A 72,089-nucleotide genomic window follows, 5' to 3' on the forward strand; every position below is an offset into this window, starting at 1 on the left:
CAGTGACTCTTCAGCCCAAGTTTGGTGGAGGTAAGTCCTTGCCTCACCTCGCTGGGCTGCATTGCTGGGAACCGCAACTTTGCAAGGTACTCCGGCCCCTGTGCACTTCCGGTGGAAATCCTTTGTGCACAGCCAAGCCTGGGTCCACGGCACTCTAACCTGCATTGCACGACTTTCTAAGTTGGTCTCCGGTGACGTGGGACTCCTTTGTGCAACTTCGGCGAGCACCGTTTCACGCATCCTCGTAGTGCCTGTTTCTGGCACTTCTCCGGGTGCTACCTGCTTCAGTGAGGGCTCTTTGTCTTGCTCGACGTCCCCTCTCTCTTCAGGTCCAATTTGCGATCTCCTGGTCCCTCCTGGGCCCCAGCAGCGTCCAAAAACGTCAAACGCACGATTTGCAGCTAGCAAGGCTTGTTGGCGTTTTTTCGGCGGGAAAACACTTCTGCACAACTCTCCACGGCGAGAAAAATCCGTCCACCAAAGGGAAAGTCTCTAGCCCTTTTCGTTCCTGCAGAAACCTCAGCTTCTTCTGTCCAGTCGAAGCTTCTTTGCACCCGCAGCTGGCATTTCCTGGGCATCTGCCCATCTCCGACTTGCTTGTGACTTTTGGACTTGGTCCCCTTGTTCCACAGGTACCCTAGATTGGAAATCCACAGTTGTTGCATTGCTGGTTTGTGTCTTTCCTGCATTATTCCTCTAACACGACTTCTTTGTCCTTAGGGGAACTTTAGTGCACTTTGCACTCACTTTTCAGGGTCTTGGGGAGGGTTATTTTTCTAACTCTCACTATTTTCTAATAGTCCCAGCGACCCTCTACAAGGTCACATAGGTTTGGGGTCCATTCGTGGTTCGCATTCCACTTTTGGAGTATATGGTTTGTGTTGCCCCTATCCCTATGTTTCCCCATTGCATCCTATTGTAACTATACATTGTTTGCACTGTTTTCTAAGACTATACTGCATATTTTTGCTATTGTGTATATATATCTTGTGTATATTTCCTATCCTCTCACTGAGGGTACACTCTAAGATACTTTGGCATATTGTCATAAAAATAAAGTACCTTTATTTTTAGTATAACTGTGTATTGTGTTTTCTTATGATATTGTGCATATGACACTAAGTGGTACTGTAGTAGCTTCACACGTCTCCTAGTTCAGCCTAAGCTGCTCTGCTAAGCTACCATTATCTATCAGCCTAAGCTGCTAGACACCCTATACACTAATAAGGGATAACTGGGCCTGGTGCAAGGTGCAAGTACCCCTTGGTACTCACTACAAGCCAGTCCAGCCTCCTACATTGGTTGTGCAGTGGTGGGATAAGTGCTTGAGACTACTTACCACTCTTGTCATTGTACTTTTCATAAGAGAAAAATATACAAAACAAGGTCAGTGTATATACACATAGCCAAAAAGTTTTGCATTTCCTCTTTTCACTCTTTTCTAAGTGCTGAAAAGTACTCCTAAACTTTCAAAAAGTTCTTAAAAGTTTAAAAAGTTTTTTTTCTGTCTTTCCAAAAAGTTCTGAAAACTTTGTTCTCTTTTTCTATCACTTTAACTCTCTCTAAAAAATGTCTGGCACAGGCCAAAGTGTTGATCTGTCCAAACTTGCATATGACAACCTTAGCTGGAAAAGAGCAAGGAGTCTCTGTATAGAGAGAGGTTTGAGTGTAGGGAAGAATCCTTCCTTGGAACTGTTACTTAACATGCTTAGAGAACAGGATAAGGCCATAGGTGCCCCATCTGTTGAAAAAGTACCTAATAGTTCTCAATCTGATTCAGGGACTCCCCCAGGAAAAGATTCAGGAAAGAAACTTCCTAGCCTGCCCATTACTAGACAATCTAGCATAGATGGTAATGATGATGAGCCACACCAAAAAAATAGTGTTGTCTCACATCATAGCAAAAGCATTTATTCTCACCATACTGGTAGTAATGTTTCTGTAAACCAAGCTGTTAGGGTGCCTTCTGTAAGGGACAGGTCTCCTTCTGTTCATTCCCATCATAGCTCTGTTTCTAGAAATGTCCCTCCCACCAACCCTGATGACAGAATGTTAGAGAGGGAACTCAATAAGTTGAGGGTGGAACAAACCAGACTGAAGCTTAAAAAGCAACAGCTGGATTTGGATAGACAGTCTTTTGAATTAGAGAAGGAAAGACAGAAGTTGGGTTTAGATACCCATGGTGGCAGCAGCAGTATTCCCCATAGTCATCCTGCAAAAGAGCATGATTCCAGGAATCTGCACAAGATAGTTCCCCCTTATAAGGAGGGGGAAGACATTAACAAGTGGTTTGCTGAACTTGAGAGGGTCTGTGTTGTACAGGATGTCCCTCAAAGGCAGTGGGCTGCTATCCTATGGCTATCATTTAGTGGAAAGGGTAGGGATAGACTCCTTACTGTGAATAAAGTGATGCCAATAATTTTACAGTTCTTAAGAATGCACTCCTGGATGGTTATGGCTTAACCACTGAACAATACAGGATAAAGTTCAGAGAGACCAAAAAGGAGTCTTCACAAGACTGGGTTGATTTCATTGACCATTCAGTGAAGGCCTTGGAGGGGTGGTTACATGGCAGTAAAGTTACTGATTATGAAAGCCTGTATAACACAATCCTGAGAGAGCATATACTTAATAATTGTGTGTCTGATTTGTTGCACCAGTACCTGGTAGACTCTGATCTGACCTCTCCCCAAGAATTGGGAAAGAAGGCAGACAAATGGGTCAGAACAAGGGTGAACAGAAAAGTTCATACAGGGGGTGACAAAGATGGCAATAAGAAGAAAGATGGTGAAAAATCTCAAGATAAGAATGGGGATAAGGGTAAAACCAAAGATCCCACTTCAAATCTTAAACACTCTTCAGAGGGTTGGGATAAAACAAATTCTTCCTCTTCTTCCCAACCTGCACACATTAAAAAGCCTTGGTGCTTTGTGTGTAAAAATAGAGGCCATAGGCCAGGGGATAAGTCCTGTCCAGGTAAACCCCCTGAGCCTACCACCACTAATACATCAAGCTCTAGTGCCCCTAGCAGTAGTGGTACTAGTGGTGGGACTGCTGGCAACAGTCAAGCAAAGGGTGTAGTTGGGTTCACTTTTGGGTCCATAGTAGAAACTGGGGTAGTCAGTCCCAAGACAGTTTCTGTCACACCTAGTGGCATTGGCCTTGCCACACTGGCTGCTTGTCCCCTTACAATGGATAAGTACAGGCAGACAGTTTCAATAAATGGTGTTGAGGCCTTGGCCTACAGGGACACAGGTGCCAGTTTCACTTTGGTGACTGAAAACCTAGTGCACCCTGATCAACACATCATTGGACAACAGTATAAGATTATTGATGTCCATAACTCCACTAAGTTTCTTCCCTTAGCTATAATTCAGTTTAGTTGGGGTGGAGTTACTGGCCCTAAGCAGGTGGTGGTATCACCTAGCTTACCTGTAGACTGTCTCTTAGGTAATGACCTAGAGGCCTCAGGTTGGGCTGATGTAGAGTTTTATGCCCATGCAGCCATGCTGGGCATCCCTGAGGAATTGTTCCCTCTCATTTCTAGTGAAATGAAAAAGCAAAGGAGAGAAGGCCTGAAAACTCAGGATCCCTCTCCATCAACAGGTAAAAAGGGTATCACAGTATCCCCTAACCACCCTACCATTCAGGATACCATTCCTGTGGTGGGAGAAACCTCTCCTGGGGTGGCACCTGTTCCAAGGGAATCATCAGCTGGCAAAGCTGGACTCCCTGAGGTGGAAGTACCTCTCTGTGGGATAACTAACATTGGTGAGAAAAACAGCACCATTTTAGTTAACATGGAGCATCCCTCCAACCCTCCCAGAGAAACTTTAGTGCAGAAACCCTGCACTACCTCACAACACTTAGGACAGCATCCCTGCCCTAGTGTGGTGCTCATAGGACAGCATCCCTGCCCTGCTCCAACTCAAGAGAAACAGCATCCCTGTTCTCTCTTCCAGCCAGATGGACAAAGTTTTTGCCCAGCTATGGCTTTTCTGAGACAGCATCCCTGTCTGGCATTTCCATCACTACAAATAGGTTCAGTGGACAATTCCCACTGCTCTAAACTAAAACTTACTGATAGAAACTCTGGAAATACATCTTCACATTGTTGCTTAGCTAAAAAACTTCAAACAGGGTGGTTTACATCCCCACAGGGAAGTAACCATATAGTGGATGATAAAGGGAGTAACCAGTCTATTGCAGAGCTACTCTCTACTTATCACCACTTAGACAATAAAGTCTCAACTGGCCAAGGTTAGCCTTATTGTCCTTCGTTTGGGGGGGGGTTGTGTGAGAAGGTAGCCTCTTTCTAGCCTTGTTACCCCCACTTTTGGCCTGTTTGTGAGTGTATGTCAGGGTGTTTGTCACTGTTTTCACTGTCTCACTGGGATCCTGATAGCCAGGCCTCAGTGCTCATAGTGAAAACACCATGTTTTCAGTATGGTTGTTATGTGTCACTGGGATCCTGCTGGTCAGGACCCCAGTGCTCATAGGTTTGTGGCCTATATGTATGTGTCACTGGGACCCTGTCACACAGGGCCCCAGTGCTCATAGGTGTGCATGTATGTGTTCCCTGTGTGGTGCCTAACTGTCTCACTGAGGCTCTGCTAACCAGAACCTCAGTGGTTATGCTCTCTCATTACTTTTAAATTGTCACTAACAGGCTAGTGACCAATTTTACCAATTTACATTGGCTTACTGGAACACCCTTATAATTCCCTAGTATATGGTACTGAGGTACCCAGGGTATTGGGGTTCCAGGAGATCCCTATGGGCTGCAGCATTTCTTTTGCCACCCATAGGGAGCTCTGACAATTCTTACACAGGCCTGCCACTGCAGCCTGAGTGAAATAACGTCCACGTTATTTCACAGCCATTTTACACTGCACTTAAGTAACTTATAAGTCACCTATATGTCTAACCTTTACCTGGTAAAGGTTAGGTGCAAAGTTACTTAGTGTGAGGGCACCCTGGCACTAGCCAAGGTGCCCCCACATTGTTCAGAGCCAATTCCCTGAACTTTATGAGTGCGGGGACACCATTACACACGTGCACTACATATAGGTCACTACCTATATGTAGCTTCACCATGGTAACTCCGAATATGGCCATGTAACATGTCTATGATCATGGAATTGCCCCCTCTATACCATCCTGGCATAGTTGGCACAATCCCATGATCCCAGTGGTCTGTAGCACAGACCCTGGTACTGCCAAACTGCCCTTCCTGGGGTTTCACTGCAGCTGCTGCTGCTGCCAACCCCTCAGACAGGCAGCTGCCCTCCTGGGGTCCAGCCAGGCCTGGCCCAGGATGGCAGAACAAAGAACTTCCTCTGAGAGAGGGTGTGACACCCTCTCCCTTTGGAAAATGGTGTGAAGGCAGGGGAGGAGTAGCCTCCCCCAGCCTCTGGAAATGCTTTGTTGGGCACAGAGGTGCCCAATTCTGCATAAGCCCGTCAACAAGAGAATCACCTTCCGCCTCCTCACCCACGCACACAAAGCCCTACACGACCAAGGCCCGAGCTACCTCAACAGCCGAGTCAACTTCTACGCTCCCACGCGCCACCTCCGATCAGCCAACCACGCCCTCGCCGCCGTCCCCCGCATCCGAAGAGCGACTACAGGAGGAAGGTCCTTCTCCTACCTGGCCGCCAAGAACTGGAACTCCCTCCCGACCGACCTGCGCCTGACCCAAGACCACCTCTCCTTCAGGAAGAAGCTGAAGACCTGGCTATTCGAGCAGTAGCGGCACCCCCCCACCCCCCAGCGCCTTGAGACCCTACGGGTATGTAGCGCGCTTTATAAGTGTCATTGATTAAGCCAGTCTACACCGGTTCAGGGACCCCTTAGCCCCTGCTCTGGCGCGAAACTGGACAAAGGAAAGGGGAGTGACTACTCCCCTGACCTGCACCTCCCCTGGGAGGTGTCCAGAGCTCCTCCAGTGTGCTCCAGACCTCTGCCATCTTGGAAACAGAGGTGCTGCTGGCACACTGGACTGCTCTGAGTGGCCAGTGCCACCAGGTGACGTCAGAGACTCCTTGTGATAGGCTCCTTCAGGTGTTGCTAGCCAATCCTCTCTCCTAGGTAGCCAAACCCTCTTTTCTGGCTATTTAGGGTCTCTGTCTCTGGGGAAACTTTAGATAACGAATGCATGAGCTCAGCCGAGTTCCTCTGCATCTCTCTCTTCACCTTCTGATAAGGAATCGACTGCTGACCGCGCTGGAAGCCTGCAAACCTGCAACATAGTAGCAAAGACGACTACTGCAACTCTGTAACGCTGATCCTGCCGCCTTCTCGACTGTTTTCCTGCTTGTGCATGCTGTGGGGGTAGCCTGCCTCCTCTCTGCACCAGAAGCTCCGAAGAAATCTCCCGTGGGTCGACGGAATCTTCCCCCTGCAACCGCAGGCACCAAAAAGCTGCATTACCGGTCCCTTGGGTCTCCTCTCAGCACGATGAGCGAGGTCCCTCGAATCCAGCGACTCTGTCCAAGTGACCCCCACAGTCCAGTGACTCTTCAGCCCAAGTTTAGTGGAGGTAAGTCCTTGCCTCACCTCGCTGGGCTGCATTGCTGGGAACCGCGACTTTGCAAGCTACTCCGGCCCCTGTGCACTTCCGTTGGAAATCCTTTGTGCACAGCCAAGCCTGGGTCCACGGCACTCTAACCTGCATTGCACGACTTTCTAAGTTGGTCTCCGGCGACGTGGGACTCCTTTGTGCAACTTCGGCGAGCACCGTTTCACGCATCCTCGTAGTGCCTGTTTCTGGCACTTCTCTGGGTGCTACCTGCTTTAGTGAGGGCTCTTTGTCTTGCTCGACATCCCTTCTCTCTTCAGGTCCAATTTGCGACCTCCTGGTCCCTCCTGGGCCCCAGCAGTGTCCAAAAACGCCAAACGCACGATTTGCAGCTAGCAAGGCTTGTTGGCGTTCTTTCGGCGGGAAAACACTTCTGCACAACTCTCCACGGCGAGAGAGATCCGTCCACCAAAGGGGAAGTCTCTAGCCTCTTTCGTTCCTGCAGAAACCTCAGCTTCTTTTGTCCAGTCGAAGTTTCTTTGCACCCGCAGCTGGCATTTCCTGGGCATCTGCCCATCTCCGACTTGCTTGTGACTTTTGGACTTGGTCCCCTTGTTCCACAGGTACCCTAGATTGGAAATCCACAGTTGTTGCATTGCTGGTTTGTGTCTTTCCTGCATTATTCCTCTAACACGACTTCTTTGTCCTTAGGGGAACTTTAGTGCACTTTGCACTCACTTTTCAGGGTCTTGGGGAGGGTTATTTTTCTAACTCTCACTATTTTCTAATAGTCCCAGCGACCCTCTACAAGGTCACATAGGTTTGGGGTCCATTCGTGGTTCGCATTCCACTTTTGGAGTATATGGTTTGTGTTGCCCCTATCCCTATGTTTCCCCATTGCATCCTATTGTAACTATACATTGTTTGCACTGTTTTCTAAGACTATACTGCATATTTTTGCTATTGTGTATATATATCTTGTGTATATTTCCTATCCTCTCACTGAGGGTACACTCTAAGATACTTTGGCATATTGTCATAAAAATAAAGTACCTTTATTTTTAGTATAACTGTGTATTGTGTTTTCTTATGATATTGTGCATATGACACTAAGTGGTACTGTAGTAGCTTCACACGTCTCCTAGTTCAGCCTAAGCTGCTCTGCTAAGCTACCATTATCTATCAGCCTAAGCTGCTAGACACCCTATACACTAATAAGGGATAACTGGGCCTGGTGCAAGGTGCAAGTACCCCTTGGTACTCACTACAAGCCAGTCCAGCCTCCTACACTGCCTCTTCCTCGTCTTCTGCCTCTTCCTCTGCCCCTGCCCCGGCCTAAAAAAGGCATGTATGGTGGCATTGGGCGTGGTTGATAAAAAGGGAAGGGTTGTTGCCATGCCATAGGGTGACCTGGGTGGTATTGAGGAAAGTTGTAATAAGATTGTGGTCTCTCATCTTCAGTGCTCCATCCATCTAAGGATGAGCTATGGCTATATTTGCGGGGTCTTCTACTAGGTGTAGAGGATTCGTCTGATGAGACGGATGGCGTATCTATAGCGTAATCTTCCTTGATATAAGGGTAGACCTTCTCTCTATTGAACTTGTTAATATCTTTCTGTAACTTCGTGATCTTTTGTTGTGTTAGGAACTCTTTTGTTTCATTTAGGTCAGTATTAATTGCTGCTAGCCGGCTCTTAAATGCTGCTATCGAAATTGTGGTTTTAAGAGTATTCTCCATAAAAGTAATCTGTATAGCTATGGACTCTGCTAGTCGTCTGGATGTATTAATGATTAAGACTAACCAGTCCCGAGTGCACTTGTGGTGCTGTCAGTACGCCATTTCCTTGCAAGTGGGTCATTTCAAACAACAGTGGCCATAGCATCAGGGATGTCCCAGCCTATGTTTTCCAACGTGTTGTCCAGAGTGTTGTCTGCCCTGCTGAAACACATGCGGAGCTAAATCGTTTTCCCTCAGGTGGAGGATTTGCCTACAGTGAAAGGTGACTTCTATGCCCTGGAACATATCCCCAACATCATAGGTGCCATTGATGGGACACATGTGGCCTTGGCCCCCCCCGCAGGAGTGAACAGGTGTACAGAAACCGGAAGAGTTATCATTCAATGAATGTGCAGATGGTGTGTTTGGCAGACCAGTACATCTCCCATGTGAATGCCAAACTCCCTGGCTCAGTGCATGACACTTACATCCTGCGGAATAGCAGCATCCCTTACGTAATGGGGCAACTCCAAAGGCACCAGGAGTGGCTATTAGGTGAGCACCTGCAACCAAATCAGTGGGAATAGTTGTCTGGGTCTGGGGATATCCCTACAGGTTAGTGTGTGTCTAACAGTTGTCCCTCTTCACATTTGCAGGTGACTCTGGTTACCCCAACCTGTCATGGCTACTGACCCCAGTGAGGAATCCCAGGACAAGGGCAGAGGAGCGCTACAATGAGGCACATGGGCGAACTTGGAGGATTATAGAGCGGACCTTTGGCCTCCTGAAGGCCAGGTTCAGGTGCCTCCATATGACAGGTGGTTCCCTATTCTACTCACCAAAGAAGATGTGCCAGATCATCGTGGCCTGCTGTATGCTTCACAACTTAGCTTTGCGACGACAGGTGCCTTTTCTGCATGAGGATGGTCCAGATGGAGGTGTTGTGGCAGCTGTGGAGCCTGTGGACAGTGAAGACGAGGAAGCAGATGAAGAGGACATTGACAACAGGAACTCGGTTATCCTGCAATACTTCCAGTGAGACACAGGTAAGAAGACAAACCTGCCTACTACATGTAATGTAACACTACTACCTCTCTACTGTCTGTCCTTTTCACCCAGTGTATGGTCACCGAGTTGTCACTTTCCCTTACGATTTCACAGATGTGGGTCCCACTGTGTGACATCTGCTTTGTTTCCTCATGGACTAGAGCTGTGTGACATAGGTATGTTGACATTACAATTGAAAGAACATTTTGTCACTGTAATATACTATTTCGAAATCACAGACAGACTCCAGATTGTTTTGTGCTTTAAGGGTGTTTATTTAAGTGCTCAATATTGGAGGGTGCTGTAAAATGTGGAGGGGTGATGGTGGAGGAATGCCCATGGCAGAGTCCAGTCTATCAGTCTCACAGGTGCATTGTCCAAAGGGGCAAAGGAAGTGGAGCTAGGGCAGTTTGAGGATGGACAGGGTGACAATGTGGGACAAAAGGATGACATTCAGGGTGGTCTCATTTCTTGGCGGGGGTCTTGGCATCGTTCTCTGTCTTTGTCCTGGATCTCAGGGACCGTTTGCGGGGTGGTTCTCCATCTGCAGATGGTGGGGTGCTGGTGTGGTGGTACTGTGGCGGTGCCTCCTGTCCACTAGCGCCTGCGGAGGTGGTGGGCAGTTCATCGTCCAGGCTAGTGTCAGGGGCCCCTTGTTGTGCCACAGTGTCCCTCCTGGTGTTGAGGGCTTCCTTCAGCACCCCTACGATGGTACCCAGGGTGGAATTGATGGATATGAGTTCCTCCCTGAAGCCCAAATACTGTTCCTCCTGCAACCAATGGGTCTCCTGAAACGTGGCCAGTACCGTTGCCATTGTCTCCTGGGAATGATGGTGTGCTCCCATGATGTTGGAGAGGGCTTCGTGGAGGCCTGTCCTCCCCCTGTCGCACAGCAGCCCTCCCAGTTCCCCTGTGTTCCTGGGCCTCTGTCTCCCTGAACGGTGTGCCCACTGCCACTTCCCCCAGGTCCCTGTTGTTGTTGGGGTGGTGGGTTAGCCTGGGTTCCCTGCAGTGGTGGACACACTACTGATTGACGTGTTCTGGGGACAGAGGTATGGGCCCGCTGGGTGGGTGATGTGCTGGTGTTTCCAGAGGGGGGAAGCTCTGTGGTGGCCTGTGACTGTGTGAGGGAAACCAACTGTCCCGAGGTCCCAGATGGGCCGGGCTGGTCGTCTAGATCCAGTTGGACAGAGCTGCTGTCATCACTGTGGGCCTCTTCTATTGGTGGTGTGGACATATGTGGACCCTCCTGTGCGGTGATGTTGGGTAGGGGTCTTGCAGGGGTGTAAAACCATGATTATTGCATCTGTGTGTACCATGGTGTGCAATGAGTGGGTGACCGTGTACCCCAGTGCTTGCATTCCTTGTGTGATGATGGTTTAGGGGGGTGCATGGGTATGTCCCGTGGCCATGCATTGGTGATGGGTGTCCATGCTTTGATGTTGCATGCAGGGCTTGGTGTTGGGATGAGTGGTTGTGATAGTGGGACATGTGTGAGGAGTTGGAGTGACGGGGGTGAGGGCGAGGGTGGGGGTATGTGATGGCATGCAGGTAGGGTTGTAATAGTTAAGGTTTGACTTACCAGAGTCCATTCCTCCACCAACTCCTTCGAGGCCCTAAGGATGCAGAATCACCAAGACTTGCTCCTCCCATGTTGTTAGTTGTGGGGGAGGAGGTGGGGGTCCGCCACCAGTCCTCTGTACCACAAGGTGGTGTCTGGATACAACGGAACGCACCTTCCCCCGTAGGTCGTTTCACCTCTTCCTGATGTCATCCCTATTTCTTGGGTGCTGTCCCACTGCATTGACCCTGTCCACTATTCTTCGCCATAGCTCCATCTTCCTAGCTATGGAGGTGTGCTGCACCTGTGATCCGAATAGCTGTGGCTCTACCCGGATGATTTCCTCCACCATGACCCTGAGCTCCTCCACCACTGGGGTGGTGTGGGTGATGTGTGAGGTGGTGTGTGTTGTGATATGTGGGGTGATATTTAGTGGTATGTTGTGTGGGGTGCGTGGATGTTATGTGGGTGATGGTGTTGTGTGCCTGTGGATGCCTGGTTATAGATTGTGGTGTCTCTCTCTGGGCTTCTTTCAGGATTTTTGTCGTAGGGGTTTGTGGGTGATATTGTATTGGATGTGTGGGAGTGGTGTGTGTATGTGTATCAGGTGTGTCTATTTTGATTTGTCCAATGTGGATGTGTTTTGTATGTGTGAGTGTATTTGGAGCGCGCCGGTGTGTACCGCCAATGGAATACCGCGGTTGAAAGACCGCCGCGTGGATTCGTGGGTCATGGTAGTGTGGGCGTATTTCTGTTGGCGTGACGGTGGAGGTTTTGTTATTGCCAGTTTATCACTGACCTTTGGTGTGGTGGACTTGTGTGGGTGTCTGAATTTTGGCGGATTCCGAGCTGTGGGTCATAATAGCTGTGGTGGATTTCCGCTGCTGTGGCGGTGTGTTGGCGGTCTTCTGCACAACGGTAAGCGGCTTTTACCGCCAATGTTGTAATGAGCCCCTATGTCTCTAAAATCCACAACACAATGAATTAGCTAGCCCCAGGGAAATCGCCTCTACTCTTTTGCACCCCTTACAATGACATACTCTGATTGCAATAGTAGAAGCCATTAGTCTTTTGTATGTTGGAGAGGCCAAGGGATTCTCAAGTACTTGTAGAAGGCCCTCCACATGTTCCCCATTGAAAGCTACACCACTGTCTTCATTTTGGTCCTGCAACCCCAGATTTCTGTGGATGAATGGTTGTACCCAACCACATATGATTGCCACATAACTGTAAGACACTCCATGATGCATGCCAACAGCCAGGTAGAAAATCTTCCCCATTTCACATGTGTAGAATACTTTGGTTCACAATGCCACATCAATGGCATGGAAATGAACATTGTGTGTGAAAACAGTAGTCCTACCTGTCATGTCCTTCATTGCTACTGCAATTATACATGCCAAATGACACGCAAAGACAGGTGAGGGTATGTTTCAGCCAACAATCAATGGTGGCCGACTCCTGTCTGTGTCACCTCATAAAATGTAGCCCCATTACATATGTTCAATTCCAAACACAGGTTGGCATGCACATATATGTGAAGGACTACGGAAATCATCACATGAACACCGGTAGACCATGCATGAAACATCAGTGTAGACATTTTGACAAAAGATAAAGGGATACATGCTAACATGTAGGCACAAGGAATGTTGGCAGCAGTGATGGCACATAAATCATGTCAATGGGCATTCCCCCCTTACCAGGGCAAAGTTTTGATCTGTAGCTGCACCCAAAGAACAATGTATGCTCTGTCGCATGTATGATGGCCACCTTCACATGTCAGACAATAGTAAGACACCATCACTCATCACATACTGAAGACAAGTGGCCTCTGAGTGGCAGATGCCAATTTACACACTTGATCAGACACATGGCAGAGGACAGTGATACATCACTTCTTTTTCTTTGGGCTGTAACACTGACGAAGAGTGGTCTGTTGCGCAGAATTTAGACCTACAACAACAACAAACATTACTTGATTGATCAATGTATACAGCCAAGTGTTGTCCATGGAGAACAATTATTTTATGGAGTATACTTGGTTGTGTCCTAGGCCCCTAAGCTAATAGGCAAGGCACATCACTATGCACCAAACTCCATACCTGCGCAAACAGTTACTCATCTTGTGTGTCACACATGGCCCAGCCCCAATTATCAGGGGGAGATGTCAGGACCTAACATATCAACCTGGTTATGTGATAGGCAGGAATATGCCCTGTATTCACGTCCTTGTGGCTGCTGTGCTTCCCTCTAACGCTCACCAAGCTCCTGGTGGGCCACCTCCAGAATGCACCCCATAAGGGAGGACATACCCAGCTGGATCTCCATGATTTTCCGGGTCCAGTGTTTCTGGTCCTCCAACCACTTGCAAAAGTGGACGCTCTGCCGGCTATGGACCCCCAGGGTCCACACCTACGAGGAGATGGCTCTCTAAATCCCCTTCTTCTGATCGGCGGTGACTTCTATGGATGCAAGAGACAAAACAAACAATTACAAACATAAGTTAATGCACAAATGGTTGTGTCACATATGTCAACAATACCATGCCCAAAATGGGCAATTTGTCAACACACCACAAGTGTAAAGCACACATGCCGATAAACACAGAGACATGACTACACACTTTTGGAGTCATCTGCAGACTAACCCACTACCCTCCTCATGGCTTATGATGACTAAGCAAGTCTCCTGGCATTAGGTAGCCCATGCTCCAGCAACATGTACTGTGATGTGAGCCACAATGAAACACTACACATCAATGGAGCTTCTGAAGGGTAAAGTCCTTAGGCCTCACTGGGTAAACACATTTACACTCTGCACCATTGACTCAATGCATACAGTCCCAACAGGCAACTACCATAGTACAGACTTCACCCTTACACTTGAGTGACAATAAAAGGGCTGGCACGGTAGGTATGGAAAGTATCTTCCCTGTGCATGTGCGGACATGTGGCTTACCAAATGCAGACTCCTGCCACTTGAGGGTGGGTTTCTATGGTTTGTATCTGTACCACAGAACACACCTTTCAAAATATGTTTCAATCCTACAGAGATGGCATCCAACATACAAAGGCATGTTTTGTTCAATTTCTGCTATGCAACCAAGATAGTGAGTCACATGTCATGGCCTCCGAAGAATCTACCCACTGTATGCACTGCGGGTGTGTCATTTGTACAATATGCCTGTCCAGGACAAATATGACTTCTGTGAAGGTGACAAAAGAGCTGTGGGAGTAAGTGACCTGTCATGAGTCAAAGACACACATTGACAATGATTCAAAATGATTTACCTGCGTACCCATTACTAATCTAGTCAATAGATTGAGGCATTCAGGGCATGTTTTGCCATTAAAGCCTCATTCTGTCTACATGATAGGATCTGCAGGTCTACAGGGAGTGGGCACAGTGTCACAGTTGCATAGCCACAGTGACTCTCTCACAAACCGGAGTTTGCCCCTTACAGGGAAATACGTTTGACAGGCCCTTGTCTCTTCAGACTGAGCATACAGAACCTACATGACACTCACATTTACCTCACTTTCATGCATGACAGTATATCATGTGGCCATCAGCAATGTGGCTTATGTGGCAACCTTAATGGCACAGTGGGTCATAATATGCCTTCCAGACAACAGTTTGGCAAGGCCAGATGTGGGGGGAAACATCTGTGGCACAATACTCATTGCTTACAAGATCCTCGAATAACTCAGACAAGATGGATACGCAGCTCATGTTGTCTTGCACATACATGTTGTCTAACATTTACAACCATCATAAACAAAGAAATGTCAATATATGGTGGTAAAGTCTCCTTGCCTAGTTATGTGCATTCAGCACAAGGAGGATCTACGGCCTCAAACAACATCACACAACACAATGTGAATGAACACAACATATAGTATTGGTTTCCAAAACCTGCACCATGTACATCCCATTGATGTCACACAAACTGCAACAACAGGCACACAAGAAGTCTAACTGGCACACAGGGGCACATTGTAACCTGTGAGGAGGGAAAGTATAATGTTGTTCAGAGTCAATTGTGCCTATGAGGTACTTATCTGCTCCTCTGGAGAGAAGGCAGGGGCTCTTTCACCTGTTGCATGTGTCATGATTGTTCCCATAGGTAGCACACATCAGCTGAAGTGGTGGAGGGGTTGCTGGAAGTAGTGTCAGGAGTCAAGTGACTGATACACATATGCCAAGTATGCAGTCATCACCAGTGATGAACATAGCCATTGGGCTGCGACCACTAAAGGCAACAATGTTAGCCTATGGCTGTGCCCACCGCGGTTTGTACCACCCACAGCGCAGATGACTTCCACAGGTGGACGCAGACGGTTCCTGATGTCCAGTGGAGTGGGTCAGGCATCCGTAATTTTGGCATTTTGAAATTTAGTATATGGCTCTGTTAACTGCGTCACAACAGCAATATATGTTTAGGATCATCACAAACATCCTAGATCTGTCTTGTTGTGTAGGTTTGACTATACAACCAAAGTGTAGTGTGTTGCAAGGCACAGATGGCATACGATGGCGGTGCATGGTCCACAACCGCTGATGGTATTTTTGGCAGTCGGAAAAGACTGTCACATTTCGAGGAGCAATTGAGTAGCAGATAGTTGAGCATCACCCGAATCCATGTTGTGGACACGTGTTCACAACCATGGGGTCACAATTGACCCTTGTGTAGTTAATAGCTGTTGTCACAACTGCAACCAGATAGGGCCTGACTGGTTGGTAAGTCATGTCTATCCTGATTGTGTGTGCACAGTGTCAGGTCATACAATCATAAAGTCAGTGATTTATTGTTGCACTTATTTCCCAATCCTTAATAGGAGACTCAGCATATCCAAATCATCCTTAATAATTGATGCCGCTGAAGAATTCAACTGCGCCAAATGAAGTCCACTTCAATGAAGCCCATGGAAGAACACAGTGAGCAATGAAGCAGACTTCTGGGCTCCTGAAGACCAGATTTAGCCTCTGGACAGGAGTGGTGGAGCCCTCCTCTACTCACTCAGGAAAGTGTATCATATCACTGTGGCATGCCGCATTCTCTGCAACATTGCCCTGCTGAGGAATTTCCCATACATCCCAGATGAGAGGAAGCCTGCGGTGCCAATGAGTGAGAATCCTGTAATGCCCAATGAAGATGACAGTGGTGAAGAGGAAGAAGATGACTTGTGAGAACATACCATCCACAGCTACTTCTCATGAAGGTAAGTATGTCATGTGATTTGGTTGGCAGTCAGGTTACCCCCTGTCCAAGCAAGGACCCTCACTCTAGTCAGGGCAAAGGAGAAACATCCCTGGTTAAGCCCCACTCACCCGCTTGGTAGCTTGGTACGAGCAGAAAGGCTTAACCCAGAAGCAATGTGTAAAGTATTTGTACCAACACACACAGTAATACAATGAAAACACTACAAAATGGACACCATACCAGTTTAGAAAAATAGGTAATATTTATCTAAATCAAACAAGACCAAAATGACAAAAATCTAACATACATAAGTCAAAATATGAATTTTCAAAAGAATAAGAGTCTTACTTCATAGAAAACAAAGGAAACGTTGATTTTACACAAAGTACCTGGTTTGCGTCAAAAATGAAGCCGCATGGGTGAGCATGCTTCGGAAAAGTCAGCGATGTGTTGATTCCTTACTCGCAAATGAGGCCGTGTGGCGTTTTCTTCTCTGGTTGGGTCGGCGATGCATAATTTTTCTCCCTCGCAAGAGAGCGATGCGTTGATTTCCAGATCGGGCACCTCAGATCCACACAAGTTCACAATTAATTTGAAGCCCAGTGACGATGCGTGAGAAATCCGTAGTACAGTGTTAGAAAACCACGCTGCATGGGATTTGCGTCATTATTAGCAGCTGCAAGAGGGTGTTGTGCCATTTCTCCAGTCACAATGCGTCGATCTCCCAACCGTGATGCAGGTGGAGCGTCGATTTTAGCCGGGAAGTGGGTGTCATGTCTTTTATCAGCTGCGTTGCAGATGGTGCATCAAAAATGTCCCTGCACGGTGGTCTGTGCGTAGATTTCACTCCTTGTTCTGCCAACTTCACCTTTCAAGGACCCAGGGACTGGATACGGCACCACTTGGCAGGGCACGAGTATCAGCAGAGAGTCCAGGTGCTGGCAGAGGAAGTTTATGATAGCCCTGAGACTTCAAAACAGGAGGCAAGCTCAATTCAAGCCATTGGAGATTCTTCTCAAGCAGGAATGCACAACAAAGTCCAGTCTTTGGCCCCTTTCACAAGCAGAAGCAGCAACTGCAAAGCACAGTCACAGGCAGGGGCAGCACTTCTACTCAGCTGTTCAGCTCTTCTCCTTGACAGAAGTTATTCTTGGTTCCAGAAGTGTTCTAAAGTCTGGGGTTTTGGGTCTACTACTTGTACCCCTTTCTGCTTTTGAAGTAGGCAAACTTCAAAGGAAAGTCTCTGTTGTTTACAGGATCCTGCCTTGCCGAAGCCAGGCCCCAGACACACACCAGGGGGTTGGAGACTGCATTGTGTGAGGGCAGGCATAGCCCATTCAGGTGTAAGTGACCACTCCTCCTTCCACTCTAGCTCAGATGGCTCATCAGGATATGCAGGCTGCACGCCAGCTACCTTTGTGTCACTGTCTAGAGGAGATTCACAAACAGCCCAACTGTTAGTCTGACCCAGACAGGGAGTCCACAAACAGGCAGAGTCACAGAATGGTTTAAGCAAGAAAAATACATAATTTCTAAACGTGGCATTTTCAAACTAACAATCTAAAAACCAACTTCACTAACAGATGTATTTTTTAATTGTGAGTTCAGAAACCCCAAACTCCACATTTCTATCTGCTCTTAAAGGGGAACTACACTTTAAGGATATTTAAAGGCAGCCCCCACATTAACCTATGAGAACGATAGGCCTTGCAACAGTGAAAAACACATTTAGCAGTATTTCACTGTTAGGACATGTTAAACCACTCATGTACATGTCCTACTTTTAACATACACTGCACCCTGCCCTTGGGTACCTAGGGCCTACCTTAGGGGTGCCTTACATGTATAAAAACAGAAGGTTTGGACTGGCAAGTGAGTACACTTGCAGGTCGAATTGACAGTTCAAAACTGCACACACAGACACTGCAGTGGCAGGTATGGGACATATTTACAGGGGTACTCATGTGGGTGGCACAATCAGTGCTGCAGGCACACTAGTAGCATTTTATTTACAGGCCCTAGGCACCTCTAGTGCACTTTACTAGGGACTTACTATTAAAACAAGTATGCCAGTCAGAGAAGTCAGTCATACATATAATTTCACATAGAGAGCACTTGCACTTTAGCACTGGTCAGCAGGTGTAAAATGCTCAGAGTAACAAAAACAGCAAAAACAGAGTCTAGCACATAGTCAACAACCTGGGAAGCAGAGGCAAAAAGTTAGGGGAGACCATGCCAAGGATGCCAGGTCTAACAATGACTGTACAATTAACTGTATTTGTGAGAATGTGTGGACTTTAGTTTTTTGAAACAGATAGGGGGTGGTACTCTGCAAAAATTAACCAAAGGCGGATTGATGAGATAGCTTTTGACACATCCCCACCTTGATGATGTTGCTTTGTTTGTGTCAGGTTTCTTGCAATGTACATTGTTTTCCAGATGCTTGTTATATGACTTGTGCCATATGTGTGGTTTCAAGCCTATACTCCTTGTTTTGTTCTTTGTAAAGGTACCTTCACCATGAGATCTTCATGTGGGCATTTCAGAGTTGTGACATTGGCAGCTATGTGATGCTGTTTTGACATACTAAGTGGACATGGATTGTTCCAGGTAATGTAGGTTACAGAGTTTGGGTGTAGGAGACGTGTGCCAAAATAGCTTACACAGTGTTTGGATGGAAGTTCAGAAGTACCCATCGGACTTGTTTCGTGCCCTGTTGTGGGCCTGATTCATCATATGTGTCATCATATGGTCAGAAAATATGTAGTCCTAGACCACGACCAAGTCAGCTCCCCTTCACATTGACTAAACACTTTTGTCTGCCCTGTATATAGCTGCAGATGTGTTTTGTCAAGGTAGGCCACAGTCTCTGTGCCAAAACACTGACATGTGTTCTTGTCATACCACCAGATTTATGAGCTTTACATTATAATGACCCTGTGATCAGAAACTGTTGTGTGCCATCTGCCTGAATCTTGGATTATGGTATGTTGGTTTACTTTGTTGTGGTATGTGATAAGGCTCAAACTGTTGACATCAACTACTTCAATGTTTGCCTATTCCACAGCATAATGGTTGTTAAATCCCTTCCTTCTGTGGTCTGGAGGTATGTACCTGTAAATATGTCAATTTACTCAGTATGAGTCAATCATTCATGATTTCCAATAGTTCAGACATATTGACAGCCTATGTGCTAAACACTGTAATAAAATCTTTCATTTGACCAGACCCTTTTATGTATGCATTTGTGTGGGATGGTTGTAATCCTGAGCTGGACACTGTGTATATGCAACATATCCCATCTTGAACAAGTACCTTGGATCATCATCGTATCGGTCACATGGTCTAACATATCTACATGGCTAAAAGTGAAATCAAAATCAGCAGACAATGTGTCAGTGATGGGTGATTTTATTGTGAAGCTAAGAGTAACATAAAATATCTGTGACACGACTCAAAGAGAAAAAAGATATGTGATGGGATCAGTCATGGTGAATTAAATCATTGGAGTAGATGCCGCACCACTGGAATTCCAAAGTCCAGAGTACTCCTCCCATTGGAAATGGTAGGTAGTTCAGGATCAGACCACAGAGTGAATGTGTGACACGCAAAGGAGGAACCTAAGGAAGAGGATTGTTGCTGGCAGTTTTGGCTGTCTTGCCATCAACACCTCCTAGATTCTTTGCTGGATGCCCCCGCTTGCGAGGGGGGGAGTGGTGCTATAGAGGCAGGGGTGCCTGTGGGTGGTTGTTCCTCTGGCAGGGTCTCTCTTCTTGTGACTGGCACTGATGTACATGGGCTTGGTGTTGATGGCCCAATAGAAGGGGAAGATTGGTTTTGAAAATCCCTGCTCAGGGTTGTGCGAATGTCCCTTAGAACCCCTGTCATGGAGGCCATGTTGGAACTGTAGATCTCTATTTGTTGACTCATGTCCTTATGCATGCCCCTCTGTAGCTGCTTGATTTCCCAGAGTTTGGTCAATACCTTGCCATCATACCTTTGGACTCCTGATAGACTCCTAAGACATGGCTGATGGTGTCCTGGCCGACAGCAGCCCCAGTGGCCTCACTCTTCTGGCTCACAGCATCCCTCCATTGCATATAACCCCCACAACCCTATGCCCTTTCTAACTGGTTCCTGGACCATCAGTGTCTGAAGTGTTGAGCTGCACCTCAGAATCCAGGACTGGGGTTCACAAAATGGTGGACACTGTATTAGGTACACAGGTCAGGGGCGAATAGCTACCTGTGATGGGGAAGCAACAGGGCTGGGAGGTGACGTTGTGGGCACAGTGAGACTCGCTGTTGCCATCTGACCAGGTTGCCCAGATGTGCCAGGACCTTCCTCTACGTCCAAAAGTCCAGGAATGTTGTAATCACTGAGGGCTTCATCCAGGGGGGTAGTGGTAGTCTGTTCTGTGGCCTCTGTGTGCCCAGTGGCAGATCCACCTGTTAATGAAGAACATACATTGCTACTGGTTGAATTGTGACATCTACCTCCAAGGCTTTTGTGTTACAGTAAGCAGAGACATTGGACATAGTTAAGTGGTAGGTAATCCAATTGTGCCAAGTTAGCAATATATTGGGTTATTTGTCATGACATGTGTGAATCATGCAGAACCTATTTGACTCAAGCAGCTGCTGAGATGTGTAGATCACTTGCACTTAGTAAGTTGGCCTGAAAATGACATTTTACCACCATTGAGGCCAACACAGTGGAGAGGCAACATACGGCTTGGACCATTTGGAGGGCTATTTGAATGTTATGCAGGCAAACCCAGGACTTTGTTGTATATGTGACTGCAGTCATCATGTCCACAGTACTGTGTCCATGTGTCTGCTGCCAATACCAATTTGTTGATGTAGCTTGAGGTCTTAGGAATACTTGATGTACACCTTGGGTATGGAATCATTCTTGTTCTCAATAGTTTAATCTTGGGTTAGCAGGCCAAGATGGTGCTAGGTAGACAGACAGGTCTTTGAGTTGAGCATGATCTGCATATGGCTCACTCACAGGTGAGTGAACTTCAATTGAGAGTTAGCAAAAAAAGGGTATCGGACAAGTGCACAATGTGCTGGTGGTTGCAGTCACTGCAACATGACCTCCTGGGAGCTGCAGTCAGGTCACTTCCTGAACATCCCAACAGTTGACAAATGGTATACTCCCAGGTGAGTACACTTCAATTGAGATTTAGCAAACAAGGGTATTTTGGACAAGTGCACACTGTGCTGATGGGTGGAGTTACGACAACAGGGCCTATTGGGCTTTGCAGTCAGGTCACTCCCTGTACTTCCCAACAGTTGACAAATGGTATATTCCCAAGTGAGTACACTTCAATTGAGAGTTAGCAAACAAGGGTATTTGGGCTAGTGCACACTGTGCTGGTATTCGGAGTTATAGAAACAGTGCCTCCTGGAAGTTGCAGTCGGGTTACTCTCTCTAGTACACACACTATACATATGGTATTCTCCCAGTTAATTACACTTCAATTCAAAGTGAAGACACAGGGGTAATTGGGCAAGTGGGCACTATGCTGGTATTTGGAGTTAGAGAAACAGGGCCTACTGGGCTTTGCAGTCAGGTCACTCCCTCTACTTCTGAAAAATATTTTTTTATTAACATTTAGGGGCATATTTATACTCCGTTTGCGCCGGATTTGCGTCGTTTTTTTTTACGCAAATTCGACGCAAAACTAACTCCATATTTATACTCTGGCGTTAGACGCGTCTAGCGCCAAAGTCCATGGAGTTTGCGTCACTTTTTAGCGTGGACACCTACTTTGCGTTAATGATATGCAAGGTAGGCGTTCCCGTCTAAAAAATTGACTCCGAGGCATGTGCGCCGTATTTACACTCCCGGGCAAAAATCAAGCCCGGGAGTGGGCGGGTCAAAAAAAATGACGTCCAGCCGCTTTTGCGTCGTTTTTTAGCGCCTGGTCGGGGCAGGCGTTAAGGGACCTGTGGGCTCGGAAGGAGCCCAGAGGTGCCCTCCCATGCCCCCAGGGACCCCCCTGTCACCCTTGCCCACCCCAGGAGGACGCCTAAGGATGGAGGGACCCATCCCAGGGAACATAAGGTAAGTTCAGGTAAGTAATTTCTTTTTTTTTGTGGCATAGGGGGGCCTGATTTGTGCCCCCCTACATGCCCCTATGCCCAATGACCATGCCCAGGGTACAGAAGTCCCCTGGGCATGGCCATTGGGCAAGGGGGCATGACTCCTGTCTTTGCTAAGACAGGAGTCATTTCAATGGGGGTTGGGAGTTAAAAAAATGGCGAAAATTTTGCCTCAGCCTGACTTGCCCCATTTTTTGGCGCCCAAGCTCCATATTCCCCTACGCCGGCGCTGCCTGGTGTACGTCATTTTTTTTCACGCACACCAGGCAGCTCCGCCGGCTAACGCCGGCTAACGTCATTGAATAAATACGGCGCCCGCATGGCACTTCAGAATGGCGTTAGCCGGCGTTAGATTTTTTGACGCACAACTGCGTTGGCACAGTTGTGTGTCGAAAAGTATAAATATGGCCCTTTGTGTTTAAGAAACAGTGTTTCGGTTGCAGAATCAATTTGTGTGCATTACATTTATGCATAGTAGTCTTAACATCACCATTGTATCCATTGTTTAGTTGTTCTGCCTCGTTAACAGTTAGCCTATATATTTTAGTAGAAACATAACATTGGTGGATCATCTTCTTTGTGGGATGTCCTATAGGTGTTATAACGCTGTGGAGCTCTAGTAATTATGCAACGCAATTAATACACATTCAACTATTATTAACTCAAACTTAAAACTTGATGGTACTGTAAAGGGTGGTGATCATTGACGCAGGGGTTGCTGTGTCTTTGTCCTTTTTTTTTTTTTCCCTCATCTCCCTTCAGGGGTTTATATAGTATCAGCACTCCTAATCTTTGTCTAATTTCAAGTGGGTGGGGTTCTCTTATGTCCAGTCTGTCTGTTACTCAATGTCTTGGGCTCTATACGTTAGTGGTTTGCCTCTTTTTCAGTTTCAGTCTTCCTCTTGCTCAGTCTATCTGTATTTTGGTGAATGTGGTAGCGTCTCTTTTATCTCATTATTTACCCAGTTTCCCCTCCTGACGCTACGTCTGTATTTGCGTCTGTCGCTCTTATTATGTCGCTCCATTTTGTCACCGCTATGTACCATCCCTGTGCAACAGGGTGTCGTCGTAGACCCTTCCCCTCCTTGCTCTTAAGTACCTGGAGCTCAGCCCTGGCCCACACTGTAACGTCCTGTCTCCACTTGACCAGGGGGGGTCGAAGCTGTGCTTTCCAATTCTTCGCGATTTGTCTCCTGTACAGAACTAGAGCCAGGTTCAGGAAGCGGATCTCAACCCTTCCCTGCGGTAGGTCATCCCTGTAGCCCAACAAACACACGTTGGGAGTCGGGCTCAGGTTCACATTGAGCAGTCTTGACAAGTCAGAGATCACCTCGCCCCACCCCTGCTGGATCTCAGGACAGGACCTTACCATGTGGTCAAAGTTTGCGTCTATGTTTTTACATCTAGGACACTCTCTAGGGTCTCCCCCATAAATTACTGTTAATCGATGTGGGGTGAGGTACTTTCTGTGTAAGTAGTTGTATTGTGTATACCGCAGACGCGTGCTGCGAGCGACATTCCGAGGATATGCCAGGGCCCTATTCCACTCCGCATTGGTCAGCTCCCTGCCAACTATGCTCCCCCATCTTTCTCTCTGTGGCCCCAGGGAGTCTAGTGCATCCTCAATTTGGACGCAGTATAGTTTAGTGATCAAATGGGTCTCCTCGCTCGATGTCAATAGGAGATGCAATATTCCGTGGGTGGGGGGCTCCGCATTGACTGCGGTCCAGTGCGTTTTCACCATGTGTATCAATTTATGGTATAGTAGGAACTGCCCCGGGGAGATTCCATCCTCGACGTGGTTAGTGAAGGATCTCAAAATTCCCTCATGAAACAGGTCTCCCATAGTTTCTATTCCCGCTCTCCTCCAAGGTCCGATACTTACGTCCCTCAAGTTCCTCCCTCCAGTTTCAGTCACGAGTGCCGCTAGTGGCAGGGCCGGGGAGTACGGGGGACCCACTCCTACCCTTTTTGCGCATCTCTTCCAACATGCCAGCGCCACGCTTGTCATCAGGCTGTGCGTGTGGAGGGTGAGTTTCCTATACGTCAATCGCGCAGTGAACCGGTTAATGTCCTCGGCCGCTGGTTCGGTGAATCTCTCCAACTGGCCCCTACCTGTAAGCCACCTGGCTACCCACTGCAGCTGTGATGCTAAGTAATAGGCTTCGAAATCTGGGGCTCCCAGTCCCCCTTGACAAGTTGGTCTGCATAGTATCGAGAGCGATGTGCGCCTCCGGCCATCATCCCATATAAGCTCCCTGAGAAGGGCATTGAGCTCCCGGAACCACGCTGCCGGGATCAGAAGGGGTAAATTGGTGAAGTAAGATAGGAGACGGGATAGCATAATCATTTTAGACAATGCTATTCTGGCCATTATCGTTAGTTTTAGCGACCGCCAGAACCCAACCGAGGACTTCAGAGATCGTAGCGCCCTACCGATGGTTACCCTCGCGCAGATCTGTCCTGTCATGAAACACCTGTATACCCAAGTGTTTGAAGGTTCGTGGGGCCCAGATCAGGTCCCCAGGGCATGTTGTCGGTCGTTCACCACATGGGGACAGAGGGTACACACATGTTTTGCTACGGTTAAGGCATAATCCAGAGATGTTCCCGTAGTGTTCCAGCACTCCCAGGGCCCACGGGAGGTCCCCCTCTCCGTCCCGGAGATATACAAGTATATCGTCTGCATATAGTGAGATGATATGTTCTTGGTGTCCCCACACCACTCCTCTGCCTGCGCCGTCCTGTCGCATCTGGGACGCCAGCGGTTCGATGGCCAGGGCAAACAACAGAGGGGATAATGGGCAGCCCTGTCTGGTTCCTCTGTAAATTGGGAAAGTGTCAGATACCGTCTTGCCTGTCCTTACTCTTGCTAGCGGTGACATATATAGTAGGTCCACCCATCTGACCCAACCTTCACCCATTCCCATACGGAGCATCACTGCTCTTAGGTAGTCCCATCTGATCGAGTCGAACGCCTTCTCAAAGTCTACCGCTAGTAACACCCCTGCTGCAGGTCTCGCGTTACTAGGCATGTTCAGGACCGCAAAGAGACGCCTCAAGTTCAAGGAGGTGTTGCGGTTCGGGACAAAACCATTCTGATCTTCATTAACAAGAGTTGGTACATGGCCAAGCAGTCAGTTAGCCATGATCTTACTTAGTATTTTAAAATCACTATTTAGCATTGACGGGGGCGGAAGTCAGTCACCGACGGTTGTTTTGTTTTAGTCTTAGGAAGCGGGATCACCATCTCATGGTGCCCGGCATTATCCCAATTCGTAGCGCTTCTGAGTATAACTCTACCAATTGGGGAGCCAGCTGTTTCTCAAATTTTTTGCAGAAATCCATGGGGAGGCCGTCTGTCCCGGGGTTTTTCCCAGGGGCTAGTTGTGCTATAGCTTTGCTAACCTCCGCCAGTGTTACTGGGCCTCCCAAGCTATCCCTATCTTCGGCCGTCAGGCTTGGCGTGGGTATCTGCCGTAAGTAATTACCAAAGACTTCCGTGCTGCTTTCAGCCGGCTTCCCATAGAGATAGGTGTAATATTCTTTGAAGGCGTTATTCACTGTACATGGACCACTTCTGCATATCCCTTCCTTATCTAGCACATTCGTTATGGGCTCGGCCTCTCCACCCGGTCTTACCAACCATGCTAGCATTTTCCCGGACCTACCCTCTTCTGACTGTAAGGAGGCGAAATATTTTTGTGTGTTGTGGCATCTGAGTTGCTCTTCCATCTGTGAGTGTTCCCTTCTTCCCTGATTGTATTCTTCGTTTCCCGTTGTGTCCGCCCCCTGTCCCAGCTCCCTCTCATGTAGTATCTTCTCTAGTCTGGTCAGTTCTCTTTCAAGTGTTCGACGAACTCCGACCGATTGTCCCATACAAAAACCCCTTGTCACCACCTTAAGGGCCTCCCATTCCGTTGCTCTAGTGGTGGTAGACCCGCTGTTAGTTTGAATGTGGTCAGTCAGATGCTGCCTCAGGGTGTTTCTATATGCTGGGTCCTCAAGTGCCGACGGAGTTAGTCTCCAGGCCGGTATGGGGGGCCTAACCTCTGTCGCCCTCCATGTTACTAGCAGGGGATTATGGTCGGATAATGTGCAGCCTAGGTATTCTGAGTGGACCATCCCCCGTATAAGGTCTGCTGTACACACCACCCTGTCAATTCTGGTATGGAGCCGGTGGAGGCCCGAGTAGAAAGAGTAGCCCCTGTCGTGCAAATGGTGCTCCCGCCAGACATCCATTATCCCCCATGAATTCAACCATTCACTAAGCTTCCCGGCTATCTTACTTGTCATTGCACCATGCAGTGGAGGAGTTGACCTATCCAGGTCTACATCTAGTATACTATTGAAATCCCCTCCGATCAGGAGTTCCCCTCTCCTCTGACGGGTGAGGTGGCTCGATAGTTTTGTCAGGAAGGGGATCTGGTCCTGGTTAGGGGCATACATGCAGCATAGGACAATCGGTTTACCATGCAAACTTCCCTCCAGAATCACAAACCTCCCCTCCCGGTCTATGTTGGAGGCCTCAATCTCTAGCGGGACCCCTGCTCGGACCCAAATCATTGCCTCCCTTGCGAATGCTGAGTACTCTGTTGCGTACACCCGCCCCCTCCATCTACGTCTCAGCCTCTCGGGTTCACCTGTTGCCAGGCGAGTCTCCTGCAACATTGCCACCTGTATATTCCTCCTTTTTAAGTAAGCCAGTATTTTGTGTCGTTTATTCGGTGACCCCACCCCCCTAACGTTCCACGTTAAGAAGTTGTATTCTGTCATGTTGAAGTTTTACAAGTTTATGCCGGTTGCACTTTACCCCCTTTACTTTCAGCTCTCCCCTGCTCAGTAATGGAATACTGCTGTTTTCCAACCATTCTCCACCCTTTGCCATCCTAACTTGTAACTGTTTATCCCAACTCCCCCTCCCCAGGGCACCTCTCAAACAGTAGGCTGCCCATACGAAAAAAACTTGTGCAACAGTGCAACTTATGTCAACTTTTAGTTGCTGTTTTTGCCACTTTGCTTGTACGGACGAGATTCTAGTGGGGGGGTGGCCCTGCTCGGAGGGGCCATTCGTACGTCAAAATCAGCCGCCCAAGGTTGTCCAAGAAGTCTTTGGGGATCAAAGTTCGTCTGCGGTCTGTGGGGTCACTATTGGTGCCTGTGTGGAGCTGCCCGAGCCCCCCGCCAACGACATCACAGTCTCGTTCGATTCTCCTCCAGAGCACTCCAGGGGGGACCCTTCTCCACTCATACGGGCCGCTGCCTCCAATGCCGCCCTTCTGCCACTCTCTCTTTGTTTTTGGGAGAGCGCCACACGGTGGCGGCTTTGGGTGCGTCGCCCCCGGGGGGGTCGGCGCGATCCTCCTCCAGCCGGACCTCTCACCTCCTGCCGCTCCGTCTGACTCCTCAGGGGATTGAGGAAAAGATGTTTTACCGTCTAGCATTACCTTCAGTCTAGCTGGGTATAGCAGTGAATATTGAATGCCTTCATTCCTTAGGGCCCTCTTGACTGCGATGTAAGATGCCCGCTTGTTTTGTACTTCTACTGTAAAATCTGGAAAGAGTGTGACTTCGCCATTTGCCCCCTTAAATGGGCCCCCTTCTCGTACTCTTTGCAGTAGGATGTCCCAGTCTCTGTAGTGTAGCAATCTTGCGATCACCACCGGTGGGGGCCTGCCCAGAGCCAAGGGTCTCGAGGGCACCCGGTGTGCCCTTTCCAGGGTGTAGAAGGGGGTCAGCCTATCCGGTGTCACTACTGTGCTCAGCCATTTTTCGAGGAATTCCACCATATTCGATCCCTCGGCCCCCTCCGGGAGACCCACCACACGCACATTATTCCGACGGCTTCTCCCCTCTGCGTCCTCTGCCCTTTGCTCTAGGCGTGTCATTCTCTCCCTGAGGTGCGTCATTTCGGCTTGCAGGTCTTTTTGTTTTGGTGCGATGTCGGCCAATGTGGTTTCTGTTTCTTTGACTCTGTCTGACAACTTGTGATGGTCAGCCCTCAGGAGGCCCAGCTCAACCGTGACCTGATTGATGTCGTGTTGCAGTGTCAGTTTAGTGTCTTCAATCGCGCCTAAAATGTTATCTAGGGTGTCCTGCATTTGGATCTGCGGTAGGTTCAGTGCGTCCCCCCCTTTGTGTCCGGGGGCCGCTGCGCCGTCCATGTCTCTAGCCTTGTGGCGGTTCTTAGGGGACATTAGGCGTGCAGGTAATCGCTCCCCCAGGGGACGAACCAGAGACCGGCTCGGCAGTTCGGCAGTTCCTAGTCCCCAGCGCTATCCAAGGCCCCTATGGCTCCCAGGCCCGATCCCATCGGCATCAGAGTCAAGGCCCCGCTCTCCAGTTCACCAGAGGCCCAGGGCGCACTTCGTTAATCCGTGGGGGTATGACCAACCTGTTCGCATCAATCTCGGTCTCAGGGCTCAATCCGACCCACAAAGTCAAAGCTCTCGCTACAAGTCACTGCCCAAGAGGGCTCATGCAAGGGTGCACAGGTCCTATCTCCCGCCAGCCACGCCATCCATCTCCAACAAGTCACCACGAAACGTCATGCCACTGTACCTTCCATCTGGTTCAGGGACTGTCCGTCTTAATTCGGTTCCCCAGGGGGTTCGTCCACACAGGGGTTAGCCCAGGCACCTCCACCTCTGAAATGTTGTTGGGCTTGCTCCGCTGTCTCTCCTCTCAGGGCTCATCAGACAGGGCCCAGCTTCCAGGCAGGCTCACCGCCCCCCGTGGCGCGCCCCGGGCCCCGTCGCAGGTCAGGCGGCCCCCCTGTCCGCCCCTCGTCTCACGGTGCACGCCCAGCGTTCTCCTCTGCCAGGGGGGACCCCCGATCGTCAGGCCCGATCCTCCAAGCAGGGCCGGCAATCCTCTCTCGCGGACACCGTGTCCACCGCGGCATGGGCCCAGCGCCCCGCCAGGCCTCCCTCCGATCCGGTCCTCAGTCCAGGGCAGCCAGACCCACTCCTCACGGTCTCAGCTCCCCCCCCCTGAACTCCGGATGAGGGGGGGGAGAAGGCCCGCCCGCCCGCATCCCGGGCTTCCGTCAACCGCGGGGGCACGAGGGCCCCGGCCCTGCCCCCTCCACCAGCGGCTTTCGCGTGGGCTCCTCCACCCGCCGGTGGGTCCCAGGGGGGCAGGGGGGGTCACCTCAGGTTCCGGCTCCGGTCCAGGCGGCTCCACTGCAACGACGCGCAGCCGTAGGGGCGGGCGCACGCCGCTTCTCTTCACCGCGCGGCTCGCGGTAACAGCGCGGCAGCAGGTCCCAGGACCAGGGATCCGCCGGGCGCAGGCGATGCCCCCAGGAGTGCTCGCCCCAGGCCCGCTGACGCCCAGCACCCTCACACGGGTCTCGGCTTCTTTCCGGGCTTAGATTGCCCCGGGGACGGCATAGAATAGAGGATGGGATTCCGGCCCCTCCGGAGCAGCAGAATTAGGTGTGCGCCATCTTCAGCCGCTTGGCCACCGACTATCCTCCCAGGTGAGTAAACTTCAAATAGGGGTTAGCAAACAGGGGTATTTGGGCTAGTGCACACTGAACTGGTGATTGGAGATATAGAAACTAAGCATCCTGGGAGTTGCAGTCAGGTCACTTTCTCTACCACACACACTATACATATGCTAACCTCCCAGATGAGTAAACTTCAATCGAGAGTGAAGACATAGGGGTATGCGTGCAGGTGGACACTGTGCTGGTGTTTGGAGTTAGAGAAACAGGGCCTATTATGCTTTGTAGTCAAGCCACTCCCTCTACTTGACAAATGGTATCCTCCCAAGTGAGTAAACTTCATTTGAGAGTTCACAAACAGGTAAATTTGGGCAAGTGCACACTGAGCTGGTGTTTGGAGTTAGAGAAACAGGGCCTCCAAGGAGTTGCAGTCAGGTCACTCCCTCTACTCTCCAACACTTGACATTTGTAATATCTGCATGTAGGCTGCATTTAGGTTTGAGCATACATTTACATTTTGGGAGATACCATGAATCCTGAAATGTGTTTTGGTATTGTGAAATCTATAGGCACCATTTGGACATTTGGCATGTGATGGCCCTTGGTAGCTGTAATGTTGGGTCCAATAATACACATTGACAGTGTTAAAAATCAGATACTCTGGGCATTGAATTTTGTTGAGGTACATGAACAAGACAGCGGCAAAAGCTGAGCTGTTGCATGCATGACATTGCAATTTTGTGACATTTTTTGTGTGGTGACTTAACAGACTCCACTCCCCCAGGTATTCCTGTCAAGCCCTCAGGATGCAGGATGGCCAAGACCTTCTCCTCCCATGGAAAGAGTCTTAAAGGGGTACTGGGAGGGCCACTGCCAGTCTTCTTGACCTCCAGCTGGTGCCTGGAGACCACGGAACATCCTTGCCCATGAGCTCGTTCCACCTCTTCCTAATGTCCTCCTTTGTGCACATTATGGTGCCTAGAGTATTCACTCTGTTGATTGTATTGTCCCACATTTCCATTTTCCTACTGAGAGGAGTGTGCTGGACTTGTGCTCAAAACAATTGTGGCTCTACATTTATGATTTCATCCACCATGACTCTCAACTCATCTTTGAAACAAGGTGGATTTTTGGAATGTGACATGGTGGAAATAAAAGTGGGTGACATGGACTTACCTAACAGGAAAATGGGAAGGGGGGGTTAATAGACAAAAGTATGTGCAGGGTGTTCTATGGGATGGTGAAAAAATTGGTGCCTAATCTATAGAAAGTTCAAAAAACGGTTGTCAGTGTTCTTTGCCTTCCAGTGGAGATGCAAAGGATTGTGGTCTGTGAAGGGATGTGTTTTATAATGTGATTAGCTGGTGTGTCCACTGAAGCAATGTGTGTCAGCTGTGTTGTTTTATAATTCATTCAATGTGCAGTTGTCTGTTACTTTGCTGAACGCAAACCACAGTGGTCGACCACCATTGGCTAGCCGTTGCCAAGAGACTGGCATGGTAACTGTGTGTTTGTGGATGTTGGACTGCCTGGATATGAGCCTCTGAGCCACTGGTGGTCTGCCTTTTTTGGTTGGTGGGAAGCGGTCCTTACTGTTTGCACTGTAAAATGGCAGTCTGGAGCCCACTGGTGCAGTGGTCTTTTTGGGACCGCCAACATGGCAGTCTGCCAGTCCGACCACCAAACTCGCAATCAGGCCCTTAGTACGGATGTCTGCAGCTGTTTGTAGAACTGCCGCTCTATCTCTTCCATTTTGGATGGTTTCTTGGTGATACTTTTGATCTGAGTCTTCTGAGGTCTCTTCCTGGGCCTACACTTTCTCCCCCCGGTCTCCCCCCAGTCTCTTCACGGAATGTAGATGGGGGTGCCTAATTTTTGTACCTATCCAGCCAATCCTATGCCACCTTGGGGTCCTCACAGAAGTGTGCCTTACCGTCCAGCATAATTTTCAGCTTTGTTGGGAACATCAAAGAGTAGGTGATCCCCTCCTCTTTTCACTTTCATAAAGGAGGCCCTTTTTGTCTGTACAGCAACAGTGTAATCCGGAAACAATATCACCTTGCTATTATCAATACCATACAGGCTGCCTTCTCTGGCTCTTCACAAGAGGGAGTCTCTATCTCGGAAGTGTAGAAGCTTTGCAACCACCGGGTGGGGCGGCCTGCCAGGAGCCAGTGGCTGAGCAGGCACTCTGTGTGACCTCTGTTTTAAGCCATTGTTCAAGGTAGGCCACTACGTTGCTGTCTTCAGTGCCCTCAGGACGCCACACTATGCAGATATTATTTCAATTATTGTGGCCTTCGGCATCTCAAGCCCTCTGTTCGAGTACATGCACTTTGAACGTCAGTGCTGCCACCTGCCGTATAAAGTATATGTGTGCCGAGCACACCTCCTCGAGGCCTGCCTTGACATCTTTCACCCTTTCTGCGAGCTTGTGTTCTGCCCTCAGCAGGCCCAAAACTACCGAAACAGCACCAATGTCTTGCTGAAGTGCAGCTTTCGTGTCAGCAATTGCAGTCAGTATCCTATCCAATTAGGTCTGCAATGAAGGAACTACATCCACAGAGTCTTCCGTCTCCCTCTCTCTGTAGTTGTTCCTGACCCCAACGCACCCCCTTGAGTGTCCAGTTGTTGAGTCCTGGGCTTCCATATATTCTGTTCTGTGAAGTGTCAAACTAGTGGGGACGCCTCCAGCAGTACAGGCCAAGAGGTCAAGCAGAGGGACGGGCCCGGTAGTATCCAAATAGGCTCACCTCCTACTTCTTCTGCACAGTTGGTGTCTCCTATAAGTCATGTATCCAGATTGACAGTGTATGTGTTCTCTATGCCACAACCATCTCTGGTCCAATGAATGCTGCCACCTACTTCTCCTTTGATGTCAGCCCTAATGGATGTCCGGTCCTCCTCCAGTTCCCATTGCAGCCTTCACATTTCTTGCCAGTTTTTCTGTATTTCTACACTTTCTACATTAGTCCTGTGCGTTGGTGCTACTCAGTCTATTTTGTCAGCTATTGCTCCCTGTAAAGCATTGTGTTTTTTGATAATGGTATTTTGAAGGCGACAAGCAGATACTGCTTGTATTTTCTCATCTCTGAAATTGAAATCTGATTCTTATTGTCAATAAAATTAATCTTCCTGTTTCTGTTACCCTCCAGGACAGTGCCTACCTCTTGCAAAAGATCCCCCGACATGGTTGCATTCTCCTGCCTTGTCATGGTGAAGGTGGGAAAATATTGTATGAGATCAAAGTAGTTTTTAAAGTGAAAAGCGACACAGTTGCCTTTTGTGTGAGGTAACATTGCCTTGCAGCATGAAAGTCTGAATTGCAGCACACCCTGGTGAGTTCCATTATAAAGTGCTGCGCTACAAAGAATAGCTTTGTGCCGTAGTGTAGCAATTTGAATATCTGGCACATCCAGGGGTCAAAAAAGTTGCATTACACAGAGCAAGGTTTTCTTACAAAACGCAGAATACATTTGTCTTTGTAAATATGGCGATTGATTTTAAATTGGAGAGGAAGAGCACCTCTTCCAAAGTGTTACTGCTGCAATATTGTCAGTTGTATTACTTGGATTTCACTTAATAAATAAATGGGTCATAGTGATGTTGTGTGTAAAATCAGCCTGTCATAACTGATAGTCAGCCTGCTGTATTGACAATATGCTAATGCAGAAGTTAGTTGTTACTGCACTCACACATAGATGTTGTGGGAAAGCTGACCTGGTGTGTGGTGGACACCTACGATGTTTACACCTTATGCCAGGTACAGGCAACCCTTATTGGCTAGTGGACAGTGTCTGGGAAGACAGGGCTCTCTAGTGGTAGCTGTGGTGAGCAGCCAAGACATATCTAGGAGGAGTGTAAGGCACTTACACTACCACAGTAGTCACACAGCAACTCTTCTCACATGAAAGGAACCTCATAGTGTCTCCCAAATTAAGGTATTTTATTACAGTAACACTGAGCTAGATTACTATAGGAAGACCACCAACTGGAGGTATGTATACACTATGGCCCTCATTACAACCCTGGCGGTAAATCCCGCTTACCGCTGTGCAGAAGACTGCCAACATACCGCTGAGGCCACGGAATTCCGCTACAGCTATTACGACCCACATCTCGGAATTCCCCACAATACAGACACCCACACAAGCCCCCCACACCAAAGGTCAGTGATAAACTGGCGATAACAAAACCGACACCGTCATACCAACAAGAATGCGCCCACACTATCACGACCCACGAATCAATGCGGCGGACATTCAACTGCGGTAAACCATTGGCGGTACACACCGCCGCGTTCAAAATACACACACATTTACAAAACACCACCACATTGGACAATTCGAAATATACACACCTGATACACATACACCCACCACACCCACACACTCACACCACTATAAAACACACACCCTCATCACCCACAAACCCTTACTACCAGAATTCCGAAACCACGCCACAGAGAGACACCACCATAAACAACACCAGCATCCACAGGCACACAACGCCATCACTTACACAACATCCACGCACCTCAAACAACACACACCAACATATCCCCTCACACATCACAACACACACCACCTTACACATCACCCACACCACATCATGGCACCTCAACGTCACCCCAGGTTCTCTGAGGAGGAGCTCATGGTCATGGTGGAGGAAATCATCCAGGTAGAGCCGCAGCTATTCGGATCACAGGTGCAGCACACCTCCATTGCAAGGAAGATGGAGCTATGGCTCAGAATTGTCGACAGGGTCAACGTAGTGGGGCAGCATCCAAGAACTAGGGATGACATCAGGAAGAGGTGGAACGACTTACGGGGGAAGGTGCGTTTCGTGGTATCCAGACACCAGATTGCTGTACAGAGGACTAGCGGTGGACCCCCACCTCCTCCCCCACAACTAACAACATGGGAGGAGCAGGTCTTGGCAATACTGCATCCTGAGGGCCTTGCAGGAGTACCAGGAGGACTGGACTCTGGTAAGTCAACTCTTTACTACCTTACCCCCACCCTACCTGCATGCCATCACATACTCCCACCCTCACCCCCATCACTCTAACACCTCACATATGCCCCACTATCACAACCCACCCATCCCAATACCAAGCCCTTCATGCAACACCAAAGCATTGACACCCATCACCAAAGCATGTCCACTACAGATACCCACACAGACCCAAAACCAACTATCATACAAGGACCAAGCCAAGAATGCACGCATTGGAGTACAGAGTCACTCACCCATCGCACACAATGGCACATGCAGATGCAATAATTATGCCCTTACACCCCTGCAGGACCCCTACCCAACGTCCCTGGACTGGAGGTACCAGACATATCCAGTCCCCCCACAGAAGAGACCCACAGTGATGACAGCAGCTCTGCACAACTGGATCAAGTTGACCAGCCCGGCCCATCAGGGACCTCAGGACAGTCGTTTCCCCTGACACTGGCACAAGCCCCCACAGAGCCTCCCCCCTCAGGAAACACCACCACAGCACCCACCCAGTGGGCCCATCCCTCTGTCTCCAGGACACGTCAATCAGAAGTGTGTCCACCACTACAGGGAACCCAGGCAAACCCACCATCCCTAGAAAATCAGGGACCTGGGGGCAGTGGCAGTGGGCACACGGTTCAGGGGACAGAGGCTCAGGCAAACAGGGAAGCTGGGAGGACTGCTGTGCGACAGGGGGAGGACAGGCCCAGGGAACCCACTCTTCAACATCATGGGAACTTACCATCATTCCCAGGAGACGATGGCAACGGTTCTGGCCAAGTTTCAGGAGACCCAGCGGCTGCAGGAGGAACACCATCTGGGGATCAGGGAGGACCTGAAGTCCATTAACAACACCCTGGTCACCATTGCAGGGGTGCTGCAAGACCTTGTCAACACCAGGAGGGATACTGTGGCACAACAAGGGGCCCCTGACACTAGCCTTGACGATAAACAGCCCTCCACCTCTTCCGGCGCTAGTGGACTGTAGGCACCGCCACAACACCAGCACCCCACCCCCTGCAGATGGAGAACCACCCCGCAAATGGTCCCTGAGATCCAGGAACAAGACAGAGAACATTGCCAAGACCCCAACCAGGAAATGAGAACCCCCTGAATGTTACCCTTCTGTCCCACTTTGTCACCCTGTCCATCCTTCAGCTGCCATTGCTCCACTTCCTATGCCCCTTTGGACAATGCATCTATGAAACAAATAGAATGGACTCTGCCATGGACATTCCTCCCCCACCCCTCCTGCCCATTTTACAACCCCCTCCACTTATTTGCACAGAAATAAACACACTTCAATCACAAAACAATCTGGAGTCAGTCTGTGCTTTCACAAACGTGTAATTGCAATAGCCATGGAATATAGCAATGTCAATTTACTTGTGCACATACCGATGTAACACAGCTGTAGGCCTGGAAGAAATATAGCAGAGGGCACAAAGTGGGATCCACATCTGTGAAATGGAAAGCCAAAGTGACAAGTCAGGGTCCATAGACTGAGTGTAAAAGACAAACTTATGCTAGCTCCAATAATAGTATGAGATATGGGAGGCAGTGACATCTTCTTACCTGTGTCTCACTGGAAGTATTGCATGATTATGTTTTTTCTGTTGTCGATATCCTCTTCTTCTGCCTCCTCTTCTTCACTGTCCACAGGCTCCACAGCTGCCACAAGACCACCATCTGGCCCATCCTCCTGCAGAAAAGGCACCTGGCGTCGCAAAGCCAGGTTGTGCTGCAGACAGCAGGCCACGATTGTCTGGCACACCTTCTTTGGTGAGTAGTAGAGAGAACCACCTGTCATATGGAGGCACCGGAATCTGGCCTTCAGGAGGCCGAAGGTTCGTTCAATCACCTTCCTAGTTTGCCCATGTGCCTCGTTGTAGCATTCGTCTGCCCTTGTCCTGGGATTCCTCACTGGGGTCAGTACCCATGACAGGTTGGGGTAACCTGAGTCACCTGCAGATATCGAGGGACAACTGTTAGACACACACTAACCCTTAGGGACAACCCCATACCCAGACACCTATTCGCACTGTATAGGGTCCTTGTCCTCACCTATAAGCCACACACAGTGCCTCTGGAGTTGCCCCATCACATAAGGGATGCTGCTATTTCTCAAAATGTAAGCGTCATGCACTGAGCCAGAAAAATTGGCATTCACATGGGAGATGTACTGGTCTGCCAAACACACCATCTGCACATTCATCGAATGGTAGCTTTTCCGGTTTCTGTACACCTCTTCACTCCTGCGTGGGGGTACCAATGCCATATGTGTCCCACCAATGATTTTGGGGATATGACCCAGGGTATAGAAGTCACCTTTCACTGTGGTCAAATCCTCCACCTGAGGGAACACGATGTAGCTGCGCATGTGTTTCAGCAGGGCAGACAACACTCTGGACAACACGTTAGAGAACATTGGCTGGGACATCTCTGATGCAATGGCCACTGTTGTTTGAAAGGAACCACTTGCCAGGAAATTGAGTACTGACAGGACCTGCACTAGCGGGGGTATCCCTGTGGGATGGCGGATAGCTGACATCAGGTCTGGCTCCAACTGGGCACATGGTTCCTGGATTGTTGCACGATCAAGTCTGTAGATGACTATGATGTGTCTCTCTTCCATTGTCGACAGGTCCACCAGCGGTCTGTACACCGGAGGATGCCGTCATCTCATCACCTGCCCCAGCAGACTTGCCCTATAGAGGAGAACAGCGAGCAGAGAGTCATCCAACACTGAGGTATCACAAAACGTCATTTTCACACATTTATTAATCCGCAATGTGCCTGTAACTGAGTGTAGTCCAGGCCTACATTGGTGTGACACAGTTATTATTAATGCCATGTGGCACTCTGAAATGGCGGCTGCCTGACCTGTAAGGTGGGACAAGGGGATATGAGGTAACTGCGCCGGCGTTGTACACCGTCGCAGTCGAAGACTGTGGTGCAATTCTGCATTGGTTAACATTGGACCCTATGGGTCCAAGGAGCCAATGACGATGTACGACGGCGGTGACGGTATGCACCACCATGGACGTGACCGCCATTTTCTGTTTGTTCACTCACTTGATACCTGACCTTCAACAGGAGAGGACCTACACTGCAAGTGCTGCTGTGACCTGTGTCTGGAAGCGACAATGGCTCATGTGTCTGGGGAAAGGGCCCCTGCCTTGACTTCGGAGGAGTTGGAGAAATTAGTAGATGGGTTCCTCCCCCAGTACACACAACTGTACGGTCCTCCAGACAAACAGGTGAGTACACTGTGAGCATGCTGCATGGGCAATGCCTGTTTGGAGTGGTGTGGATGGAAGATACATGGGGGGCTGAGGACTGCATGTGTGGATGGTGAGTGCATGTGTGTCAGGGCAAGGGTGGGAAGGGGGGCCAATGAGTATGACGGTCCGGACGGGTAAACAATTTCCTTTCCCACTGTATCATTCCTCTAGGTCAGCGCCCACCAGAAGAAGGCTATTTGGCGTGCCATCGCCAAGGACGTCCGGACCATGGGGGTCCACCACAGACGGAGCACCCACCGCCATAAAAGATGGGAGGACCTGTGCCGCTGGAGCAGGAAGACAGCAGAGGCCCAGCTGGGGATGGCCTCCCAACGTGGGACGGGTGCCTGTCGCACCATGACCCCCCTGATGTTCCGGATCCTGGCGGTGGCATATCCGGAGTTGGATGGGCGCTTGAGGGCATCACAGCAGCCACAAGGGGTGAGTACACTCTCATTCAGCTGACTCTGCACGCATTACGAGATGTCTAGGTGGGGGAGGTGGGCAGTGGTTTCACCTAGGCCAAGGTGATGTTGGTAGGCAAGGTCCCCTATGAGGCAGGCTATGTGGCACCCCAACCCCACTAGTGGTTGTTGCCATCTATACCTAGTCAGTCTCCTGTGACTACCAGGTGTGCAGCAATCGGGCTTAGGCCTTGTACCCCATGGGCATGTGATTAATTTAGGAACTATAAGTGCATGGCGTATTGCAGAGGGCTGCTGTGTCTGTTGTGTCCGCCAACGGTAGTGGTGTTGCGTGACCTGAACATGTCTTTCTCCTGTCTCCCCCCCTTTTTGTGGTCTCCCTGTTCTTGTGTGCAAAAGCATCATCAGACGGAGGAGCATTGGCACCGGAGCAGGAGGGAGCTGCATCCCACTTGGCCCTGGGGGGCGAAACAATGGAGTCTGAAGCCACCAGTGGGACGGAGGGCGAGGGGAGCTCCACGGCGGGGACAGGAGCGGAGACAGTGACTCCTCCTCTGATGGGAGCTCCCTTGCGGTGGCGGGCCCCTCTGTGCCCACCGCATCACAGGTACAGCAGCCACCCATCCTACCATCACCGCCATCCCAGCAGCCCCTCAGCGTGTGTCCCGTGCCCGCTCACCCAGGAGGATGGGGATCTCCTTTGCCTCAAGCACCTCAGGCCCTGCCCCAGTCAGCCCTGCTGCCCGCAGTGAGGAGGCTATTGAGCTCCTGAGATCCCTCACTGTTGGGCAGTCGACCATTCTGAATGCCATCCAGGGTGTTGAGAGGCATTTGCAACAAAAAAATGCATACCTGGAGGGCATTCATTCTGGCCAGGCAGCCCAACAGAGAGCATTTCAGGCTCTGGCCTCAACACTGATGGCAGCCATTGTCCCTGTGTCCAGCCTCCCCCCTCCAACCTCCTCCACCCAGTCCCAATCCCCAGTACCTCAGCCTATCCCAAGCACACCATCAAAGGTGGGGAAGGGCCAAAAACAGAAGGGCAGGTCAGGAGAGGGTATGGTGGCACCGACTGAGGGACCAGTGTCACACCTTCTGTCCACGTCCACACCAACCTGTACGGCGGAGAACACCGCCACCTGCACCGCCACCTGCACCGCCACTAGCACCGCTACCTGCACCCCCTCCGGCACGTCTACAGCCGCTCCAACAGTCCCCAGCCTCTTCCCCGGTGGGCAGCCGTCCAAGGCTGCAGGAGACATCCTGCTTTCACACTCAGCTGGTGCTGCCGCCACAGACCCCGCCTCCAGCACTGCCGCCACAGACCCCGCCGCCAGCACCGCCGCCACAGACCCCGCAGCCAGCACCGCCGCCACAGACCCCGCAGCCAATACCACCACAGCTGACACCGCCGCAAGCACCGCCGCAAGCACCGCCACAACTGACACCGGCGCAACCACCGCCACGACTGACACCACCGCAAGCACCCCCAGCGGCCCCGCGACGTCCTCAGACAGTGGCAACACTGCAGACATGGCTACCATCCCCAGTGGTCAGTCGTCCGAGGCTGGTGATGAGTTCAAGGACCCTGGGCAACTTCCATGAAGCATCACTGTCATCACAGTTGTCACCAGCATACGGAATGCGAAGCCGCAGCAGTGTAGGGTATGTCTCTGCCTCCATGGCGTTTCATGCAACCTGTACCTCGGCAATCTCGTGGCACACAGACCCAGGAGTGTGTATTGTTCCGGCCACACTGCACGTGGAGCACTCTGGGCACCATGCCCCCTCCAGAACCAGTGGAGAGATACATCCACTACCCCAGTCTTTGGCAGGATGATGCACTCTGGGCACCATGCCCCCTCCACAACCAGTGGAGAGATACATCCACTACCCCAGTCTTTGGCAGGATGAAGCACTCTGGGCACAAAGCCCCCTCCAGAACCAGTGGAGAGACTCTGGCTTTGCACTCCCCAGGATTAAGCAGTGGGCAAACCACTCACTGGAAAGACTTGAGATACTGTGGCTTTGTACTCCCCAGGATAATGCAGTGGGCAAACCACCCACTGGAAAGACTTTAGAGACTGTGGCTTTGCACCCCCAGGACCAAACTGTGGGCATGGTGCCCCCTCGTGGAGCAGTGGCGTCGTGCGTTCATTATGCTGAGGTGCCCCCCTCCCCCTGAGGTGCCTGTATATTTTCTATCTGATGCCCCTCCAGTGTTCTCTCCGTTTGGAGTCAGGTATCATGTGTTGGCGTCGCCCATGCATTTTGGGCCGAGGATTCAATGGACAATAATTGGTGCACTATCCAGACTTGTGTATTTGGTGTACATAATTGTATATACTGGATTTTTTATTTTGATAATGATGTTTCACATGATTACATTCGTTCAAATCATTTCCTTTTGTCCTTGCGTTCTTCCAGGGGGGTGTATATGTAATGTTGCAGCGTGTATTTGTGTGTATGGTGTTGTGGGTGGGGGTGGGGGTGTTGCGTGTTCCGTGTGTGTGTCACTTTCTTTTCCCTCCCTCCTCCCCTGTGTTGTAGGTGCAGTACTCACCGTGGTCATCGCCGCCGTCGTTAGAGCTCCTGAAAGAGGAGCAGGAAGACCATCATCGGCAGTATCTGCAATTCGGGCTCCATGGTGCCCTGGCTCCTCATGGGGTGTGGAAAGGTGAGTGTTTTCCCTTCTGTGTACTGTTTCCGCCGTGTTTTTGTTTGTGTTGGTTCCGCCCCAGAAAAGGTGGCGGATAGGCCTGTTGTGATAGGGTGGACGGTACATTGTCTTCCGCCTGTCTGTTGGCGGTGTTTGTACCGCCGTGGCCATCGGAGTGTTAAAGTGGCTGGCAATGTTGGCGGTTTCCGCCATGGTCGTAATCCCATTTTTTCCTCCACCGGACTGTTTGTGGTATTACCGCCGCTTTAACGCCGACCGCCAGCTTTGTAATGAGGGCCTTTATATACACGGTAAGTACTGAAATTACCATAGAAAAACAACAAGCATTGGTACGAAATAGCAGACAAATAGCTAGGGCCCTACGGGGGGGCAAACCATATCCTAAAATAGTGGAATGCAAAGTTAGTGTCCCCACTCAAGGATGTGGAGTAGATAGTAGGGAGATGGGAGATCTTGGAACAACAAGAGGTGAGTATCTACATGACTCCCAGCAACCAGGAGAGCAGAGGTTTTCAGGTAGGCTAACAAGGGGACTTGGAAACAGACGTTTGCAAGAACAGGACCAGTCCAGTGGAACCCAATGGTGGATTCCAGATTAAGAGGACATGCAAAAGAAGGGGACGAAATACAGTCAACGCAGGAGTGTCCAGGAGGGGCAGGAGCCACTGCCCACCCTTCTTTAGGAGAAGATCCAGGTTGATGGTGGAAGATGAAGGTCAGCTGTGGAGCCCAGAAGCGGCAGACGAGTACCTGAAGTCCCACACTGGTCGCCGGGTTGCAGATGGGTCAGTAGTTAGGAGGACCTCCAGCAAGCATTGGCAAGTGCAAATCTGGGCAGAAGAGGATTTGCAGAGCTGAAGAGGACCAGCAAGGTCCAGGGGACTCGACCTTTGGAGGGGAGTCTAGGATGACCCTCAGCAGCTGGCAGAAGCAATTGTAACACCCCAGGCAACCCACTGGCAGCAGGCACAGTAAGTTGCAGTGATGGCCAGTCAGCACACCTGGAGAGAAGTCCCACATCGCTGGAGCAGCAGAGAGGAGCTTGTCCTTTCAAGGATGAAGTGCTGAAGGCTAGGGCTACTTGGAACCTGAACACCTTTGGTGCAGGAGTCAACAAGCCTTGGTTGCTGCAAGAGTTGCGGTGCACAGGGATTCTGTCCAGCAGGGAGAGGCAAGGTGTCATCGTCGCCTAAGTTGGACAGATGGTAGAGAGGACCAAGAGGACCACTCAGAACCCCCACCTGTGTTGGGGTATCCATACAGTTCCAGCAGAGAGCAGACACCAGAAGCCGAACGCCGTTCCCTTAGGTGCATGCAGATGCAGGGGCGTGACTCCTTCACTCCAAGGGAGATTTCTTCTTGCGTCTTTGGTGCATCCGAAGTCTTGCTGACCACAGAGAATACACAGCCCTGGGAATGTTGCAATTGCTGGAAGGAGCTGGAGAAACAATGTTTCAAGGCGAGGTCATTTCGGGGGTTGCCGGCTTGTTTGGTTCCTGAGAAGTCCTGCAGTGGTTCCGGTGGCCAGGAGCAGAAGAGGTCAATGCAAAGGAGTCCTGGTGGAGTCTTGCATGCTGAATCTGGGGACCCACCCACAAGGTAGTACCTAAATAGCCATAACCTGGGGCTTGGCCACTCTGCAGGGTGACCACCTATCAGATGGGGTCACTGATGTCAGTTACCTGCCCTGCCCAACCAGATGCTCCCAGGGGCCTCTGCACAACTTGTTTCCAAGATGGCAGAATCAAGTGGCAACCTAGAGGAGCTATGGGCACCACCCCGGGGGTGGTAATGGACTGGGGAGTGGTCACCTGGACTGGTGCAAACTGGATTATGCAAGGAGGGCACCAAATGTGCCCTTCAAGGAAGTCTGTTGGCACGGGGAGGCTACCTCTCCCCAGCCTAGTAACGCCTATTTTCAAGGGAGAGGGTGGTGCATCCCCTATCCACAGGAAAGCCTTTGTTCTGCCTTCCCCTGCTTGAGATAGTCAAGCAGCAAGAGGGCAGAAACCTGTATAAGGGACCGCAGCAGCGTGGGCTGTTCGCAAACCTTGGAAGACTGGTAGGAGCAATATTGGGGAGTCTGCTAAGGAGCTCCCAGAATGCATGAAATCATGCCACCAATACTGGCATTAGTATTGGGGTATGATTCCCACATTGTTCGATACCAAACATGCCTAGGTTCGGAGTTACCATTATGTAGCTGGACCACAGATGGCCAGGCCTTGGGTAAAATGGCTTCCCTGCACTTATGAAGTCCAGTGCATTGTAACTGGAGTTTGTAGGGATACCTCTGCTCGTGTAGGGGTGCCCTCACACACAGGAACCTACACCCTGCCTTTTAGGCTGAAAGGACCTACCATAGGGGTGACTTATAGTGACCTGGTGTAGTGACCAGTAGTGAAAGGGTGCATGCACCTTTCCACACAGGCTGAAAATGGCAGGCCTGCAGACACAGTTTGCATGGGCTGCCATGGGTGCCATAATACAGTACATGCTGCAGTCCATGGGAGACCCCTGGAGTACCAATGCCCTGGGTACCTACGTACCATATACTAGGTACTTACAGGGGTACACCAGTATACCAATTGTGGTACCAAGACAACCAAATTTAGAAGAGAGAGCACAATCACTGGGGTCCTGGTTAGCAGGATCCCAGTGAAAATAGCCTGAGCACTCTGACAACAGGTGAAAGCTGGGGGTAACCATGCCAAAAACAGTGACTTTCCTACAAATGCAAACCAACAATATAGTATCATCTTCAAGTATGAGGGCACTCTTTAGTAATAACCACTCTAGGAGGAAACTCTTGCTTACCCAAAATTTCATAAAAATTAGACCAGAATAATACTAAAACAAAGCTGACAAGGACACAGGCCCTCATTTTGGCCTTGGCAGTCTTTTGACCACCAGGTTAAATGTGGCGGTCCCACCGCCAACAGGCTGGCAGTGCAGACTGCCACATTATGAGTGTGGTGGTTTGGCCTCTGCCAACCCCCCACATCACCACTCATACCGCCATGGTGGTCAGAACTGCCGGGCCGGAGATGATCATCTCCGACCCGGCGGTCCACAGAAGACCGCCTGGGGCATTTGGAGCCAGCTTTCCGCCATGGTTTCTGCGGCGGTAGCACCACCACGAAAACCATGGCGGAAAGGCTACAGGTGACAGGGAATTTCTTCCCTGTTACCAGTAGACGACTCCCCCGTTACCCCAGCAAGCACAAGACCCCATACCCTTTTCACCTACAGCATCCCCACTCCCCTTCAGCCACAGAGCCTCCATCCCCCCACCCTACACCCTCCTCCCCGCATACATGCACACAGACACCCACATCGTACCACGCATACACCCATTCACCTACACTCATGCATTCATTCACACGCATACAAACATGCATTCACAATAACATTCATACACGCATTCACTCAGACGCATCCATACACTCATTCACTTCAACATTCATACACGCATTCAAGCATGCATACTCACATCGATCCAAATACGCATACTCACATGCAGACACCACAACACTCACTCTCGCATACACACTTACATCCAGACATGCACTCACTTCAACATTCATGCATGCATTCAAGCATGCATACTCACACTCGCATACACACTTACATGCAGACACGCACTCACTTCAACATTCAGACATGCATACAACTACGCATGCACATATTAATGCACACACGCAGACACCAGAGACGGATACATGCACACACAACACCCCCCACCCTACCATCCCCCTCCCCTGTCTGATGATCACCTTACATGTTTGCAGGAGAAGGTCGTCCGGCAGGGAAAGGGACGGGCATTTCCACCGCCGGTAGCGCCTCGTCAGCAGGACACCACCAGGCCGTATTATGGCCCATAATACGGCGGGCGGTGTCCTACTGGAGGGGTGGGGCCGGTGGTGGAACCGCCCAGCGCCTCCGCCTACCACCATGACTACTGCTGGATTCCTACCCAAAGTGTGGCAGAAATCTGGCAGTACCCATGATATAGTGGGTGGAAGACCGCCAGCACTGGCGGGCTTCTGGCACCATGGCTTTGGCGGTCTTCAAGGAAGATTGCCAAATTCATAATGCGGGCCACAGTCTTGCTTGAGTGTATTTTTTAATCTAGAAATCGCTGGTACTTTAAGCATTAGCTTCCCATTGAATAATGTAGGAAATTGGGTTACTGGTAGGGATACCCTACTCAAGCAGAAACCACAATCACTGTCAGGGTGAACTATAAGCAAACCCCAAAAAAACCTGTGGTTATCCCTCTGGTAGCTTGACAGAAATCAGTCAGGCTTAACTTAGAGCCATTTTGTAAGCATTTATATAGCACTACAACCACTAATAAAGTAGAAACACAACGCGAGAAAAATCTTGCACCAATTAAGAAAAATAAAGTTCAATTTAATAAATGATTTGAGACCAAAACCACAAAACTCCAATAGTTAGAAACAGAGATATGTAATTTTAAACATTTAAGTGAAAACAGTGTCTAGAAGCACAAAGTGCCAACTGTGGATATCTGGTTGTACCAGACCAGGACAAAGTTACTAGTTCAGGACAACCTCAATGGAGTGTTGGCTGGTTATAGTGACCAAGCTAGGCTTGCTGACCACAGTACCTGAAGTTCTGGTTGTGGAGCGTAGCAAGTTTTTAAGTTAAAGAGGTGTTTCGCAGCGGGGGTACTGAGGAGTTGTGAGGTGGCGCTGTGGAGTCCTGCTTTGTCATAGAGGATGCCGTCAATGAGTGGCTTGCGATGAGAAGTCCTACGTCGAAGATCCGTTGTGCACCGGTGGCTCTGAAGAATCTGCTGGGCTGTGATGCGGAGTGCTGCATTTCAAGGATGCCATCAATGAAGGGCTTGCGGTGAGAAGGCCTGCATTGAGGGTTCAGGATTCGACATCAAGGATGCATCAGGATGTGGTGGTTCTAAAGCGGCGCTGCTAGGAGATGCATTGTCCTGCATAACTTCTGACCACAATTCCACAGCTGTGCTGGCAAAGCACTTTCAGGCCCACGGCCAAAGGTCCAGGACTGCGGAGGCACAACTTAGGGGATGGGGAGAGGCCTCACAGCAGACAGTGTCAAGGTGCTGGGTTCAATATGCGATAACAGGAGCCTTTTCTGTTGCTAAAACTCTGATCAGGAGGCCAGCTAACTAGCCCTTGGAGACATTCTGGTGATCCTGGGTTCCACATGCAAGTCTAGTCCTTTCACTTAGGCACAAAGGCAGCAGGGCAGCAGGGCAACAGGAACACATCGAAGTGCGGTACCCCTCATGTAACAATTAAATGGATTGTAATCTGAATAAAAATCACTTCCCCACAGAAAAAAACAATTCGGAAAGTTAAGATTTCGCCAAAAAAGTCAAAAAACATTAATTGTTGCTCTTGAAAATTACACTTCGGTATGATTACAATTTCCAAAATCACTTTGGACACACAGTGTAACTTGTCCAACAAATTTTATAATTCAAGTCAATTTATAACAATTCATTCATTGTAATACACACTATTTATAACAATTCATTCATTGTAATACAAATTTTTCATGCAATTCACGCCACAATTCATTTAAGAGTTCGAGCCCGCCAACACGTGTTTCGTCTCAGGACAGTGTTGTCTCTTGTCCCAAACGACTTCTTCAGGGCACTTGACTCTGATAATTCGTTCCCACTTATTTACAAGTCCTACTACTTCCAATTTTCCATCACAACTTTTAACAACATTACAACACAACAGTAGTGCGTACTCGCAACACGGCGGTCTTACTGTTCTGAACGTCGGCTTTTGATTCCCGTCGGAGGCACTCAGATATGCCCTGGAGTTATTGAACTCACGCATTGTATATATTCACTACATTGCGTGTTTCAGTGCCGATTACTGACAAACAATCGCCTGTTTGAGCCAGATTCTCATTGGATTAGGTCACATACAAAGTTGTGATGGAAAATTGGAAGTAGTAGGACTTGTAAATAAGTGGGAACGAATTATCAGAGTCAAGTGCCCTGAAGAAGTCGTTTGGGACAAGAGACAACACTGTCCTGAGACGAAACACGTGTTGGCGGGCTCGAACTCTTAAATGAATTGTGGCGTGAATTGCATGAAAAATTTGTATTACAATGAATGAATTGTTATAAATAGTGTGTATTACAATGAATGAATTGCTATAAATTGACTTGAATTATAAAATTTGTTGGACAAGTTACACTGTGTGTCCAAAGTGATTTTGGAAATTGTAATCATACCGAAGTGTAATTTTCAAGAGCAACAATTAATGTTTTTTGACTTTTTTGGCTAAATCTTAACTTTCCGAATTGTTTTTTTCTGTGGGGAAGTGATTTTTATTCAGATTACAATCCATTTAATTGTTACATGAGGGGTACCGCACTTCGATGTGTTTAGGTTGTAGGTTCTCTTTGGAACCTTTTGGAGGGTCGGGTGATTACCCTCGTGCAGGTTCCCTCTTACTTTGAGATCTTTGGTCCTTTTGAATCCTGAGCGCCTTGGTAATCCTAGTTATTTCACCCCATAGTTAGTACAGCAGGGCAACAGGGCAGCAGGGCAACAAAGTAGCAGTCTGTTGCAATGGGCTCTAACTCAGCAGTATGCCTGGATTTTTTGCCTTTTACTGTGGGTGAGCCTCACTACTTGTGTCTCACCCACGGTAATGGTAAACGGACTGCGCATGTTTGCTGACAGTGTCTGTCTTTTAATATGAGGCCACTGTCAGGCAGCAGGTGTAAGGGGCACTCAGCTGGTTATACATGAATGCGTGTGCACATATGTGTGAGCTGCATGTGGGAGACTACTGTCATGAATAGCCCAGTAACAGTGCAGAGGTGGCTTGCACAATAGGGACTCTGCAGGGATAGGTATTCACCTGGGATAGGCCTCATGAGGGTAGGGTACACTTAGAAAAAGTCAGTGTGCTTTACTTTTTTAGGCATAGTGACACTCCATTATGCACATAAGTAGAGAACTGCCTCAGAGTGTGCTTCCCTTTTCTTTGGTCTACATAGACCATTGATGTCTTGAATTAGAGTGTACCCCGTGCATGAAAATCAAATTTGTAACTTCCAAAATTATATCTGTACATTTTGTGGGTCATTCAGAGTTTACATGTTTTCCTGTCTCAGCACAGGATCAGAGCCCAGGCCTGTTGTCACTCTGCTGTGTCCATTAATTACATTTTCTCCAGCAGCAGGAACAAAGAGCACCGCCACATAAAAGGAGCAATTAACACTACTCCTTCTGGTGTCTGAGGAGGAAAAGGGTAGGCAGAATGCTGTGTATCAATCACTCAGCTGTCACACTGCACCAGGGATGGCCCTGCCAAAGCCCATTGAACAAAGGAGATTACCCAGACAACTGGAGCCAATCCATCAGGGGCCACCTTTGAAACTCTAATGCACAAGTCCCTGGGAGTGATGTCAGCAAAGGGTGGAGCTGAATCACCAGGCATTGATGTGGCCAGTGGTTCCTTGATGACACCATTTGGGATTGTCCCAACATACTGTGTAGGAGGATTACAACAGGGTGGAGAGGTGACGTGGCACCCCAGAATTGGTAAGGGGTGCCTGTCTTCTGGAATCTTCCTCTCTCCTTTATAAACCCTTGCACAAGGGGAAGACTCTTTCTTGCCTGCAGATTATCCAACTACTGTGCTGCTAGATCCTGGGACTGCCATGGAGAACTGGAAGGAGGAACCCCCTGACTCCCACTCAGGACCCAAGACTCTGTCCAGTTGACCTCAGGACCAGCGGGTCTCCTCAAGGGAGACTATTGTCATGCATAGCCCAGTAACAGCACATAGGTGACTTGCACAATGGGCGCTAGCCCCTCACTTTCCCCATGACAACCAGTTGGGTGAAACCCTAGAGTTTTCTGCACCCACCAAGAAAGCTTCAAAGGGGAACTGGTGCAGGGCACCTGGAGGACCAGCTTTTGGAAGACTGCACCACTTTGGAGGTGAGAAGGGTTTTTGCAACTGCCCCTGCTGGTCAAAGCTCCCATTAGGAGTACAATGAGCCTAGTATTGCCTAAAATGTTATAGTACCCTAAAGATTGGCAAACTTTGACCTAATTTCCTCTCTCAGAGCACGTGGGGCTGTGCTGCCATGTCAACAATTTCCCCTCAGGTAGACCAGGGCCAGGGGGACAGTGCAAGAAAGCTGTAATCACCATGTTGGGGGAGAGGGCATGAGTGGGATTCCCCTCCCCATATTCTTAGCTCACCCGGGGAGCTTATCCCCTGGGCGGATTTATGAAAAAGGGGGATGGGAACCCTGGAAGGCGTAAACATGTGTAATGCATTGCTTGTGTGGTTATGCCCTCTAAGGATTGATTGTATGGTTCCACTGCAATGTTTTTTCACCATGTTATTTTCATGTGCTTATGCCCTCTAGGGGCTGATTATATGGTTACACTGCAATAGTTTTCACCATGTTGTTTTCATGGGGTGATGCCCGCAAAGGGCTGACTGTATGGTTACACTGCAATGCTTTTTCACTATGTTGTTTTACTGTGATGCCCTCTAGGGATTATTCTGATCACTACAGTTCAATGTCAAATATATAAAAGAATGCACAAACACAAAGCTAATTCCTGATGTTTATTGGGTTTTCATGATGATTGTAATGTTTTAATGATTTATCCATATTGCAATTATGACAGTGATTCATGGTAAATTAGTAGATTTATTACACAATGACTGTTGAAACTTACTTGATATGTTTGGATGACCCTTCTAGGGCGTCACCAGTGATTAGACAATGTCATCTACAGTATGTTTCATCTGCCAAGGTATATTTGTAAATTATTGTGTAGTATTTAGTAGTATGTGCATAATAAATATACTTCTCCTTTTCCTAAAGAAAAATTACTAACTGGACAGTCATTTATTGTGTGTTATTATTCTGTGCCACTGATTGGTGCTTACTAGCCCAAACCACCTCCCTTGAGTAGGACTTAGACTGAGAGTCAAGCGCTACAATAGGGTGTTTAGTTCCCACTGAAGACTACTGAGGAATTATTACATGTGCAGCCACACAACTAATAGTCCAATTTACAACACAGTCCTTCTTGTAGAAGCTTATACAACAAATCCTGACTATCAGTCAGGAAGCTGCCAGTCAGGGTATTAATTGCAAGAAGGAATTAGAGTACCTTAACCAGGCACCCACTCACCTTCCAGTAATATATGGCATTCCTAAGACTCATAAAATGTAAAGGACCCTCATTTACCAATTGTGTCAACTATTTGTGCTGCAACAGTGTCCCTCTACAAATATGTGGATGTGTTCTTGAAACCATTAGCCAGTTAATTGCCGTCTTTCATCAAGGACACCGGGAACATGATTGCAAAGATAGAAGGCTTGGAATTTGATCCACAGATGGAAATCCTAGTGACTTTGGACATTGAAGTGTGGTACACAAATATTTCCCAACAACAAGCACTAGGCACGGTTAAAGACATACTTAAGAAACAAAATGACAACTTGTAACAGGAATTCATACTAAAACATCTGGAAATAGTTCTCTATGATATTTTTTTCAAATTTGATGGTGAGATCTATCACCAATTAAAAGGGGTCAGCATGGGGGCATCGTGTGCCCCAAATGTGGCCAATTTCTAAAGAGAGCAACATAGTACAACAGGGAGAGTTTCTTTACCAACAGAAATAAGAAACAGGAGGACGAACTAGTATGCATGATACAGCAATCAAACCTTAATGAAAGAATCAGACAGATCATTAATTTGCAGTGGCAAATGCTTAATGTTAATTCAGAAGATAGTACACTGGATAAGTCCATGTTCGTGTTCAGAAGGAATCACAATCTGAGTAACATCTTAGTGAAATCATGTACCGCTGTACCCTTTAATCACTATCAAAGATCAATTACAGGGTAAGTCCTATAAGAGGCAACCACAAATGTGGTATATTTCACGCATGTGAAGATGCCATTGTGACTCAGGAGTTTTTGTTGGGACACCAGACGTACCAACATGACCAACTTTAGGTCAACCAATGTCATTTATATTATCAGGTGACCTTGTGGACTTGAGTATATTGGAGAAACAGGAAGGAACTCAGAAAACACTATAGCAAGCATAAATCAGCCATATGCAATGAAAAACAATTCATCCCATTGGTCCATCATTGGATACAGGAGAAACATAGAAGTAAACAGTTAATATGGCTCATTTCGGAAAGCATTTAATCAATTAAAGAACAGGTTCCTAATAGACAAAGGAGGGAAGTATATTTGGTCTATACGTAAGGTTTGAAAGAGTCCATCCCTTGGGAGAATGCTATAAGATAGCAATTTGTACTAATTCTGTTAGGTTAGTCTTTTGCAGATATCATTTCTCATGCTTCTTCAGTGCTTTGTGCTTGATATCTTGTATTCTCCCCCCTCTTTGGAGCCTGATTGTGTCTAGACATTTGTGTATTTTTACTTATGGCACTCTGTTTCTTCCGCCATGTCTAACCAAGCAGTGGCCCTATGTTCTTTCCTCTGCGGCCACTCACAGGCAGCTCTTTGTTATCGGTTGTCCCAGAGACTATCTCAAAGTAGATAATTTGGTGTGAGTCTAACAGTTAGAATATTAGTTTTTAAGTGAGTGTTTTTTCACATATGTAATCATCGTGATGAGTGCATTTCTGTCTTAAACCCACTCGGAATGTGAAGAATTATCTGTTCATTTTTCAAATATAGCATTTTGAACCGCATTTGGTTGTAGCTAGTGAATGCGGGTGTGTTGGAAATGGCCTTTCTGCAGGGTCACCCCAAACATTTTGCCTACCTCCTTATCTTTTTCTGACCTCATTTTTGCTGGCTTAAAGACTCTGCGCACTTTCACACTGCTAATTAGTGGTAAAGTGTATATGCTCTCTCCCTAAAGCATGGTGACGTTGGATCATACCCAATTGGCATATTTATTTTACTTGTAAGTCCCTAGCAAAGTGCACTACGTGTGCCCAGGGCCTGTAAATTAAATACTACTAGTGGGCCTGCAGCACTGGTTGTGCCACTCACATAAGTAGCCCTTAACCATGTCTCAGGCCTGCCACTGCAAGGCCTGTGTGTGCAGTTTCACTGCCACTTCGACTTGGCATTTAAAAGTAATCACCAACCCTTAAACTCCCTTTTTTCTACATATAAGTCACCCCTAAGGTATAGCCTGGGTAGCCCATAGGGCAGGGTGCTACGTAGGTAAAAGGCAGGACATGACATGTGTGTTCTATATGTCCTAGTAGTGTAAAACTCCTAAATTCGTTTTACACTGCTGTAAGGCCTGCTCCTTTCATAGGCTAACACTAAGGCTATCCTCATAAACTGTTTGAGTGGTACATTCTGATTAGAAAGGGGTAAACAGGTCATATTTAGTATGGCCAGAATGGTAATAGAAAATCCTGCTTATTGGTGAAGTTGCATTTAATATTACTATTCTAGAAATGGCACTTTTAGAAAGTGAGCATTTCTCTACACTTACCTCCTACTGTGCCTTACAATCCACGTCTGGTTAGGCTAGTTGACAGCTCCCTTGTGCATTTCACTCAAACAAACCCAAACACAGGATGCTCATTCACACCTGCACCCATCTGCATACTGAATGGGTCTTCCTGGGCTGGGAGGGTGGAGGGCCTGACACTTACATTTGAAAGGACAGTGGTCTAGCCTCCCACAATGGACTGTCAAACCACCTACTGGGACCCTGGCAGACAGGATTGAACTGAAAGGGGACCTTGTGCACTTCTAAGCCACTCTTTGAAGTGTCCCCCACTTCAATGGCACATTTGGGTATTTAAATCGGGTCTCTGACCCTACCAACTCAGACACTTCTGAAGAAACGTCTGCAGACACTTCTGCAGATACTTCATGACAAGATACCTCCTGGGAAAGAAACTTGAACCAGAACTTGCAACCTGCTAAAAAGAGCTGCCTGGCTTCCCAAAAGACTCACCTGACTGCTTTTCTGCAAAGGACTGCTGCTCTGATGTTGCCCTGCTGCCTTGCTGCCGTCTGGCTCTGCTGAAAAGTGCTCTCCAAGGGCTTGGATTGAGCTTGCTTCCTGTTGCTGAAGAATCAGGGCCAAAAAGACTTCATCTCTGCAAAAGAACTCCCTCTGCGGTGAAAATTGATGCACAGCCTGCCGGAATTGATGCACAGCCTGCCCTGCTGTGAGAAAATCACTGCACGCCAAACCGGAATGATGCAGCCCGGCTCCCTCTGTGGAGATCGATGCAGTGCCAGCATTGCAACCGGAACTTCGACGCAGGGCCCCCTGGACCAACGCATTGGTGACCTAGAATGACGCAGCCCAACTTCCTGTGAAAATAATCGACGCAGCACCTGCCGTGCGACAGAAATTTCCCTGTGTCGCCCACCAGATCGACACAGCTCCTGTGACTTCATCCTGTACGCCCAGGATTTCTCCGCTTTGTCCCCGGGGAGTCCAAATACCCCGCAACCCGGATAGGATCCAAGTCTGCTCCAGGAATCAACACAAGGCCCTTTCTGCGTGGAAAAACATTGACGCATCATCCATGTGTACCTGGAAAAACCGACGCAAACCTCCCCGCTTTCCACGCATCTCCTCCTCTGCGGTCCTGTGTGGATAATTTAGACGCAAAGAGATACGTTTTTTTTTCAACTTGTATTTATCAAGTCTTGATCATTTTGACCTTAATCTACTCAGATAAATATTCTATATTTTTCTAAACCTGTGTGGTGTATTTGGGTGGTGTTTGTGCTGTGTTATTGCATGATTTATTGCAAAAATACTTTACACCTTATCTTCTAAGTTAAGCCTGACTGCTCAGTGCCAAGCTACCCGAGGGTGGGCACAGGATAGTTTGGATTGTGTGTGACTTACCCTGACTAAAGTGAGGGTCCTTGCTTGGACAGGGGGTAACCTGACTGCCAACCAAAGACCTCATTTCTAACAGGGTGGCTACGGGATCAACTATGATATGGCACCTGTAGTCTGCCTACTAGTAGGAATTCTTGTTATATTGTTCCTGGCCTCCTAATGGTGACCATGTGAAACACATTAGGAGCTTAGAGCTGCACCCCTCCAATACGGCGACTGTGTTTCCGGATTAGTTACAAGTTTTGTTATATTGTTCCTGCCCTCCTAATCATGATCACGTAAGGCACACATAGCCATATTTACTCTCAGCTCCATTCAGTGTGCCGCTTTTAGGTCTCAGGGATGAGTTGGACAGTGACCCTACGAGTAACTGGTTGTAATCCTCCAACATCTAGGTGAGAGAGACCGTTTTTTGGGGGAGGGAGATTAACAACTCTAAGAATATGTTATAGCTAGACATTTCATCGTCAATAGCTCAGTGGGACCCCCTATTGAAAGGAACATCATCTCTTTCTGTTTAAATTATCTTTTAGGGTCACCCTGGACAGCCTTTTACCACTTATTCGGTGCAGTGGGCCCCCTGTCTGTATCTCTGTCCTCTGGAAGGAACCGCTTGGACCCTTTAAGGCTATCTGTATTGAACCACAGATTCCATCTGGACCACCATTTTGTGCCTAGCTTAGCTTCAAATGCCATCACATCGGTGGTGCTGGTATTTTTCCACGCACAGCTTGTTTTCTACATGGCACATGTATTTGCTCTTCTCACCAGAGAAGGGAACATATCATGCGAGATGCAACAATGATAAGAGTGTACAAGGATGAGAATGTTTATAGCAGAGAAGGGTACGGCTCTGTCTTAGAAATGCACATTGGGATCAGGACAATTCTTTTTTGTGTTTTCAACACAGACCAAATACAGCCAGTGCTTGAATTTCACAACTTACTCCAAGGGAGGGGCAAAGTTGCCAGAACCTTCCTCTTGGGTTTGTTTAAGGTATATATGGTGGGGAAACTTGACACTGAGGCAGAAGGAACTCATTTCTGAGGGTAGATGCACTGCTCAAAAAAAATCAGAGTCCCATTGGGGAATATTTCTCCTGTCTCAGCTGTCCAGGGTTTCATAGTTTGACGTTGGCAAGGACAAGGATGATATTGGATTTGATCCCTATGGTGATGCATTTTTATTTCTTAATTATCCAGCTTTGCTGTGTATATATATATATTCAATGCATACATATTCATTGTTGATATATTACACCTTTTCTGCTTATTATTATTCAACTGCTTTGATTATTTTTGTATCTGCATGTGTTTTGCTGCATTCAAGTTAAATGCTCGTGTTAATATTTTTGTATACTCTTATGAGACCTGGCAAGTGCCTTAATAAATTCATTATTCAGACTAAGAATGCTGCATTCTTTAGCTTTGTTCCCTCTTAGTTTGAAGCTAAGCAGAACAATTTGGAGTAGTGGTTTGCAGGATACGAAGTGAAAGATTTAAAAGTGAAAAATGTTTGGCAAAAAGTCAAAGGCGGTTTCCCAGTTTCCAAATGACATACGAAGGTGGGAAAAAGCACCCTATGTTGCCCTTGTGAATAAATGGTCTTGTAGAGCAGAATTATTTGAAAATTGGGACCGATGCTGAGCCAAAATCAGTTTTTCTCTGTTTACAGAGAGTGCCAGTTGAGCGAGGATGTGATTTATCTATTTTAGACAGAAGGGGCTGGATCCTGTCATATGCTTATAGAAAAATGCATGAAAGGTATTACAGTTAGAACAAGAAAGCGAGCAATTAAAAAGGCAGCTAGTTAAAGCTAAGATTAACTTAACCATGCTGTCTTCTCTTGGCAGAATAAGTTATTGCACGATGAAGCAGATACTTATCAATCTGTCGCAGAAAAGGCAGCTGATCAGGTTGCCCAATACAGATATTGGAAACATAGGGGTAGAGTCAATCAAAAGAAAGTTCATCTATCTATTGCTAAAGCAGGGTTAAAATGGAATCCAGAAATCTGGGACGCTAAATATCTGGGACTCTACAGATTTTTCCCATTCCAGTGATGAGTTGGTTGAAAATGGTGGGGCCAGCTTGAGCCAGATGAACAGAAAGTGGTTCACGCACAGCCTATTTTTAGACGGAAAATAAAGGGCACCCCACAAAACACAACAGGAAGTCAATGATATAGACAGATTCAAGCAGAGATCTGGGGAAACATTACTTACACTGATGGTGCGTTTATTTGGCACAGGAGCCTCTGGAGTAATTTTAGATATAGGAAATGCTCCTAAGTTTTGTACTCTTAGCACTGACCGCATAAAACAGGAACAGTTTAGGGGTTATCAGGACAACCAACATATCACCCTATTGCAGCTAGCAGTCATGGGGTGTAACCATAAGTATCCTCTAGAATCAGACTGGGCACAAAATGGCAAGACCTGGTTCACCTTAAAAGATGCAATGCAGAGAATTAAGGAGGAGAGAATGAAAACTGCTATTTTCCTGGGTGATGCTCATCGTCTGTTAGACGGACCACTCTCTGTGTCAGTGTGAAATACAATTATTAATCTTGCTCCTCCAGCTTACAAGCAGGTAATAATTACTCTTCTAATTAATCAGGCAGAGCAGGCATTGAAAGATGTACTGGAGGCAGTTCACGAGTTAGGAGAACTTGGAGACTGGACAAAACCTGAGAGAGCCTCGAGGTCTGAGGGTCGCACAGATAATAACAGAGTATCTAGGAGAGACATGTTTATGGCATTTCTGAAGGATCGCGTCAACTTGGAGCAGATTGATGGGATAGATACCAAAATTTTGTATAAGAAATGCCATAAGAGACGGCTGGACAGAAAGGAAGGCAGCAGGAAAGTGAATAAGCAGGATAATAAATGAGTGAATCGGGACCAGTCACAGATGCAGGAGGAAGGAAAAGAGAGGGAGAAAAATGTTTCTTCACGAGGGAAAGAGGAGGAAGATTTGGATAGCGATTGGTTAACTGCTGAAAACAGGGAAGGAGAGGAATCTCCTCACAGATATGAGAGCATGTATCCAGACCTAACTAGGGAAAAAGTTGACAGGTTTAAATCAGATTAGGAAACAGGCCGAGCTCCGGTACAGGGATGGGCCTGTAAAGATAACAGCCCCTATGTTTATTTAGGAATTCACTGGACGCACAAAAATGTTCAACGGGTCTGGGCCTTAGTTGACACCTGAGCAGAGGCCACTTTAATTGATAGAAATCCTAAAAAGTTTACAGGTCAGCACTACACCATCACAGGGTTGGGTGGAAAGCAAACCCCGCAGTGCAGACTACTGTTCAAATGAAAATTGGGAGAATGCCAAAAAGAGAATATACTGTTTTGATTGTGCCCCTCCTAGAGTATATACTTGAAATTGACATTCTGAGCGGGATGATCTTGGACTTGGTTGATGGTTGTTATCAGTTTGGATCAATGTGATAAATTTCAGTGGCAGCAGCGAGGGCGCATTATCTCAAGATAGCCCCAGTGAACGTGCCCCCAACAACAAAGGCGGTTCCTTTGAAACAATACCGAATTCCGGGAGGGCATGAGAAAATAAATGAGACTGTAGAGTAGTTGATGGTGGCGGTGTGGTGGCTCCAGTCACCATTGAATGGAACAATCCTCTGTGGACTGTGTGCCGACCGGATGGACGCTATAGAACAACTATTGATTACCATGAATTTAATAAATATACAACCCATTTCACTGCTGCAGTCATGACACCATCACTTTGATTGAGAGAATACAAAAACATAAAGGGACCTGGTATGCAACCATTGTATTGCCAATGCTTTTCTTCCTATACCATTGGCCCCTGAGGGTCATGAGCATTTGCTTTTTCGTGAAATGGCAGACAATTCTGAATGCTAAGACTACCCCAAGGTATGTACATAGGCCCACCATCTGTCACCAGCTGGTGGCAGAACAGCTGAATTAGGTATCTGTCATTCCAGGGGTGCTATTGTATCATTATATTTGTGATGTGATAATTCAGGGAGAGACACAAGAACAGGTGCAGACTCAGTTGGACAGGGTTGTGGAACTCTTGCAGAGCAAATGGTGGATGGTTAATCCAGACAAGACACAAAGATCCTCTCAAAATGTGAAGTTTCTAGAAATCCAGTGGAATCAAGGACATAGACAGGTGTTGCCACAGGCAAAAACAAAATTAGATTTTTCCACTCCCAGTATTAAGTGGGAGACTCAGCAATTTATTGGACATTTTGGTTTTTGGAGGCAGCATATCCCTCACTTGAGTAAGATTTTGGCCCCTTTGTACAAAGTGACAGGAAAGAAACATGAGTTTGAATGGTGAGCAGCAGCAGTAGTATGCATTTGACTTGGCAAAGGAGGCGATTCCGCAGGCTTTAGACTTATGGCCAGTACAGGATGGAGACATTGAGTTACATGTAAACATTCAGGGAAAATATGCAAATTGGAGCATGTGGCAAAAACAGAGAAGAAAGAGGCTGCCCTTGGGTTTCTGGACCAAAAAGATGCTGGAGAGCGATATACTCCTTTTGAGAAACAGTTACTTGCATGTTACTGGGCTCTACTGGATACTGAACAACTGACCCTAGGTCATAATACTATTCTGAGAACTGAGATTCCAATAATGCAGTGGGTGATGGGTCCAACTAAAACTCACAGAATAGGACATGCACAAGAGGCCAGTATAAGTCGGTGGTACATACAGGACAGGGCCCGAGTGGGACCAGCAGGGGCATTAGCCCTGCATAAACAGGTGGCACAGGTGTCATATAGGATGATGATAGGGCACAGGAGGTACCAGATATAAAAGACTCACCAGTGAGGTGGGGGTGAGCCATTTGAATCCTTGTCCCCTGAGGATAGGAATCATATATGGGTTACCAATGGTTCAGCCAAGTATGTGGGGGCCAAAAGACATTGCAAGACAGTGTCAGATAACCCAGCCACCAAAAAGCTACTATCCACTACAGGAGAAAGGAAGAGTAGTCAATATGCAGAATTGTATGCTGTCTATCAGGCATTGAAACAAGAATTGCCTGTGACCTGTCACATTTAAACTGATTCTTGGTCTACTGCCAATGGGTTAGCCACCTGGCTTCCCACATGGCATGCACATAACTGGCAAATACATTCTAAGGAGGTGTGGGACAAAGAATTGTGGCAAGAAATTTGGGAAATGCTAGTGCAAAGTACTGTTACTGTGTATCATGTAGATGTCCACTGTCCCACCGACTCACTCAAACGATTGTTTAATTCCTTTGCGGACGACAACGCCAAAATCTTAGAGGCAGAAGTGGTGACACAGAATTCTGACTTGGTGGGGAAGGCTAAGTGGGTGCACCAAAATGTAGACATCTGGGAGAGAAGCCCACTAACAGGTGGGCACATATTAGAGGGATGCACATTTCCCTAGAGTTTATAAAAACAGTGATCATGCAGTGTCCTATTTGTCGACACACATAACAGAGATCTGCCCCATAAACTGTCAAAGTTCAGCTGGGGAGAGGGAGGTTGCCAGGGCAGATATGGCAGATTGATTACATTGGCCCACTACCAACTAGTCGCGGGTGCCAATATGCTTGCACAGCAGTGGACACTTATTCTGGTTACCTGATTGCCATCCCTTGCAAACGTGCCACTCAATTTAATACCATCAAAGTTCTGGTTTTGTTAATGTTGTATTACAGAGTCCCACTCCAAGTCCAGAATAACAACGGGTCACATTTCAAAGGAAAATTGGTGCAAGATTATTGTTCACAACACAGTATTGAGTAAGTTTGTCATATTTCATATTATCCACAAGCTGCAGGACTGACTGAGAGAATGAACGGCTTGCTGAAAGCCCAATTACAAAAATTGTCAGATGGAACTCTGAGAAACTGGAGAGAGCATTTAAATGAAGCCCTCCAAATTTTTAAAAACAGACCTTTGACAAATGCAGAGCCCCTTTAAAGGAGAGTGCTGACCCCGGTGATACAAATACAACCCTCTGCAGTGACCAACACTATTGTGTATTGGGAAATTAAACCAGGAGCCTGTGCTCCTTACTGAGCCACACCACAATCTGCAGGTATTGATCTACATGCCTTAACAACCACCCAACCAACAGACATGGCACTTCTTGAAGCAGGCTTTGGAATACAGATTCCCCCAGAGCATTTCAGATTGATTGTCCCCAGATCTGGGTTGGCACTCAAAGGTTTTCAGGTCTTGGGGGAGTGATCGATGCAGACTACCAAGGAGAAATAAAAACTATTTTTTGAATAGTGGTGACACTGACTTGATAATACAACCTAGAGACAAAATTGCACAGATTGAACCAGCAGAAATCATAGCAAATGGCAAAGAAAATGTCCTGTCTGCCATGAAAACAGGACATGAGAAATAGGAATCTATACCATCGGATAAATGTTATTTGTGAGAATGATCATATTTGTCTCTTTTACAGATCATACTGAGAGGTATCTTTCTGCTAGCTGTTCTACATGGTCTCCCTTTATGGGTGTGCAGGTGGGGTCGTGAGGGACCAAAAGTCCCCAGCTCCGAAATGATTGACCAACCACAGCAATCAACACCTTTACTGCACCTGGCCAAAAATGATTGGATCAATCTGGCAGGAGCCGTGCTCAACAGATTGGACTTCTGTATGTCCAACATGAAAAGTACTGTTAATGTTATATCAACGTGCCTATTCGCCATACCAACTTCTGCCAGTGTTTTGATGCACATCTTTAATGCCACCAACAAAGATGGAGCAGTTCAAGAAAGTGATCTGTTGTCATAATTCTCTTTGTGTGAATACTGCAGGTTTTGCCAAGAGGTAATGGATGATAACTAGGATAACCTAACCCATGTGACTACTTACAATTTTGCTACCGGTATTGCCCGCTACAACTTAACTTATGATTGTCACAAAATCATAAAGTGTGCTCAAATGTACCTGTAGACAACTACGAAATCTTCACAAGAGATCCCGTGGGAACAACAGGTACTGTGTCAGCATAGAAAGGATAAAACCTGTAAGAATATGAACAATAGCATATCTTGCCAACATATTGTAACTGCTGCAGCCCACATCAAGCATTTCAAACTACCAGGGGGTGGTTGTTCTTTTGTGGAAATACCACTTATACATACATTCCTTCAAATATAACAGGCAGACTGTGTGCTTTTATGCGGTTAGAATTCATGATGTTTCCATTTCAATCTGTACATACTCGCTATCCAAGGGAAACAGTTAAATTAAGTGAAGACTGTGACTAAAATTTGGGGGCAGATTTGTGGAGAAGGGCGCTGCACCGAGTGCAACGCCTCTTTCCCTGCACCCCTTAACGTCCCCCTACTGCCATTATGTGTGCGCTGTATTTAAAATACGGTGCACCGTGGCGCAGGGTTGGGAGCAATAGCGTCATTCTATTGATGTACAAAATGTTGGCGCCACTCCTGCAGAGTACATAGAGGCCCATTCTCAATAATGGAAGCCCCCTTTTAGCACCTGCTCTGAGCAGGCGTAAAAAGTGCCAAAAAAATGGTGCAAGGAAATCTCATAGATTTCCTTGCACCATTTTTCAGCCCCCCCTAATGGGGGGACACACTCCTTGCATACATTATGCCTGGCACAGGCATAATGTGGCGCAAGAGTTTACAAAGTGGCGCAATTCAAGTATTGCACCACTTTGTAAATATGGAGTGTGGGAAATGCCACCTTAATGCCTCATTTCCCTGTAAATGTTGCGCAAGATGGCACTAGGGGCTCATAAATATGCCCATTAGTTATCTAAATCACAATATGTGAGTTTATGCATTTCTATAGTAAAAGTTCCAGGATTAGCTGTTTATAATACTCGAGTTATTACCAAGTTTGTTGGCTAAGAACATCAATCACACATCCATCGCCTTGACTGAACTTCTCCTTGACATATGTGGTAGTAGAAAAGCTGCATTGCAAAACAGGGCAGCCATTGACTACTTGCTCTTGAAGCATGACCATGGATGCTCAGAGTTTGAGGAAATGTGCTGCTTCAACCTCTCAGACCACTCTAAATCTATCCAGTCTCATATTGACGCTTTACATGAATTGGTGAAAGGAGTAAGACAAGATGTCGACAAAGGGTGGTGGGATTGGTTATTTAACTGGTTACCCAGTTTTGGGCTATTAAGCAATATTTTAGGCAGAATACTTATAGTGATTTGTCATGTAATGAGAGTCACTGGTCAAAGGGTGGAGTGTTATGCTATCTGTATTTAACCACAAATTCCATCTTGACTACCGACTCCATTTTGTGCTTAGCTTAGCTTCAAATGCCGTCACATCGGTGGCACAGGTATTTTTCCATGCTCAACTTGTTTTCTACATTAAACGTGTTTTCGCTCTTCTACCAGAGAAGGGAACATATCATGGAGCATATAACGATGAAAAGAGTGTACAAGAATGTTTATAGCAGAGAAGGGTATGTCTCTGTCTTGGAAATGCACATTGGGATCTGGGCAATTCTTTTGTGTGTTTTCAACAGGGACCAAGTTCAGCCAGCGCTTGAATTTCACAACTTACTTGAAGGGAGGGAGAAGATTACCAGAACCTTCCTCTTGGGTTTGTTTAAGGTATATAAGCTGCGTAAACTTGGCACTGAGGAAGAGGGAACTCATTTTCGAGGGTGGACACACTGCTCAAAAGAATCACAGTTCCATTGGGGAATATTTCTCCTGTCTCAGCTGTCCACAGCATGGCAAGGACAGGGATGATGTTGGATTCGATCCCCATGGTGATACATTTTTATTTCTTAATTATCTAGCTTTGCTGTGTGCATGCATAAATATTTATATATTCACTGCATACATATTCATTGTTGATATATGGCACTTTTACTACTTATTATTATCTAACTGCGTAAATTATTTTAGTATCTGCACGCATTTTGCTGCATTCAAGTTAAATACTCACGTTAATATTTTTGTCTGCTCTCATATGAGACTTGTAAGTGACTTAATAAATGTATTACTCTGACTAAGAGTGCTACATTCTTTGCATTCTTTAGCCTCATTCCTTCTTAGTTTGAAGCTAAGCAGAACAGCTAGTCTTGCTACCTAGCAGGGGGGAGTATATTGTTTTAAGTTACATTTGAATGCTTAGTTTGGGCATTTATCTTTATCTTATACTAGCATCGGCTGCCAACTTAACCAGTAGCCTGGTGGATATTTACTACTGTACCCAGCCTTCTTTATTAAGTATGCTGCCTTTCCATTTGGAAGCCTTGATTTGTGCAGACCTTGAATAATAGGCTTTTTGGAGTTGTAACTCATGTTCTCTTGACTCGTGATTGTCACATATACGTGTATATGGGACTTATATCATTGTAGGCAGTAGGTATTTTTATCATTTTGTCCATCTGCCCTGTCAATTACAAAAGCTGGATTACGGTTTACAATGCTCCTGCCTATGGTTTTGATGTGCTACTTGACTTCAGCAGTTCACTGGGAGTAGCAACATAGAATATAAGGATTTGTATCTTGTTTTTCTACCCCCAGAAGTGTTTGGAATTTTCTTCCTCCGTGCCATGCCCCATCTTGTCTGGGGTCACATAAGACTACTGTCAAGCCTGTGTGAATGTGCTCAGGCAGGGCCTTTGTGATATGCAAGCGTGGGAGGTTACAGCTTCTCCTCCTGTTCAAGTCATAGATGGTGAATTCTGCTACCAGTTATTCATCTTTGTCTCACTGTCTGAGAGCAATACGCAAAGACCAACTGTCAGCTACGCTTCGTTATGTGACCCAGCATACAAGCTGCAGGCACCAAATGGTTAGGACATGAATATGCAAACTCTCTAAAAGTGGCATTTTTAGAACTGTGACTTAAAATTCAACTTTATTGTTAGACCTGATAGCCTGAGGATGGTCACCCCTAACTTTTTGCCTGCCTCCCTCCACTTTTTAAACACTGTTTTTGCTGGTTTTAAGACTCTGCACACTTTACCCCTGCTAACCAGTGCTAAAGTGCATATGCTCTCTCCCTTTAAACATGATAACATTGGATCATACCCAGTTAGATTATTTAATTTACTAATAAGTCTCTAGTAAAGTGCACTATATGTGTCCAGGGCCTGTAGATTAAGTGCTACTAGTGCGCCTGCAGCACTGATTGTGCCACCCACTTAAGTAGCCCCTTAATCATGTCTCAGGCCTGCCATTGCAAGGCCTGTGTGTGCAGTTTCACTGCCAATTCGACTCAGTATTTAAAAGTACTTGCCAAGCCTAAAACTCCCCTTTTTCTACATATAAGTCACCCCTAAGGTATGCCCTAGGTAATTCATAGGGCAGGGTGTTATGTAGGCAAAATGCAGGACATGTAGCTATGTACTTTACATGTCCTGGTAGTGTAAAACTCCTAAATTTGCTTTTACACTGCTGTGAGGCCTGCTCCCTTCATAGTCTAACATTGGGGTTACCCTCATATACTGTTAGAGTGGTAGCTTCTGAACTGAAAGGAGTAGGAAGGTAATATTTAGTATGGCCAGAACTGTGATACAAAATTCTGCTGACTGGTAAAGTTGGATTTAATATTACTATTTTAGAAATGCCACTTTTAGAAAGTGAGCATTTCTCTTCACTTAAATCCTTCTGTGCTTTACAATCCACGTCTGGCTGTGTTCAGTTGACAGCTCCCTTGTGCATTCACTCAGACACACCCCAAACACATGATACTCAGCCTCACTTGCATACATCTGTATTTTGAATGGGTCTTCCAGGGCTGGGATTGAGGAGGGCCGGGCACTTGCATGTCAAAGGACTGTAGCCTGCTCTCACACAAAGGACTGCTACACCCCCTACTGGGACCCTGGCAGACAGGATTGAACTGAGATGGGACCTTGTGCACTTCTAAGCCACTCTTTGAAGTCTCCCCCACTTCAAAGGCACATTTGGGTATTTAAACAGAGCCTCTGCCCCTACCAACTCAGACACTTCCTGGAGAAGAGGACCTGAACCAGAACCAGCATCCTGCCAAGAAGAACTGCCTAGCTGCCCAAATGTGCTTTCTGTGAAGGACTGCTGCCTTCCTGTTGCCCTGCTGTCTTGCTAGTCTCTGGCTGTGGTGAGAAGTGCTCTACAAGGGCTTGGATAGAGCTTGCCTCCTGTTCCCTGAAGTCTCAGGACCAAAAAGACTTCATCTCTACAAGAAGGACTCCTTGTGCAGCAAAAATCAACGCACAGCCTGCCAGAAACGACGCACCACAGTGAAAAATTCACCGCACGCCGAACCGGAACAACGCAGCCCGACTTTGCAACGAGGAGATCGACGCAGCACCAGCGTAGCGACTGGAAATTCGCCGCACGGACCACTGGATCGACACACAGCCGAGCCAGAAAGACGCAGCCCGACATTCCAGAGAGGAATCGATGCAGTGCCTGCCGCGCTGTGAAAATTTTCACGCAATGCCCACCGGATCGACGCAGCCCCTGTGACTTCGTCCTGTCAGCACCAGAAATCAACGCATCATCCCCAGGGTGTCCGAAAACCTCGCAACCCGAAGAGGATCCATGACTGAGCCGGAAATTGATGCACAGCCGTCCCTGTGTGAAAACTAAATGACGCATTGCCATGTGCGGCCTGAGAAATCAACGCATACCTCCTTGTTTTCCACGCATCTCCTCCTCTGTGGTTCTTTGCCGAGATTTTGAATGCGAACCAGGTACTTTGTGCTTGAAAGAGACATTTATTGCTTTTAAAAGACTAAAGACACTTTATATCACTTTTACAGTGATATCTCAACATATACTTATTGCATTTTAATCGTTTTGACCTGCATCTTATCAGATAAAAATATATTTTTCTAAACACTGTATAGTGCATTTTTTGTGGTGCTATACTGTGCTATTGCATGATTCTTTGCACAAATACTTTACACATTGCCTTCTAAGTTAAGCCTGACTGCTCAGTGCCAAGCTACCAGAGGGTGGGCACAGGATAATTTGGATTGTGTGTGACTTACCCTGACTAGATTGAGGGTCCTTGCGTGGACAGGGGGTAACCTGACTCCCAACCAAAGACCCCATTTCTAACATTTATAATTAAAGAGGGTATTAAATTACAATTCTTTAGACACCAAATGTGAGATTCTTATCTGCTGCAAATTGAAAGTTGCCACTTTTTAAATGTAATAAGAGAACCCAAAGTTATCCTATAGGAGAGGTTGGCCTCACAGTAGGAAAAACAAACTTATGAGTTTTTCACTACCGGGGCAGGATTTAAAGGTACATCTACAACTTTACTGCACCCTGCTGTCTGGGATGTTTAGCCCCCTATCCTAGGGATGACATATGTGTTTTAAAAATGAAGGAATTTGGCCTGGCAAAAGTTTCACTGCACACAGATGCTTAAATGGTAGGCTTGAGACATGTTGAAAAAGGCTACTTAAGCGGGTGGCAATATTAGTACAGCAGGCCAATTAGTATCATTTCATTTACAGGCCCTGGGTACCTGTAGTATCACCTCACTAGGGACCTAAAATACATTAGTTATGCCAATTGGGTCTAAGCCTATTTCATCTTGTTTAAGGGAAGGGCACAAACACTTTAGCAGTGTAAAGTGTACAGAGTCCCCAAGGCCAACAAAAATGGCTTCATAAAATATTGGAGTAAAAGTAAAAGGTATGGGGATGACACAGATGAAAAATGGTCAAGTCCAACTAATCACTACCATGTTTTCTGAATAAACAACAAAAAAACTGGCAACAGGCTTTCTACAGTTGTAAGCCATTATAGTGAAGCCCAAAATAAATGTCGTCCCCTTGATAAACAGCAGTTTAGAAATGAACTGAAAACTACAGAATTACCCAGCCGTCAATGGCAAACCAATGAATGATCTATTGTGATGTGTTCTGGACAGACGCAACCTGTTTCAAGACTACTGTTTTATTGCTGCCTACAGAAATTTGATTCTGTATCAGTACACCGTTGATTTGGAAATGCTGCCCAGAGATGAAATGGGCCTGCATGATGCATAATCCCACATGATTCTTATTTCAAAGACACACTTCAAGGCTGCATATTTTAATTTTTCAGGAGCCTGCCTAATTTCAACACTTGTATAGCTGATAATTGAGGATCATCAGGAAGTTTCACAAAGTGAAGCAAATACTAGCACATGAACATGAGCCACATAAAAAGCACAATTATGCATAGCTGTGGTGAAAATCACGGTAAAGACACCCTTGGAATTCTTGTCTCACTACTGCTCTTGCACTTCCATCTGGAAGAAACAGGAAGTAAAGTATTTTGTAGCTTGTGACAGTGTCTCACTGAAAGCTGCATATCTAGAGGTGTACAGTCAGAGAGCCACTTCAAGCAGCACATGCCAAAGAACTTTGCAAAGTCCTTCTATCTATGTTCTGGTTAGAAATTGGGTTTCTTGTTGACAGAAGTATGCACCCTGTTCAAGCAGGAACCACGATTCTAGCCAGGGTAAGTCACAAATACACCCTATATTAACCTGTCCTCACCTCCTGGTGGCTTGTTACAGAGCAGTCAGGCTTAACTTAAGAGGCATTGCGTAAAGTATTTGTGTAACACCTCAAGCAGTGAAGCAGTGAAATCACCACACAAAAAGACACCACCCTGGTTAATAAAATAGAGCTTAATGTAATGAACAAAACAAGCCCAAAATGACAAAACCCAAGAAGTAGAACCAGAGTTATAAATTATTAAACAATAAACCAAAATGCAGAGCTCAAAAGGATAAAGTGCCAACCGAGGCTATCTGTTCATGCTAGAATGGGACACACCTGAAAGTTCAGGCTGACTGCGATGGAGCACTGGTCAGATTCAAAGACCAGCCTTGACCAACTCAAAAGTACCTTGTTTGCGTCAACACCAAGGAAAATTCGAGGAGCAGAGAAGGTGATGTGTTGTCTTCGATCCTTAGGATGGAGGCGATGCGTTGGTTCTGAGCCACGCAAAGTCAGAGATGGATTTGAAATTGAAGTAATACGATATACTCAATCCTTGCAATAGTGGCTGTGCATCAGTGTTGATGGAGATGCACCAGGTCTGAGCCCCACAACGGCCTTGATGCAGGGTTTCTTGCTGGAGCAGCAGTTTATACCTAATATTCCAAAGGGCTAGAAATGAATTGACACCTCTTGACAGAGTAAGACTCACAGTTGGCAGAGTCTAGGTGCTGTAGCAGGTGAGTTGAAAGTCTTTTCTGTCCCTGACACTCCAACAGGAGACCGGTCAGCTGGCCCTTGGAGTCAATCTGGGTGTTGGGTTCAAATGATGTGGGTCCAGTCCCTCTCACCCAGGCAAGGAGGTCAGCAGGCAGTAGGTCAGCACATCAAGAAAGCAGTTCTTTCGATGCAGCAGCCCAGCACAGTGGCAGCACTTCAGCAGCACAGTAGTTCTTCTTCCTGGGAGAGTACCCACAGGTCCAGAACTGTACTGAGTTAATAGGGTTACAGGTTAATCTCTTATACCCAGCAGTGACTTTGAAGTGGGGGAGTCTTCAAAGAATGGACTTGAATTGCACAGATATTCTCCCTTCCTGTCCTGGCTCCAGACTCACTACAGACGGTTAAGTAGTCCTTTGTGTGGGGACAGGACACAGCCTATTCAGTTGTAAGGGTGAGGCTGTGGCTAGCTTCTCCCTCCCATCATGCCCAGGATGGCCCATCAGGATGCGGATGGCACATCAAATCACACCTAAGCTCCCTTTGTGTGTGGCTGTCTGGGGTGAATGGACAAAGCCCAGCTGTCACCCACCCCAAGCATTTATTGGAGACATTGGGCTAAGAGCAGGAAAAGGTCAACTGTCTGAAAGTAGCATTTTCAAAATCACATCAATACATCCAACTTTACCATTAATGAGGATTCATCATTACAATTCCATAGGTACCAAACTTGATAGATCTATTCCTTCCCAACTAGGAATTATAGCTTATTAAATGTAATGAGGAATCCCCAGTGTTATCCTAGAAGAGGGGTAGACCTCACAGTAGTAAAAAAATGAATCTGAGAATTTGTCACTACTATGACATGTCAAACTTAAAAGTATTTATCCTGCCTTTTATTTACACAGCACCCTACCCTATGGGCTTCTTAGGGCCTATGTTATGGGGGACCATTATGTAATATGTTTGAAGGGTTTTTAGCTTGGCAAGGGCTTTAAGTGTCAAGTTGACATGACAGTGTAACTCTACATTCAGGCTGCAGTAGCAGGCCTGGGAAATGGTTTAAAGTGCTACTTTGGTGGGGGGCACAAGTAGTGCACTTTACTAGCGACTTAAAGTAAATAAATATGCCAATTAGGTACATACCAATCAAAACCTGTTCTAGGGAGATCACATGCACTTTAGCACTGGTTACCAGTGGTAAAGGGCCCAGAGTCCTAAAGCCAGCAAAAACATATTCAACAAAAAGTGGAGGGAAAAGGCAAACAGTTTGGGAGTGACCCTGTAGGGAGGGCCATTTCCAACAGTTCTGTTGAAGCATTCTCAGCAGAAACTAGAGACAAAATTAAAAGAATATTCATAGAATCCAATATGCTGGCAAGGGGGCTATGATGATTATAGGAGGCTGGCCTGGTGTGTATTGGGTACCTATGTTACTTACACCTTATAGCAGGTCCAGTTATCTCTTATTAGTGTAATGTAGTCAGTGTCTAGAAGCTAGGCTCTCTAGAGGTAGCTGTGGATGAGCACCCAAGGCTTATCTAGGAGACATGCAAAGCTCATGCAATACCACTGTAGTGCTTACAAACATGAAATAAAACACTCAGTGTTACAAAAATAAAGGTACTTTATTTTGGTGACACAAATGCCAAAAATACCATAGAGACGTTATTCTCTTAGGAGGTAAGCAATACACAAAGTATATACACTAGTATGCAGGAATAGGCATAAAAACAGTTATAAAAGTGCAATTAGTGAAAATCACAATAGTTAAAAATGGGTCTGGGGGAGCACAAACCATATACTAAGAAAGTGGAATGCGAAAGTCAGTCCCCCACCTAGGCAAGTGTAGTGTGCAGAGGGGAGCTGGGAGTACTAGAAAGGCCCAAAGGTAAGTACCACAACCCACCCCAGCGACCATGAAAGGAGTAAATCACAGTAATGCTCCCAAAACACACACACAGAAACTAAAAGAATTATGCGAAACCCAGAAGAGACTGCAAGACACCAACAGTGGATTCCTGGACAAGAAGACCTGTGGAAGAAGGGGACCAAGTCCAAGAAGCACAGAAGAGTCCAGGAAGGTTAGGAGCCTCTACTAACCCGGATAAAGGTGCAAAAGGTGAACCACCAGTGAAGAAGAAAAGCCAGCACTGCACCCAAGAAGACAAAGTCGGGTTCCTGGAGGGTGCAAGTGATGTCCCAAGCTGGATGGAGGATCGCAGTTGGGTTTGCGTCGGTAGAGTCTGTTAACAAGCCTTGGCACACACAAAGCTCGCAGTTGGCGGAAAATGGAGCTGCAGGGGACCAGGAAGGACCAGGTGGGCTCCACCCAGGAGGGGGAGTCAAAAGGGGCCCTCAGCAACACAGAGAGCCCACAGACGACCAGGCAGTGCCCATAGGAGTCCCGAAGGACGGGGACAAGAAAGTTGCAGAAGAGGCCCACACAGCACAACGACAAAAGCTCCCACGGCACTGGAGAACCACTCAGGAAGCTGTGCGTCACAGGATACAGTGCTGGGGGCCAGAGCTTCAAGATGCATGAAGATCTTAGAGGAAGGATGCCAACAAGCCTTGGCAGCTGCAAAAGACGCACTACATGGGGGTACTGTCTTGCATGTGAAAACAAGGTCTTATGTCCACCAAAGTTGGACAGCTGGAAGAGAGGACCATCAGGACCACTTTAGTCTGCCACCTGTGATGCAGGATCCATGCAGCTCAGCAGGAGAGCGGATCTACGCAGCTGGTTGACGTCGCAGTTGGTGCCTGCAGAAGCAGGGAAGTGATACCTTCAAACAAAGATAGATCCCTTCTTTCTTCTGATGCAGGCTGAAGACAGGCTGTCCTCAAAGGATGCATGACCGGGGAAATGTTGCAGTTCCTGGAAGGAGCCAGAGATACAATGTTGCAGGAGGTGTCTTGCGTCTTTGTTGCAGCTTGTTGGGTCCTGAAGAGTCCAGATGCAGTTTCTTCAGTCAGAAGTCGAAGTGGAGGGTGCAGAAGATTCCTGCTGGAGTCTTGCAGTCTGAATCTGAGGAACCACCAAAAGGTGAGACCCTAAAGAGCCCTGAAAGGGGGATTGGTCACCTAACCAGGTAAGCACCTATCAAGCGAGGGCTCTGATGCCACCTGCTGGCACGGGTCACTCAGCTGCTCCCAGAGTTCCCTATCAACCTTGAATCCAAGATGGCAAAACCCAGGGACCCTCTGGAGGAGCTCTGCGCACCAGCCTTGGGGTGGTGATGGACAGAGGAGTGGTCACTCCCCTTTCCTTGCAAGGAGGCCCCCAAATATGCCCTTCAAAGCATTTCCAGTGGCTTGGGGAGGCTAGCCCTCCCCAGCCTGTAACACCTATTTCCAAAGGGAGAGGATGTAACACCCCTCTCCCAAAGGAAATCCTTTGTTCTGCCTTCCTGGGCTTGAGCTCCTCAAGCAACAGGAGGCCAGAAACCTGTCTGTGAAGAGGCAGCAGTTGGGGCTGCCTGGAAACCCTCAGAAGGCTGAAATGGCAATACTGGAGGGTCTTCTAAGGAGCCCCAGAGTGCATGGAATCATAGAACCAATGCCTGAAAAAGCCTTGGGGTTGATTTCCAACATGTTTGATACCAAACATGCCTATTGTCAGAGGTATTATTATGTAGCTGGACATAGGTAGTGACCTATGTGCAGTACACGTGTAAAAGGGTGTACCCGCACTCACAAAGTCTGGGAAAATGGGCTTGGAGTTCGAGGGGGCATCTCACACACAGGTACTTTGCACCCTGCCATTTAGGCTAGAAGGCCTGCCATGGGGGTGACTTATAAGTGACCTGGTGTAGTGATAAATGGCAGTGATAGGGTGCTTGCACCTTTTCACACAGGCTGCAAGGGCAGTCCTGCAGAAGCCTGTGTATGGGCTCCCTGTGGGTGGCAGAATATATGCTGCAGCCCATAGGGATCCCCTGGAACCCCAATGCTCTGGGTACCTAGGTACCATATAGTAGGGACTTATAAGGGGGCACCAGTGTGCCAATTGT

This window comes from Pleurodeles waltl, chromosome 5, assembly GCF_031143425.1.
Source record: "Pleurodeles waltl isolate 20211129_DDA chromosome 5, aPleWal1.hap1.20221129, whole genome shotgun sequence".
NCBI classification, from domain to species: domain Eukaryota; kingdom Metazoa; phylum Chordata; class Amphibia; order Caudata; family Salamandridae; genus Pleurodeles; species Pleurodeles waltl.